General features: G+C 35.4%; 7 protein-coding genes and 1 pseudogene across 9 annotated transcripts in view; 5 read left to right on the top strand and 3 right to left on the bottom strand.

The window, feature by feature from the left end:
- Positions 1–2,246: 2,246 nt before the first annotated feature.
- LOC148196013 (uncharacterized) lies at positions 2,247–8,452 on the top strand. Of its 2 annotated transcripts, XM_088094885.1 has the most exons (18): positions 2,438–2,482; positions 2,871–2,966; positions 3,205–3,518; positions 3,744–3,821; positions 3,929–4,149; positions 4,798–4,890; positions 5,083–5,166; positions 5,503–5,613; positions 6,022–6,127; positions 6,202–6,264; positions 6,424–6,477; positions 6,658–6,715; positions 6,974–7,050; positions 7,262–7,332; positions 7,412–7,472; positions 7,553–7,612; positions 7,744–7,806; positions 7,910–8,452. In XM_088094885.1, exons 3-18 carry the CDS (start codon positions 3,234–3,236, stop codon positions 8,045–8,047), a joined length of 1,623 nt encoding a protein of 540 aa, XP_087951011.1. In that variant the 5' UTR covers positions 2,438–2,482; positions 2,871–2,966; positions 3,205–3,233; the 3' UTR covers positions 8,048–8,452. The 2 variants fall into 2 exon arrangements, with proteins under 2 accessions (XP_087951010.1, XP_087951011.1); XM_088094884.1 differs by lacking the exon at positions 2,871–2,966 and having other exon boundaries at positions 2,247–2,482.
- Positions 8,453–14,277: 5,825 nt separating this feature from the next.
- Positions 14,278–14,831, top strand: LOC148196014 (protein RADIALIS-like 3). Its single transcript, XM_088094817.1, has 2 exons — positions 14,278–14,619; positions 14,791–14,831. The coding sequence occupies exons 1-2, from the start codon at positions 14,351–14,353 to the stop codon at positions 14,813–14,815; spliced, it is 294 nt and encodes a 97-aa protein (XP_087950943.1). The 5' UTR covers positions 14,278–14,350; the 3' UTR covers positions 14,816–14,831.
- Positions 14,832–18,486: 3,655 nt separating this feature from the next.
- On the top strand, positions 18,487–22,967 carry LOC148196015 (DNA-3-methyladenine glycosylase-like; annotated as a pseudogene).
- Positions 22,968–29,589: 6,622 nt separating this feature from the next.
- LOC148196016 (uncharacterized) lies at positions 29,590–31,182 on the bottom strand. The gene is made up of 2 exons (XM_088094938.1): positions 30,441–31,182; positions 29,590–30,255 (listed from the first exon to the last, which is right to left on the bottom strand). The coding sequence occupies exons 1-2, from the start codon at positions 30,731–30,733 to the stop codon at positions 29,832–29,834; spliced, it is 717 nt and encodes a 238-aa protein (XP_087951064.1). The 5' UTR covers positions 30,734–31,182; the 3' UTR covers positions 29,590–29,831.
- Positions 31,183–42,769: 11,587 nt separating this feature from the next.
- On the bottom strand, positions 42,770–44,575 carry LOC124840855 (protein RADIALIS-like 1). Of its 2 annotated transcripts, XM_047316984.2 has the most exons (3): positions 44,449–44,575; positions 43,636–43,884; positions 42,770–43,002 (listed from the first exon to the last, which is right to left on the bottom strand). In XM_047316984.2, the coding sequence occupies exons 2-3, from the start codon at positions 43,872–43,874 to the stop codon at positions 42,975–42,977; spliced, it is 267 nt and encodes an 88-aa protein (XP_047172940.1). In that variant the 5' UTR covers positions 43,875–43,884; positions 44,449–44,575; the 3' UTR covers positions 42,770–42,974. The 2 variants fall into 2 exon arrangements, with proteins under 2 accessions (XP_047172940.1, XP_047172941.1); XM_047316985.2 differs by lacking the exon at positions 44,449–44,575 and having other exon boundaries at positions 43,636–43,962.
- Positions 44,576–52,198: 7,623 nt separating this feature from the next.
- On the bottom strand, positions 52,199–54,147 carry LOC124840854 (CBS domain-containing protein CBSX3, mitochondrial-like). Its single transcript, XM_047316983.2, has 6 exons — positions 53,940–54,147; positions 53,008–53,282; positions 52,856–52,934; positions 52,665–52,738; positions 52,516–52,576; positions 52,199–52,444 (listed from the first exon to the last, which is right to left on the bottom strand). Exons 1-6 carry the CDS (start codon positions 54,019–54,021, stop codon positions 52,302–52,304), a joined length of 714 nt encoding a protein of 237 aa, XP_047172939.1. The 5' UTR covers positions 54,022–54,147; the 3' UTR covers positions 52,199–52,301.
- Positions 54,148–55,680: 1,533 nt separating this feature from the next.
- Positions 55,681–56,617, top strand: LOC148196017 (uncharacterized). Its single transcript, XM_088095515.1, has 4 exons — positions 55,681–55,793; positions 55,921–56,018; positions 56,140–56,267; positions 56,369–56,617. The coding sequence occupies exons 1-4, from the start codon at positions 55,742–55,744 to the stop codon at positions 56,466–56,468; spliced, it is 378 nt and encodes a 125-aa protein (XP_087951641.1). The 5' UTR covers positions 55,681–55,741; the 3' UTR covers positions 56,469–56,617.
- Positions 56,618–71,190: 14,573 nt separating this feature from the next.
- LOC148196018 (uncharacterized) overlaps positions 71,191–71,365 on the top strand; it is a 1,132-nt gene continuing 957 nt past the window's right edge. Inside the window, exon 1 of the mRNA XM_088095026.1 lies at positions 71,191–71,334. Coding sequence (XP_087951152.1) covers positions 71,283–71,334 — 52 coding nt within the window. The 5' untranslated portion in view covers positions 71,191–71,282. The remainder of the gene's footprint in view (positions 71,335–71,365) is intronic.

Raw genomic sequence — 71,365 nt, forward strand, 5'->3', positions numbered from 1 at the left:
ATTCTAAAAATATCATACCATCTTTTACACTTTTAACCAATAAATGATTACATTTGGGAATAATGAGGCGAAGAAATAACAAAACAACTAAAATAAAAGAAAATTGTGTGACTTATTGATTGGGATATAATAGATTTTTTTTATTACGGTTTACATAAACTAACCCGTTCTATTATGTTAGTGACATAAATGACCCGTGAATGATGTAAGATAAACTTAAACGGATTAATAAGAGTTAAAATGAATCGAAGAAATAAAAAGACAAATAAAACAAAAGAAAATTATGTGACTCAGTGATTAAAATATAATGTATTTTTTTATTACCGGTTATATAAACTAACTAATTGTATCATGTCACGGACATGATAAAACCCTGAATAATGCATGACAAATTTAAACCGATTAAAAAGAGTTAAAATTTTCATTATTCTTTTACTTAACCGAAGGCAAATCAACCATCCATATAATTTATTATAAATATTATGTTATATAGATTTTTTAACCGAACACTTTTCAGGATGATCACCTACGCTGACCGTTCAAGTTATTTATTTAGGTTGACCACCCAAACTTTCATCCTTTACGCCTTGTTCACTTGATTGGATTTGAGGGAGAGTAATTGAGGGGATTTGAGAGGATTTGAAAATAAATTTTTTTGTTGATTATTTGAGTGAATTTGGAGGTAAATGAGATTTGATTTGGAAGTAAATTTTTTTAATCTGTCACGTCAATCAAATCCTACACTAATTCTCACAAACTTTACTTCCAAATTCATTCTCACTTACCTCCAAATTGACTCAAATAAACAACAAAAAAATTTATTTTCAAATTCTCTCAAATCCCCTCAATTACTCTCCCTCAAATCCACTCAAGTGAACAAGGCCTTAAGGATTAGTTGTTTTACGCCAAATTACTCTAGGTCGTATTCACTGTGACCTAAAAGTATAATCAAATTATCTATGATAATAATTCATTAAACTCTAATAGAAATTAAGATGTAATTGAGTTCTCATTAAAACAACAAAAGGTAAGATCATCACAATTATTATAAATAAATGTCTAAAGTATAACTTAAGAGAAATGATATACATTATATGCATCATTTGTTGTGTTAATAGTTATATCATTGACTTGAGTGTCTTTGAGAGGTAATCAGTAACACAGTTTCGTTTCGACAAGAAGAAGAAAGAGCCAGCAATATAATTTGGATCTCATTAGCGAGTCCATATGATAAAATAACTTGAAGTGCTTTGAATAATAGACTTGAACCCGTATCTAAAATAAATATTATACTTTTATAAACAAAAGTTACAATTTATTGTAATTTATTTTCATACAACATTTTTATAAGTTTAAACCGTTGAAATATAATTTATTTTTCAAACAACAGTTTCATCTTCAAAAATAAATATAAAAACCTATCAAATAAAATAATTAAAAGTAATCTAATAATCCTGGCTTAAAATATATCCAACCAATAAAGAATACTAATTAGCAGCTTTAGTTAGTTAAAGAATTAATTTTTTGATCAGTGATTACTGGAGAATACATGAAAAGCAATAAGGAATTTTGAATCACTGGTTAGCATGTAGGCAGTAATGAAATAGATAGATTCCGTGACATTCACGTGGGGATAAAGTTTGTGGTGTTAAGTTAACGGATGGAAGGTGGAAATGTGAGAAAAAGAAAGAAAGGTTGAGAAAAAAAAGGATGGCACCATCATCATCATCATCTGATTCTGATCCTTTCTGCGTATTGACTAACTATTGAGTATGGGAAATGAAAACCAACCCAAAAAAAATTGTGGCCGGGCGCTACTTATCCACGCCAGAGCCAGAAATCAGCAGAAATTTACAAAACCAAAAAACTCCCAGCACCAGCACGCTCCCTCCCTTTTCTTCCACGTGGCATGCCACCATCCATCGTCTCAATTCTCTCTCTCCCTCGTTTATTTTACTTCCACCAACGTACCATTACACATCTCGCATTTCCCCACCCAAATTTCCTTTAGTTTATGGCTTCTGTTGCTATTATTCCTCATTATTCCTCAAAGATAGATAGATAGATTGTAATAAAATAGGTGGGAATCGGTTCCTTCACCAAGGCCAATTGATTATTACTGTTTTCTAATCCAAATTTCAGGGTGGGAATAATAGGTTTCGGAGGCATGCTAATTTGGCAAAAGCGGTAAATGCTGGTGGAACTGCATTTCCATTCCAATTTCGAACTTGTTGTTGCTTCGCGTTTGCGCCTCAAACGCTAACTCTTCAGTGCCCGCGGCATCTGATTCCCTCCCATTCGCTCTCTCCACCATGTCCACGCCTATTTAATCCCTGCACGATGCGAATTCCCGAGGGGCGCCTCACCTTTTCTCTCTCCAATCTCTCTCCTCGACTCGCACCTCTTTTGTCTCCTCGCCTTCGCTTCTTTTCTGGAATCTGCGCCAAACGCCCTCACTCCGTCGCCAACGCCACGTCACCAGGTTCGTTGCTTCCTTCCTTTCTCCCTTCTCTTATCCTCTGTTTTGTTTTTCTTTCTCCTCAATAGGATTTCTTGTGCTCTAAGCTTTTTTAATCCAACTAAAACTTAGATAGAACTCGTTGCGAATTGTCCCCTGATTCATTGAAATGGACATGCAATTTGTTGACATTTATTGTAAAACTTCATTAACGACATGAAACTATGGTTTTATTCTCCTTTTCAATTCTGCTGTGCTGTTGACTTGCATACATGGTTAAGCAGATCTTTTGTTGTGAATCATAGAGGTAGTAACTACAGCATTAGGTGTGAAATATGGATTGGAGGGGAATATTCGATACTACTAGCATCTTAGAGGATTACTCTTCTTAATTCGGAAGTTAAATTTATAGGTGTTTCTCGGAGCCTAGCTTGGGGAATTCCTAGAGTTGGAACATAGCCTCGTGCATTGTACCTACGCTATAATTCTTTCAGAAATCACATTCAAGGTAAGATGTTTGAGTTATTTTTCAGGGAAGGGATTATAATTCTTTTCCACGCTTCGTTCAATTAGTTTTTAAACAAAATGTATTTAGAAAATATTGGAACTCATTCTACCGAGCTAATTCTTCTGAAAATAGGCAACGCTATAGTTTCATTATTAATTGCTTAGGATTTTAAGTTTACGAAAAGTGTTTCCTGATCATTTTCATTCTATTATTCTCTGTGCTGGCTTAAATCTATCAGGAGTTAATCCGTTGCATGCTCAATATTCAATGGACGGCAACCATGAAATTGGTGTACATGATTCAGGATTGGTGGGTTCGCCTGGCAGTGATGGCAGAAAACAGCCACGTGTATGGTCATCTCCCGAACATGGATTTAAAACTGAAATAAGCAAGCAGATATTCTGTAATCGATCACTGAATATGAAGAACATCGTTGCTGTGGGATTTGACATGGATTATACTCTGGCACAGTACAAGCCTGAAACTTTTGAATCTCTTGCTTATCAAGGCACAATTAAAAAGCTGGTTTATGATTTGGGATACCCTCGTGAGGTAATCTGTTTGTTTTTTTTCATGCACCAATCATGATGTAAGGTCTTTGCTGATAAGAAAAAAAATCATGACGTAAGGGTTGGTGTGATAGGTGTATTTTTATGTAGTTTACTAACTTCGTCCAACTTAATTTTGTTCAAGAGTTTTATTGTTTTCACAATCTTTGCTGGTATGATGACACTTACATTCTGTTATATTTGGCTAAAAATATTTTTTATTTTGCAGTTACTAAATTGGTGTTTTAACTGGAAGTACATGGTCAGAGGCTTGGTTCTTGACAAAAAAAGAGGAAACATATTGAAGGTATAGACTAGATAAATGTTTTCTCGTCACCAATTCCCCCGTTGAAATAGTATATTAACAGATTGCCTTGACTTCTTTCTTTTTGATTGATGGATGAATGTATTCAGATGGATCGCCACAAGTATGTGAAAGTAGCCTATCACGGATTTAGAGAGTTGTCAAAAGAGGATAAAGTTGGAACCTATGGAAATACTTTAATACGTGATTCCTTTGATGAACCGGATTATGCTCTAATTGATACTCTCTTTTCACTTGCGGAGGCCTACTTGTTTGCTCAATTGGTTGATTTCAAGGATTGTAATCCCGGCAAGATTCAAGAGGGTGTTGAGTGAGTCTTATCATTGCTTGCATAAAATTTTATTTTTGAGATTTTTAAATGCTTTCTTATACCAACTAAATATAGGACTTAAGGCTTTTTTTTCATTCAAACACGATGCAATTTTTTATAGTTATTTAAAAGGAGCTTTGTATTTTATCATTTATGATTGATACACTACTAGGGTTCTTTATGTGTGTGGACATACTTAGAAAACCACACCGTAACGTTTGACGTCAGTTGAGTCCCACAGAGGCGTAAAAGCTTAAAGTAGCCAACTTCCATTTGAACAATAATCTAACCTTACCATTACCTAGTAGGCAGGTGAAGTAAAAGAGTAGTGCTATAATCGGTATAAGGCCATTATCGTCTATTTTTCACTTCAAATATTGAAAATTCATATTTGACCGAGTGGTGATAGTGTCAAACTCAAAAGCAATCTCTCTATGTGTGCCAGAGTAAGTCTCTCCCATATTTTTGCAAAGTGAGGAGCTTTCTTAAATTTGAGTACTTCTTTTTGTTGGAAATATATAATTGGGTTTATTAATGGAGTAATGGATGAGCATTCTATCTATTTGTTTAGAAACCATCAACCAGCCAGTAAATAGCTACTTGTGAGTACATCATGATACATATATAATTTATTTGTTGTTCTTCCAGCTATGCTCGCATGTACAAAGATGTTCGAGCTGCAGTTGATTTGTGTCACCGTGATGGAACATTGAAGCAAATGGTTGCTAAAGAACCAAAAAGGTATGGATATAAAGTTGCTAACCTGTCAAAGTGAGAAATAGACAAACAATTATTATGCTAGCAATAACATACTACACTTTTGCTGCACTACCTGTTTCTTTCTGAAGTTGTGTTCTTAAATTCATATACTATGATTGAATTGTTAATAAATTTCTTTCCTTTTTCATTTTTCTGTTAAATTTCATCCATCAGGTATATTAATGAAGACTCCTCAATAGTGCCCATGCTTGAAATGCTCAGAGACTCTGGTCGTGCAACATTTTTAGTGACAAATAGGTAGTTACGATTTCACCTAGACATTGTTAACAGCTATGAGGAAATTCTATTCTGTGTTTATTAATGATTAATACAACAATTAATTTATGTCTGAAGACATTATAGCATTGTTTTTCTGTAAACTAATCCATGGTGCCGTGTGGGAAAGTCATGTGCAGTGATACTAATTGATATTTGTTGCAAGATTATACTATAAGGATTGAAAGTGTTCTAAAATATGGTGAAGGAATGTGATAGAAAATGCTTTAAAATGGTTTTTTGGAAAAAAACACTAGTTGGTTTCCTTCTATATGAAAATTTTAACTAAGTTTTTTCACTTTCAAATGTGATTCGCAGTTTATGGGACTATACAAACATTGTCATGAATTTCCTCTGTGGATCCAGCATGGAAGATGTCAGTAACAATTTTTTCTGGCTTCAATACTTTGATGTTGTAATCACTGGCAGGTCATGTTCTTCTCCTATCACACGTAATTTGTTATATATATGTTTGCCTTTATTATTTTGCACTGACGTGAATTTCCTCCTATATTATAGTCCTTTTATTTGCGTACTGCTGCACAAATAATGTTTGGGTGAACCAGGGACCTTGCTGATTTTACTTTTGTCCTGGTGCTGTTAATTGAATAGCATTTGGAATTTGTTTTCACCGGACTACACTACATGTCTTCCTCTCTTTTGCTGAACTATATGCATTACTCATTTTATGAACTGGCTAAATATACATTTTTAGACAGTGTTTCACTTTTACAATGTTTTCAATATGAAAAGTTAACTTTTTGCGTCTTACAGCAATCAAATATATTGAAATTTATAGATTTCCGTGCTAACCTGTTCAAGTCTATAATCCTACAGTGCAAAGCCGGGTTTTTTTCATGAGGAAAATCGTGCCAACCTATTTGAGGTTGTGCCTGAGACGGGAATGCTTCTCAATACAGATAATGGCTCTCCCATGCCCCAGGTTAGCACAATTGAATAGCATTTTATTCTTTTGTCAGATCATGTATAAACACCTTTATATCTTTTTATTCAAAGGTGGGTAATACCTCAGCAAGGTTGTTCACAGAAGCAAAGAATCATGCCTGTCCAGTTTTCCAGGTATAATCATTATCGTACCTAAAATAAAAGATCATTTGTCTATATGTTTATGTAAACAATTTATGTTAAAGTTGTTTCTAATAGTCGGGTCTTTATCTAATAAATGTTTTGGCGATCAGAATTTCAGTATCATGTACTGATTGTAAATATCTGTTGTAGGGAGGCAATGTTGCTCATCTTCATAAACTGCTTTCCATTGAATCTAGTTCTCAGGTAATATTTTTTTGGTTCTGGTTTTCCATTTTTAACACACACAAACGGTGGTAAGTTGCATCACGGTTTTCTGGTTTAAGTAGCTGTTTATTTTAAAACAGCTGCTGATTTTGATTCAGGTAATTGATGATTGTCACTAAACTGAAGCTTCCTGTAAAAAATTAAATGCTTTATATGCAGGTTCTCTACGTTGGGGATCATATTTATGGAGATATATTACGCAGCAAAAAGGTTCTTGGTATATCCATCAATCCTCTTAACTATTTTTTTTAAAAAATTTCCATTTTTAATCGATCTACCTAAAATTTTGGAGAGAAATGTGGTTATGATTGTAGGAGGGGAAATAATAATAACTGGTAATGTAATTGAGAAAGGGGACATTGATGTTTGTTTGTTTATGTGTAGATACCCAATGTTTAGTCGTCCTTATGATATTCACTTTTATTCAATTTAAGTTACTTAAATTTGATTTTGATGCGATTTGTTTAATGAGCAGGATGGAGAACAATGCTTGTAGTCCCAGAACTTGAGAAGGAAGTTAAACTTCTCTGGGAATCTAGGGATACCCGCAAGGTGCTTATTATTATTTTTGTCTATGGGATTAGTTTTACTTTTATGTCAATGCTTTACTGCATAAAAATTAAATTAGAGAAAATTATTGGTTTAAGTCATGTATACAAGAATTTGTGTGGACTTCTGGCATTTTAAACAAAGATTGCATTTGCGTACTTCTCACATGTCAATTTGCATCTAGGAAGATTTTTTCATGAGTAGTTTTTTGCAGGAACTTCAATTCTTGAGGAGTGAGCGTGACCGCATCGAGGATGAAATACATCATTTGAAGTGGTCTCTCAAGTAAGTATAACTCTAGGTATCTCATATAGGTCTCTCCTTATTGTCGGTTTATTTTCTTATGAGTGGTGCACTATTTCAGATTCAAGAATCCAGATGCTGATTCCAAACAGAAGTTATCTTCAGAACTTGATACGTTGGAGGTTTGAGCCTTACAACCATTCCCATTCCATGAATGGAACCCAATTTTACATATTTGATAAGAGGCTTTTTTCATTGGCAGCTTGAGAGAGAGAGAGTGAGATTAAGGCATCAAGAAGCTCAAAGAAAATTACATCAAAGGGTAGGAAGTTCTCCTGTAGTGTTTTTCATTATCTTTAGTCCCCTTTCTTTTTATTAGTCTGTCTGGAACAATTGCAATATATCCAATTTACGCGTTATACAATGTTGGTAATTGGCCATAAAACATTGTAGTTTCACGAGCCATGGGGTCAGCTTATGAAAACTGGTTATCAGAATTCTCGCTTTGCTCATCAGGTAAAATGTGACTTTCTTTGGTGGTTTGTTTTTTCTTCGTAAATCACGATAGTCGTATGATCTCACTGAATGAGGATTCTTCTAATGAACTTGTGTGGTGCAGGTTGAGAGATTTGCTTGCCTGTATACTAGCCAAGTATCTAACCTGGGCTTGTACTCTCCAGACAAGTATTACAGACCTAGTGAAGATTTCATGCAGCATGAATTTGGCATTGTGGCTTATGAGTCACCAGACACTTAAGTCGAGTAATTTGGGGTAGTTTGAGTTTGGAAAGCGAATTCTGCTGTGCCCCGTGTTCAATATTCCGGTTCTCATCTCCCTTCTTTTTCATTGGTCATAGCTCTGGTTAGCAATTCAAAGTGCTACATAATATTTTAAACTTCTATTACACGGGATAAAGAAAAATACCACATTTTAGCATTGTATATTTGTTTTGTCAGGCTCTCTACAAAAAGTAGTTGGTACTACTACGCAGTTGGAATTTACACATTTACACTAATTTAATTTCATCATTTTTTTGGCATATGCCAAATTTTTTATTTGGGCCTTCTTTCGGGGGCCTTGAAAAATGTTTCATCGATCTCAGTTTGTTATGAACGGAGTTTCATCCTTTAATATACATAAAAATGTTATTAAATTTTATGACTGGGCATATTTCATTTTAGTCTTTATACATAAAATCTATCTTTTCTATAAGTATAGAGATTAAGTGAGTAATTAAATGTTGACATAATAATTTATTGTTTTATTATTTAAGTTTTTTCAATTTTCCCTCACTCTTTTTAGAGGATTCAATTTGGTTCTACTTATTTTAAAATAACTCAATACACTCTCCATCCATCAAAATTGTTATGTTACCTAGTGGCTGAAAGGGAAGATGTTTATAATAAATCATATGTTTATGATCCAATTTTAGTATTGAATTTTTGGTTTTTACTCAAGTAAACTATGGAGAGTCTCTTGAGTAATTGAGAATGTGAGCTCATGCTGAGGGAGAAAAAAAGGCTATTTCTGTATACGTCGAAGATTTAAGTATAAGAAGGTTGATATCAAAACTTTGAAAGCATATTTGCATTATGTTGAACAATGGGAAAACAAAAGTGAGAATGAAGACTCTTTCGTTAATATTCTTACCATATTTTATAAAAGATTTTAAATCATAAATATATAAAGTTATTTTCTTACATTTTGTTTTCCAAACACTCATGTTCACGAAATCACATTCACTTGATTTTAAATAAATAAATTTATCAAAATCCTTTTTAATTAGAATTATTTGCCTACCAGTGCGATGCGAAGGGAAGATTAATAGCTCTATGAACATATGCTGCAGTGGATCCATTCCCATTGGCCAAAGAAAACAATATCTATGTATCGTTGCTTTAGAATATTTTAGTAAAAGAATATAAAAAAAATAATGTAAAGCTTTTTTCATCTATATCTTATCAGTTTGATTTCCTTTTATTAAATTCCTGCACACGTACTGGTGACATGTTACAATAAAGGAAGTTAATAAAAATATCATTCATGTCAAATGCAGAGGGTTGGATTACATAATCAGATGGAAGAAAAACAAAAACATTGCATGACTTGTCATTTGATGGGAATATATAAGAAAAGAGACATCCAACAATAAAATAGGTGCTGGAATAATAGAACTTATCTCATCTCTTATAACTGAATCTTTTATCAACATATCTCTGATGTCAAACTATCATCTCAGACCAGAATACAACAGGCTGGCAGAATTGGACCCATGCATGTGTCTATGCTAATACCTTATGTGATTTGGACTTACAAAAGGTGCTTAGATCCGTCTTTGCAGAAAAGGAAAAAAAAACAGAGTTAAAAAAATTATTTAAGCAACAAACCAAAGTTCACCGATAGCTCCAAGGCATATTCTATCATGAAGACATTCTATCGCAATTAACCAATAACGTTCCCACTACCATGACAATTATCTATGGGTATAAAGATATCTGAAAGCCTTGCTGCCGAACATTTATACGCTTTTCTGCTTATTTTTCTTTTGTCGGAGATTATTCAATTTGATTGTTCCTCACGTTTTCAGTTGATTTACATCTCGAATAAAACCAATTTTATCAATGATTTGATTTCTTTGCAAATGATTATTCCACAACTCACAGAATTGGAATTTCTTTTATCTGGGCCGTTTCTTATTTTAATTCTGCACGAGTAAATGATTATTCCACATAACTCCAATATAGTGTTAATAAAGATAATTTTCTAAAAATTCATAAACCTATAAATTTATTACATAAACTTCTATTATAATTAAAGAAATAAAGAATAAATCTTATATCTTTCATTTTATTTTTGATATTACACATGTTAAAGTGTGTCGTGTATGCTACATAGATCATGGGTGTAACATCTTATCCATTATCTTAGCTCTCAAGTCAACTCCGTAATATGTAACATATGCACTATTTACGTGAGTTGATCGAGTAGGGTCTCTAATGCTTATTTTAAGCAAATGAAATTAAATCGAGCTTGGTGCAAACGTTAACGTTATGAAACACAGCATATATGAGAGAGCTAATGGGTGAGTGTGGAATTTTTCTTGTGTTTTTCACTTTATGGCTTCTCTTGTCGATCGATAATTTATTCCTCCAAAAACTTGGTGACTGCGAAAGGAATTGATTGAAACTTGTTTGGAGTAGCAATAATGGTGTAACATCTACAATAAGACGACCAAGAGTATATATCAAGAATATATATAAACGTTCAACTTGTGAAGAAGGGACCTCACGAAGAAAATACAGCACTAGTTGTAAAGAAAGAACAATTGAATGCCCCCATTGATTTGCTTATAGTGGAAACAAACATGCATGTTTGATAAGGATTCCCAGTTTATTCAACCGATGTCTCTAAGGATATATCCTCTTCTTCCTCCTCTTCCTATCACTCTAATTTCAAGGGTCTGTTTCAACTAATCATCACTACTGCAAAAAGCCATATTGAAATCTGAAGCCTATGAATTCAAGATAGCAGACAACATTTCTTCCATTGCTACATTATTTTCTCAATAACTGTCTATCAAATTCGCCATAACCAATTCTAATTTAATATTTTACAATTAAAATACAATAAAAGGGTCATGTCAAAATACTTTTTTTACTAACTTTATATATGGATTCGTGCAATTGACTTTATTTCTAGTTAATACAGAGTTTTCAACATGAACAAAGACTCAATCAACTGTTATGATTAATCTATATCTCTTATGTTATATTAAACAGTAAATGAACAAAGACTCAATCAATAACTGTTAGGATTAATTTATATCTCTTATATATATTAAACAGTAAAATTAAGTTTAAGTCAATCTTATCAAATGAGTTTCACAAGATAAAGTTTGTAACAGTAAATTAACTTTATTTTTAGTCGATGCTAGTCGATGTAAAACTTTGAACTAGTACAAGGGATAGAAGGTAATATGTCACGAGGAAACTTTTAGATTCTAGTTAATAATTTTGCTGATCTTGGCGCTAACTATGTCTGGAAAATGCTTTTAGCAGCAGATGATAGGACAAAATTAAGGTAGTTTAATTAGTGTAGTTTGACAAAACAATAATATACTTGTTTTTTGCTGTCTGAGAATTAGATCCATTGTCTATGCAGAAGAACTACCCAAGCTGAGAATTCAAGGGGTGAGTCTCTTTGACCAAACCTTTCAAAGCATCTAGTTTATGGAATCTGAGCATGGATACCAATCTGTGGTTGGTTAGAAATGAATGTAGTGGAGCCCAATGGCAACTTGAATTGGTAGTGGAGTGATCATAAAGCTTCTGAAACAGAAAGGGAAGCTCTTGAGAGATAAATTCGGGTGAGGGATATGCGTGGATGATAAGGATTCTGAATGTATCAGCATCACCTCGCCCTTTGCTATGGATCAAATAAAGTATAAATGTTTCTTGGTGGAGCTCTCTTCTATTTTTCCTTCTTTTGAACAACCTATGTCAATCATCATATATACTATTTCAATAAACAACTAATCATATATCTTTACATTAATCTTCAATGACGAACATTGGGTTGAAATTCAGCCACACTATATTTTGTTCCAAGAGATCTGCAAAAAGCATATCCATCCTCCTTTTGTTTTCTGTCATGTCGCTTTCATTCAGTGTAAAACAAACCATTTATTACGGAGCAACTTTCGGTTGTTCACCTTGTAAGATTAGATTTGAGTTTACATTATATTTGTTAATGTAAAACAGATGGAAAGTGTCCTATGTCTAATCTCTGAGGTTCACTTTCCCTACCCTTCTGATTTCTAACATTTATTTACCCTTTTTCCCTGCAATAAGATTAACTTTAAGATAACGCCAACATGAACATCTTTCTTTTTTTTTTTCGCTTCTTCAATTGATAAACCACAAAATAACTGAAGAAAATCATTGACAGCATGTAAGTGATGTGTTAATACTGTAAGTGCATTATGCTGATATAGTTGGAATTGCATGAACCTAACATTTGATGAGGAGCAACAAATGTAAGTAGTGTGACATTACCTTTTATATACAGCTACACAATTTGAAGGGGAAAAGCAATTTAGCTACTTTGGTGCTTTGACCACTAGATATATTAAGAAGAGCAGAAACTTTTCACAGAAGGTGGATTTCTCTGGCAACTTGACTGTTAAGATTGTTTGTTTTATGATGTTATTGTTAGCTTGAATATACACTTAACATGAACACAATTCAGTGATGTGCAAGATGAAAATGAAGTCAATAGAGTGAGGAAACAGCTGCTGATTATGGAGTGATTCGGTGGCCCCACCTGTTCTCTTAGATCTCCAAAATCACAGATCAAATGCAGTTCGCACAGATTTTTTTCTCTTGCTTCATCTAAAGCCTCTAAAAAGTTACCAAAATCTAATATAATCCGTTACAGAAACGTACAAAGATAGAAACTCTTCTCTTTTTGAATGGTAGGAGTAAACAAAACTGATATCAGTTCTAGTTGCTGATAATGTAGAGTGATTTGTAATGCAATGCTCTATAATTTTTGTTTTGCTTATGTAATATGTTCAAGAAGCACAATTTTAATCTGAATTTACAGGAATCAATTTGATATTTGTTATGCGTTATGAGTTTTTATATAATTTTATGTATGATGCGCCATTATCCTATTTGTGCCTCTATTTAAGAATTTGATAGCCTACCAAAAATTTAAGAATTTGTGCCTCTGTTTGTTGACATTAATATATATATAACAGTGCTTAAAAATGTCATAAAAATAACTAAATACACAAATGTATACTTAACCTTGAATCAAACTTTTGTGTAAAATCTTCTAACACCATTGACATAGACACGACCCTGATGAAAACCCCATTGTATAACAAGAGTGGTAACACAGCGGATTAATCCTATGATTGGATGACCACCAACAGCATTTGATATGTTGCAGAATATCATCAGAATGCCTCCATTTTCATCTCTCCTACCCACCCTCCTTTGTTCTCCACTTATCTTGTTTTTGTTCTGAGAAAAGATACAATCTTTTGAACTCCTTTACCAAAGTTTTTTCCCAAATCACCTATCCAACCAAAATATAGTGTTTTTGAACTTTTCCTATTTCCTATCCACCTCACTGTCAAACAACTTATTAAGGTTGTCTCTTCCACGTTCCTTCCAAAGATCTTTCCACCGTATTGAAGCATTTTTAACGGCCGTCAAAATCTTGGCTGTCATGAGTTCCCGGATTTTGGGTTGAAGAAACTCGTTTAATCATCTACAGACATTTCTTTCGTGGGGTGAAGACATCAAACGTTCCACAAACAACAAATAAAAAAAAAACGTAAAAAGTTATAAAAAGTTATAAGAAGTAAGCGTTTAATTGGATGTGAAAAATCATGTTCCTGGTGACCTTATCCGTTTCCAAACGTGCTAGACATAGTTTTTCTTTGCATAATTGTTTTGCACAATGTGAGATGGTGCCAGTTTGCGTCTATCTCAACCAATAGTTTAGTTCAGTTTAGATCCGTAGTTCAAGGCGTTATATTGATGGCGGTACAGGGGTGGGGTGTGGGAACTGATAGCGTGAACAAGAAACTCCACGAGGATCATCACATCAACAGATAAAAACGTTGTTATGTGCTAAATTCTGTCCAAAACAATGGCACTAAAATTCAGTAACTGGAGGCATGCGTGTGATGTGACAAGGAATTCACAAGAATTAGTGAAATTCACCACACCTTCCTTGATTAAGGCAATATATCCGCGTTAGATTTGCTTACATATTTCATGGAGGTTGATTAAACTTTAAGTCAATTTAAAAAAAGACATGCACAATTAAAAGTTAAAGAAAACCACGTCCGTATCTAGGAATTTCAGAATGTGTCCCACTGTTTTGTCCGGAAAGCAACGGCTAGCATGAGCATCAAGTATATAACACAACACAGCCTCAACTACCCCACTAGTATATAAAGGGCACCGATGTTACTTCCCTCATCAAAGCTCTATTGTAACAACGCTTTATTCTCATAAGTGTTGCTTGGTAGGTACACTAACAATGGCCTCAAGCCAGGGTTGGACACCGAAGCAGAACAAAAGATTTGAGAATGCCCTTGCCATCTTCGACGAGGACACCCCAGATAGGTGGCACAACCTGGCCAGAGCCGTCGGAGGAAAAACTGTCGAAGACGTCAAAAGACATTATCAGAAGCTCGTCGAAGATGTCAAGCAGATCGAGGAAGGCCACGTGCCCCTTCCCAATTACCGAACTGTTTCAACCATGGCAAGCAGCATCAGAGGTTACGGTTACATCAACGAAGAAAACAGGTTATTATTATTTGCTAACTCGTTCTTCTTCTTAAATAACCTTAAAAGATAAGATTGAAAATCAAAATTGGTTTTATACAAACAGAAGAAGTAGCTATGTATATGAAGATTATTGTGGTGTTTGATTGTTGTTTTTCTTGGTTGAGTGTGATTGTGTTTATGATAATGCAGGATGAAGGGTCTGAGTCTGCAGTGAGGTTGATTTAGCAGTATATGGTGGATGCTTGGATTGGTACTATGAAATATTTTTATTTGCTTTTTATTTCTTTCCATATATATGCGAAGCTCGGTGCTTTTGTTTTCTGTTTCTGTTTCTGTTTCCATAAAGTAAAGATCAAAGTGCCAAGAGGGCCACCGCTTAATAGTAAACACTATATAAAGCCTTTCAATATCAACTTTTGTTTTCTCTCTCTACAGTTTTTTAAGCTTTAATATTCTTCAGAAGCCACAAAACAAATTTCTAATTAAATTTATATTTACTAATTTTTCTTGTCTTTTTCATTATATTTTGAATAAAAGAGAATTTTACTAACGGAAAATAAAAGGATGATTAATAAAGGTTTAATATCTCTTTTGATCCCTCGAAAGGGGGCAAATGTTCAATTGGGTCCTACTTTTTTAGAAGTTCAATGTGGTCCCAAATTTTGTAAAAAGTGTGCAATCAAGTCCTTTTTGGAAACGGCGTTTGATTTTTTAACGGCAGCAGCTGACAGGGTTGGACTGAAGGACTGAAGTTAGCTACGTGGCGGTGTGAGGGTAATACGTGGCTGTGTGAGGTACGTGGCTGTGAGAGGGAATAATTACTGATGTTAAGAAATTAGGTTTGAGTTAGAGAGAAATTGGTGTTTGAGATACGAATGACTTCTTCTGAAGGGTGTTCGTTTGTTCGAAAAGTACCGCGAGGCCAGCCCCCACCTGCAGAAAACCAAAACCAAAATAAAAACAAAACCCAGAGATCCAACGGCCAACCTCGGCGAAGTTTCGTTGATCTCCGAAACCTGTCGCTCGGAGACCCACCGCGCGAACCCCATCGAAACCCAAGGGTCCGCGCCTCTGCCGCTGTGTCGCTCACAAGCTCCGCCACCGCGACCACCCCAAAGCTGTCGCAAGTTGTCCCAACGTGAGAGAAAGGAAGCTGCCATATGGTTGCATAGCAGCGCCGAAGGAGAAGAAGAGAATGGGAAAACTATATCTTTCCCTCACATGAGCGTGACGAAGCGACATAGAAGAAGAGGGTAGAAGAAATTGGGATTTCCAATTTAGGGTTCATATCCTTTCAGATTGGGAGTTTTCCCTCTTCTCTAATTTTAATTAGGTTCCTAATTTTCAAAATTAGGACCCAATTGAACATTTGCCCCTTTCGAGGGACCAACGAGGTATTAACCATTAATAAACAAATAATGTCTTATAAAATGAAATCAACGAAAATAACATTAAGAAGAATGCTAAACTTGGAGCACAGATTTTGAATTCATAAACTTCTTACACTTGGGCTTAGTTTGATATACAATTTCTTAAATTTAAAATAATTTTAAAATGAAATAGCCCATAAATACTAAATTTTAATATAGTTATATTTCGTGTATAATATACTATAGGAAAATTTTAAGGCATACAATATGAATATTTTCTTTAAATATAACTTATTCATATTCAAAGTGACATCATCAAGATTCATTAACTAAGGTTAGTCATTTTAGTTCATATACAATTTAGGAAACTCTTATTTCATAAATGTAAATATTTTTCTTTAAATATGGCCTTAAGGTTAGTATAATATCATTTTATTTTATATGTGTTTATTCACATATATAATTTTGGCTTAAGATAAAGAGTTTGACATTATATTTTAAAAATCTATTCTGACAATTTAAAAAAATATTCCGCAAAAGCTACATCAAACACCATAATTTATTTATTTGTTATTGAATAGTTTATACATCATGTATATGTAAAAAAAAAAGTGCTGTGATTAAATGCTCTATTTATGCTTGAACATAAAACAATTTTTATGGGCTTTTGTTTTAATTTAATTTGTTAGGAAATCAACTGAGTAGAAATCATTATAGTACTGTAGCTTTTAAAGTATTATTATAAAAAGTCAACACTTATGTCAAATCCATATATACCACGTTTACTTGGATGAAAATTTAAAACTAATTTATACCAATCTTTCAATAATTAGTTAAATACAAAGAAAGAAATTAGTAAACCTTTGTGATTAAATAGAGAATTACCTAATTCAATTCATGCATAACACATACACTTGAAAACATTCAATAACGTTTTAATATGTACTAAGCCTTGAAGTAAGGATCAATCTGACATGATACAGTGTTTGGTTTCCCGTTGAAGATATTGGTCTTTTTGCGAGCAAGCAATATTTAATATGAAATACTATACGGGAAAATACAAAAGTATTTATTTGGGAAATTACTATTAGAACAAAATTATTAAGAGGGAAAATAACTAAGTAAAATTCAACAATAATGAATAAATTACAATATTATCAATAAATAATGAACTCCAAAAAAACTATACGACGGCAATTTATCAAAAAGCTGAAAAAATATAGAGTACAAAAGAAACATAATACTTATTAAGTATAATAATATAACTATATTTTGATTATAGTGATGGTTTATTTTTTTTTCTTTTTAACTTCTTTTTGAAAGACTGTAAATTAGTCGAAATAATTTTTATGCCTGGAATGAAATATTTTAATTTTTGGTTAATAGCTATGACAATTGATAATGGCCCATCATTAGAAAAATATCATTGCTCAAAGTTAATGACTGAACCCAAAAGAAAAAGTTCTCAGCTCAAAATATCTCCTAAAAGCTGCAAAACAGAACAACCTTTATAGAAAATGACTTAGCTAATTGCATTTTATAAAATTTCATTCTAAAATAAGGCCATTCATATTTTTCATTTCTAGGGAGCTGTTGTTTTGATTCTTTAAGTCGCTTTCACAACATGCTCATCCCTTATTTCTTTTTCTTTTTCTTGTATCCCATGTTTTCTTCTTGCACCCGTAGTCTTCGTGATTTAATTACTCCTTATTAGAAAATAACCTAAAATCCTAATTTAAAATTATAAAATTATAACATTTTTTTAATTATATAATTTAGAAGATGGATAAATTACATAATTCAAAACTTAAATTGAAAAATAAAAAACAAAAATTTTATTTCTTTTATTATGAATATAATTGGTATTCAGAACTACAGTGATACAGTGCAAGAAACAATTGCCCAGCTTCTTTCCATCTTTCTGAAAGCACATTGTTGGACATGTTCAAGAATTTGTTCACATCTTGTGAATGTTTTTGTAGTCTAATTTTTATATGTTTTTATTCATATCAGTAATTCTTATTATTTTTATCATATGAAGTTACGGAGAAAGATAAATAGTAGCTAATAATTAATAAAAATATTAAAGATGTTTGACTGAGTTGTTTCTGTTATCTACTACGGCAAGTAATTAATTTTTAATTATAGAAGATAATAATCTCTACTGTATATAAGATAATAACTGAGATATAAGATAGGGTAAGTATAGTAATTTTTTATAATTTGTATCATGTTAATTCAATTACTGTGGAAAGAAAACTTAATTATTAATTAATTAAATTTCAATTAATTTTTTTTTTAAAAAGAAAGTAACTTGTAGGGAATACAAGTGACGCCAAGGTTAATTTGTAAAAAGAACACTTTTCAAAATAATAGAGGCGCGTTTAGAAAAAACAGAGAGATGTTGGGCTTATCGTTTGGGCCAACAGGAATGTAAAGGTTCACGTGCAGCACGCATTGCGAGATGGCGTGTGAGAAAGAAATAAGAAACCCACACCAAAGTAGGATCCAAGACGAAGACCAACAAGAGGAAGAAGAAAAGCAGCGAAACTGAAGAGAGAATGAAGAAATAAATGATTAGAAGCAGTTGGATTAAAGGAGAGTGAGTTTCAACCATTGTCATCGTCAACATCATCACATTACATTCATTTCACTTCAACTCGTTCACTTTCCTCAATCTCCAATTCAACCTCACACTTATGGGCGAACACACGCTAGGTCAAGCACAATCCCTAATCGAACCTCAACCCCACCCAGCTCCCCTCCTCCTCGCGCTGGCCCCGACGGCGCTCAGGCGGACTCAGAACTAAACAATGTCCTTCCGCACGTAAACTCCCTGCCTCCAAAATCCCCCTCCGTCCCCGTAAGATCCGGAAGGTCTCACCGGACCCTTCCACATCCGAATCCCTAACCGAACCCTCTAAACCGGGCAAGAGCGGCGGTCGGAGCACCAAGCATGTTCCGCCTTCGCGAGCCATGGCGGTGGTGCCGGCGCTTAGTGGCGCGTTCACTCCGTGTGAAGGCGAGGTGGAGATCGCGCTCCGATTTCTCAGGAACGCGGACCCTCTTCTCTCTCCTCTTATCGACATTCACCAACCCCCAACCTTCGACAATTTCCACACTCCCTTCCTCGCCCTAACGCGTAGCATCTTGTACCAGCAACTCGCGTACAAAGCAGGCACCTCCATCTACACGCGCTTCATCGCGCTCTGCGGTGGCGAAAACGGCGTCGTTCCCGAAACCGTTCTCGCTTTGACTCCCCAACAGCTTCGCCAAATTGGGGTTTCGGGGCGGAAGGCGAGTTACCTTCACGATTTGGCGAGGAAGTACCAGAACGGGATACTGTCCGATTCGGCCATTGTGAACATGGATGATAAGTCACTCTTCACTATGCTAACCATGGTCAATGGAATTGGCTCTTGGTCTGTTCACATGTTCATGATTTTTTCCCTCCACAGACCCGATGTTCTCCCCATCAATGATTTGGGTGTGAGGAAAGGGGTTCAGCTTCTTTATAACCTCGAGGACTTGCCGCGGCCGTCGCAGATGGACCAATTGTGTGAGAAGTGGAGGCCTTATCGTTCTGTTGCGTCGTGGTATATGTGGAGATTTGTTGAAGCCAAAGGAACTCCTTCTAGTGCTGTGGCAGTAGCCACTGGTGCCGGCTTGCAGCAGCAGCAGCATCACCACCAGCACCAACAACATGAGCAACAGCAGCAACAGCAACATCCTCCACAGCCGCAGCTTCTGGACCCCATAAATAGTATGTTTAATCTCGGGTAAGACATTACTGGCTCCGAAGCTTTTCATATGCTTGATTTAATGGTTTATGTGGTGATTTGATCCCTTGTAAAGTGGTAGTATTAAATGAAATTCTTCACATTTAGAATATGTATGTGATGATTAATTTCGTCTTTTACTTTCATTGTTTTATTTAAAATTAAATGAATTTTGTATACGAAAATGTATAATCAAAGGTTTACTTTTTGAATATGGAAAATGCTGCTGATGAGCAATTGTATACCGTCGCTTGGTGATTATTCGGGGAGAGATATGCACTTTCGTCTCGTGAAGACGTGGTGCTGTATTCTTTCTTTTTCCCAGATTAGGAAAGCCTTCGTACCTCGGGGAGAGATATGCACTTTCTTTTAATCTTTGTTCAATTTCCATTAAGTTGACTGGTCGTTGAACTTATAACTCTTTGAGACATTTTTTTGCTGCTCCTTTCTCTTTTTCTGCAAGCTAATTTGAAAAAGAAAAGGAATAACGTAAGACACTTTTGGTCTTCCAATATCAGAATTGTATGATTTTACTCCCTCGAGTTCCAACTGTGGTAATTGGGTTTTCAAGCATGGTAAATGTGCGACTTTAGTCTCGTAGGCTTCATTTGTGTCAATTGAATCCTCTGGATATTGTAATTGTGTGGTTTTAATCCTCTCATTAATTGGAATTAGTTGATGAAACATTGACTTATGACAACTAAAACCACACAATATGCACAATTAGAACACAGGGAACTAAAATTAAACAATTGTAATTTCAGAAGGATCCGCTTGGCACAATTAAAACTTGAGGGGTTAAAATCACATGATTGTTATACAAAGGGGACAAAAAGGACAATTAAGTTAAAACTTTTTTGTGTCAGTGTTTTTGGCAGATGATACTTAAAATAATGCGATGTAGAATTCCTGATGGCTAAGATGTCATGTGAAACCTAGCTTTCTCTGTCTAATGAGGAAGAAAACCAGTGCCTTTTGTGTCTTGGTCATCTATGGTGACAAGATATGTTGCATGTGATTAACTGATGCACTCTTTTTGGTTCTCTTGTTATGCAGTGTATGAATTGAGGGGAAAATTTGACGTCTCTCAAATTGTATATAGTATATATAGGTTGTACGAGGGAAGAAACACTTGCTGGCATTTTCTTGCATTACTAGTACGTGGGTGTGAAAAAGGATGAAACCAATAATTATATAGAAAAGTATGGAATGATATTTAAGAATTGAACTAGTATCACCGAAACTTCAAGTGGTGATGCTATTAAGTAAAACTGATTACCTAAACATGGAATGGTCACTATATGATTTGTGCTGCTGGGATTGAAAGAATTGCTGCGTCAATTAAGCTATCTTCCCCCCAAAAGAAGTGTTGAGAGGAGATCATTGTTGCCTTGTTTATCTTGAAGGGAATAAGCCAACACTCCCCATTAAACATAATAGACAGTGGGTATGTACAGTTTAATAAGTCAATGCTTGGAAGCTTCTAGGATGAACTATATACTACCATTGCATGGTTTGCATTGGAAGAAGAGATGCGAGGATCTTGATTTATCATTGAAACTTAAATTTTTTTATGTATATTATTTTATACTTAGGCTACGAGTTCATTTGAAGGCAGGACTGGTTCCTATGTTCATTAAATTGATTTTTTCTTTTAAAATAGATAAGGTAGTGAAAATAACTTGTGGTTACAACATGTGAGGAGTTGATGCATAAGAGATGCTCAAGGTCTATTGTTGTGTTGTTTATTTATTGCGAGTTGCTAGATGGTGACTTGAATTGGAAACTATTTTTGATTTATCCAAATCCCCCCTTAAGACGCCTCGGGTGATTAGTGAGCGGCAGGAGAACTTTGCTTTGTTAGGTCAGTGTGGCCTTTTAGTCGTCGATGGGCTTGATGTAGTAGCAGTGTATGGATCTCACTTTTCATTCATTGATCTGATGTGATCATTGGACCTTCAAGGTGGTTATATTTTTGGAATTTCGTCTTTTCTCATCATATTTTGGAAAATTGCTTCTCTGCCTGTTAATAGCTAGTGTTTAGTTTGGTAGCCTGGTAATTATATTATTATTCACGTGTCTATTTAGTGGTTTCCTTATGTGATCCGTCTTCTGAAGCTCAACTTATACTTCGGTTACTAGATTTTTTTTTTTTGTAAAAGTTGACGTTGGAATCATTTCCATAACGTAATGAAGACAAAAAAATGGTGTCAAGTTATTTCTTCCGTTGGTTATTTTTGATATATCTCCTACGAAGGCGTGTATTTTATTTATAATAATTTTAGGTGTAAACTTAATAATGCTATGTTTTATCAGTTTGTTATGGTATGTTGTGATCGTGTTGTCATGTACTTGCTTGTGCTTCGGGGTGTCAACTGTCAAGTATTTCCCTAAAATCTGATTGATATAGAGTTTATAACAATATACAAAATTCAGTTACTGTGAAGGAGAGGAGTGAAAATTTCAAGGTACAGTACGCGTCTGTCATTTAGCTTCATTTGTTTCTGTTCTCTCCAACTTCAAATATGTAATTGTTTATGTTGTCTAATCTACTATTGATGTAATTTTAACACGTTTGTCATCTCTATGTTCTGTCAAATGTGCTACAGGGCCGCCTGTGCTTGGGGACAATGATCCCCAACGGAATTTGTATCAGGCTTCGTTAGCAGTCGCTCACACGGGAAGTTGCAAAGACACGACGTGAAGTGTATTTAATGATAGATCTTAGTACTGAGACTTGGACATTGGGAGCATTGAAGCATCAATGTATGATTTGCCTTGTGTTCAATAAAAGCCAGTGCAAGATTAATAAAGGCCACTCCTTACTTTTGTTTTTATTTAAGTAATTGTAGTTGTTGGAGGGCTATGTCATGTTGTTAAGGCGTCAGTTAGTAGGACTAGACTGATTAGAGGGCTGTGTTTCATTGCCTTTGCTGCATGGTAGTGTGTTTTTTTGGAGTGTCAGACCATGTGATGTAATTAATGTGTGCATGGAGTCATTATCTTGCATCCTGCTGCTACTGGATGAGCCCTATGCTTTATGTGTCGTTCTTCTAATGCAAAGAAAAGTGGGGGACTAATTATCTGGTAATAGGTTTTGAATGTAATAGATGTCAGTAGTAGTAGTGCAGTTTACATCCTATGTTTTTATTGCTAAGTCATGTGGTGATCAGTAACCCTAAGATTAATAAAAGAAACTAGCTTATTTAATTTCCTATATTTAATTTGTATTTGAAAAATATCTTTGAAACTTATTGGTTTAATCGGTTTGGTTATATTTAAAGATGGCATTTATAATTCTAGAATAAGTTTTAGTTGTATAATTCAATAAATGTTCTTACTTTCTCAGAAAATGAGTTTTACAATAAATTAAGAGTATGTAAAGAGGTTAACTTTTGATGCATTTGAATTTGATCTAATGATTTTTATAGTTAGAACACATTTTATTTTATTTACATCTTATATATAGGATAAAAGATAGTCCTGAGCATTAATTTTTTTATCACCGGATTTTTTTAAAATTTGAAAACAGAAATTTTTATTAATATACTGGTATTGGTGGTTAATGGCAGTATACTAAATCTTTTATGCACCTAAATAAAAGACGTTCTCCACGTCTCGCAGTGGGATAATAAATAATAGGTTTAATAGTCATTTTTATCCATGTTGATAAATTTCAACTTCCGATAAATATAATCAAATCAAACAGTGTTAATGGATGATGATCTGACAGCATTAATGTCGTTTGGTTATATTTAATGGAAGGGACTAATTTGATTCAAAATTTTAAAGGTTTAATAGCCAATTTAGTCCTCACTTTGGTTGAAAAATCTCAATTTAGTCTCTCGTTATAAAAGTGTTTTGAATTAGTCCTAACTTTTAAAATAGTGGGTCAGATTGGTCCTTTCTGTTAAATATAAGTTAACAAAATTAATGGATGATGATGTGACACAACTTAAAGCTAACGAGGGACCAATCTAACACATCAGCTTTAAGCTGTGTCACATCATCATCCATTAATTTCGTTAACTTATATTTAACGAAAGGGACCAATCTGACCCACTATTTTAAAAGTTAGGACTAATTTAAAACACTTTTATAACGAGGGACTAAATTGATATTTTTCAACCAAAGTGGGGACTAAATTGGCTATTAAACCAATTTTAAAAATGAGAATATATTTCAAATACTTTTAAAACGAGAGACTAAATTGAGATTTGTCAACGAAATTAGAACAAAATTGACTATTAAACCTAAATAATATTGAGTCGCTCTCGTTTATTTATTATAACATCATTTGTTAAACAGGGACTTTATTGACATTTTTTTATTATTAGTTAAAATTAATTTTAAATTATAACTTTCATTAGAGAAAAAAATATTAAATTAAAAATGAGAATTATCAAAATTGGCAATTTTTTTTTATAAATTTAAACCTACAGAAAAAAAGTTGAAACAAGCGTAAAAACAATATTGTTAAGTTTTCAAAACATCGTTTAGTTTTTTCTAGGTAGGTACTGTCAGGATAGCGTAGTCCAAATTTAAGAGTTAATCAAATTAACCTTTTCTGTATTGAAACATTGAAAAAAAGTCCGCGTTTAATAACTTTTAATTATTTACGAAGGTAAGGAGAGAACACGTAGGACAAGACATGAACATGTACTATCAGACAGCTGCAGAGACAATCGCCTACAATATATAAACGTTTTTTTTACAGGACGGCGTTGCAATTCGGAATACACATACCCAACAACTACATGGCGACGATTTTTGCTATTACAGCTGAGGGGACAGTGAGATATTCTAACCGCATATCCCCTTATTCCCTCTCGTTATCGTAATCATCCCATTGGAATATCAGAGACTGGATCATGAGCTTCAACACGTATCTAGATTAACACTATTACTATAACTATAAATATGCAAGCGATCATGCCACTAGTTTTGGCAAGCAGCACAACAGACAAACTAAAAATGTCATACGAATACGAGAATTATGACCCCTCCTTCCCCGACCAACCTGTGGTTGACTTATACCTTCCTGTTTGGGCAAGGTTACCAGCTTTCCACTCGAAACCAGCTTTCATTTGGGCTCAAGACTTTCACACCACCACTACCCTCACCTACCAACAACTCAACGACACTGTTCATCTCATCTCATCACAGCTGCAGGGTTCATTGCAAAGAGGAGACACTGTACTTCTTCTCTGCTCTCCAGGACTTGACCTAGTTGAGCTCATTTTCGGCTGCCAAAGAGCTGGTCTCTTGAGCGTACCTATAGTCCCTCCTCACCCTTCTTTCTCCAATCAAAACTACCACCACCTCGTAAGAGCCATTTCTCAGACCAAACCCAAAGCTGCCATAGCTCACTCTCACTACATTTCAAGCATTCGACGCTACCTCTCTTCTCCCCACAACAACACCAAGCTAGCTCACATGCTGCAAACCATCCACTGGATTTCCATTGACCATGTCAAACACGGCAAAGCCGTCGTTACTGTAAACAACCGTGATTCCCTAACATACAGTGGTTGTGCAGCAGATGAAGTTTATTTGGTTCAGTACACTTCTGGAGCCACTGGTGTCCCAAAACCCGTGCTTGTCACTGCTGGCTCAGCTGCTCACAACGTTAGAACTGCCAGAAAATCTTACGATCTTCATCCAAACAGCACCATCGTTTCGTGGCTGCCACAGTATCATGATTGTGGCCTCATGTTTCTGTTGCTGACCGTTGTCTCCGGTGCCACGTGTGTTCTCACGTCCCCAAACGCGTTCATCAAACGCCCCAGACTCTGGCTTGAACTCTTGTCCGAATTCAAGGCCACTTGCACTCCCGTTCCCTCGTTCACATTGCCACTAGTCATCAAGCGTGGAGGGATTGACCAAAGCGCTTTACCCATCAACCTGTCAACCTTGAAGAACCTTATAATCATCAATGAACCTATCTATAGAGACTCTGTGGAAGAATTCGTTCATACTTTTTCACCATTCGGGTTAAGCCCTTCTTCTATCTCTCCTTCCTACGGGTTAGCAGAGAACTGTACCTTTGTGTCCACTGCGTGGAGGAACTGCCACAGTGACAATATTGGTGCTTATGGTTCCAGCTTCCCAGATTTCCCAACTCACAACAAACTGTTACCGGTTGCAAGGCTCGGAAACATGGAGCAGGAAGACGTGGAGATTATGGTCGTAAACGAAGAAACCTTGGAGCCGAGTGAGGATGGTGTCGAAGGAGAAATTTGGGTTGCTTCACCAAGCAATGCTTCTGGGTACCTTGGCCACCCTAGCTTAACAAGAGAGGTGTTTCATGGAAGACTGAGAAACATGGTTAGTAAGTGCTTTCTTCGAACCGGGGACAAAGGCATCGTGAAAGGAGAAAAGAGATACCTCTTTGTTACTGGTCGCTGTCAAGATGTGATGGAACTCGAAAACGGTGAAAAGGTTCATCCACATTATATAGAGACTGCGGCGTATAATATTTGCTCCAAGTTACTCAGAGGAGGCTGCGTTGCAGCGTTTAAAGTTTCAGCAATGGTGGTGGTTGTGGCAGAGATGCAGAGGTTCGAAAAGGATGTGGATGTGGTTGTGTTGAAGTGGGTGTGTGAGAAAATTAAGGCAGGTGTCTGGAAGAAGGAGAAGGTGAGATTGGATGGGTGGTTTTGGTTAAGAGTGAGTGTGTTCCCAAAACCACTTCTGGAAAATTGCAAAGAGGGAGGTGTAAGGAGAAGCTTCTCGCAGGGGAAATGGTGATTCTGATGGAAACTCGGTTTGAAAAAGATGTTACTGGTTTTACGAGAGCACAGAACGTAAGAGAAGAAGCTTCGGAAGAGAAGGGTCACGTGAACAGATCCCTTTCATGTATGGACACTCCTGCCTCTCTAATATCTCTTCTGTGATATGAAAACTGCTGATTCTCTATCAGCATATTTTCATTTCTGTATATCGGTAAATAAATAAATATAAGAATAAAAATATTCTTCCAGACTTATACACTTATAAAAATAAATGGAAAGTTATTGTTTTCTACATTCAAATAACCGCTTAAAAACATGGTTTTAAAAACAGTACATAAGCTATCATAATTAGAAAAATTAAACTTTTTACATAAGCTATCTTATTTTTCAGGATTGTTCTATTGAATAAGAGATTTTTATGATATCACTTTCCAAATACTTATTGGAGTGTTGATAATAATGTATTTTTGTGTCTTTGTTTTTCTTAGGCTAATTCTGTTTAAATTTTATCTTTTTTTTTAAATGAAATTTATGAGTTGCAATCCATACACACAATCTTCAAATGACTCCCTTTAAAGATATTTCTAATTGAATTTTTGACGATTTTCAAATAAATAGAATTTTTGTCTATGTCGTTGGAAATTATTGATAAAATATATGTTTCTATTACTCTCTACAAAAATGCTTGTTTTAATAAAATTTCTTCTCAGTAGGCTTCAATTGATAAAGATGTACAAGGTATGTGTTCTCTTTGTAAGGATGAAAAAGAGGAATACATTTAGCAACTTTTCTGTAAGGATTAGAGCTGTGAAATGAGTTCTTTTAATAAGATTTGACCCTAACCCATGTGGATTGGGGCCAAACAAGCCCACAGGGTCAAAAAAACTCTTTATTAAAACATAGGACTAAAAACTCCTAAAGCCTTATAGGCCAGGGCCAGTCCATGGGCTTTCCTTTTTATAAAATTTAACGTCCAGAAACATAATATCATCATACAAGTAATCACAAATCATTTGTATTTTTTATCTAGCTTTCATTTTATTTTTGTTAGTAATAACTTATAACCATAATTGATTCATGCGTAATTATATTTTTTTACCAATAAAATTAATTTTCTACTTCATAGCTGTTTCTATATTAATTAGTTTAATAATAATGCTTTTATACAATTATTCCTTAATTTCCAAATTTTGTTTTGATAATTTTTTTCATCTTAATTTTGGTTTCTTAATTTTGGTTTGTAAATTTGACGATTTAGAGATATCCACATAAAATAGGTTTAAAAGTTAAAAAATTTAATTTAATTTGTAAAATTTTGATGGACTAACGAATTTATTTATAGATGGTAATCTATTTTGTCACTGGTTTAAATCAATATCATTCGATTAAGATTTGTGATCAAAATTACATTATTTTTAATTGGTGTGAACATGTTAAAATTTTGACTTTTTAACTTTTTTAATTTTCCAAATTTAATAAAATTAATATTTATTATTTATAAAGTTATATAATTCTTTTAAAAAAAATTTATCAAACTTATAATTTAGTCATTTACATCAATTTATATATTTTTATGTCTTTTTCATATATTTTATATTATATTCATTTGTCTTTTTTATTAGTTTCTTATTAAGAGACATTGATGTAATTTATTTATTATTATAATTATTATAATTTTTATTTATTTTATATGATAATAATTAAATACAATAATAATTTTAATTTTAGTATTATAAATTATAACATTATATTTATTTAAAAATATTGTATCTATTATTTAATTATTTTTTATTACAATTGGCTCATGATAAATAATTCAATAAAATCGATCTTTGTTGGATAAAGATAAGTCTGATTTTAAAATATTAATTTAATTTAAAAGGTTAGAAAAAAAAATGATTTTATAACCACTAGGACTACATCTAGATCTAACATATATGATATTTATAACAATTTTGCCTAATAAGGATTTTCACTAAAAAGTTAGTTATTTTATTACGTGAAATTAATTTTAAACTTTGTAAAGTTTGTGGTTTAATTTTTTTATGTATATATATCTATACAAAACATTCAACAAAAGAATTTTATATGACAAACTCAAACTATAAAAAATAAAAATTTTACACCGATATTAAAAATTCATCCAATCAGTAGATTTAAATTTAATATCCATAATTAATATTTCAAATATTTATATAGATATCAGAATTCGATTGAAAAATGGAATTTTCAACTGTGTTACTTTTATAATTTATTTTTTGAAATTTTTTTCATTTTCTTTTAAATAAAAATAATAATAATATTTTTCTTTTTTAACTTTCCAAAATAATAAAATTATATATTTAAAATATACTTATAATTAAAAAATTATTTTTAATAATTTTTTATAAAATCAATATTTATACATTTATATTTAATTAAAAAGATATTAAATATCATTTAAATTTTAGAAATTATTAAACTTGTAAAGTAAATAAAAGAAATAACTAAAAAAACATTAAAAATCAATTAATTTAGTTTGGGAGCTAGCCTCATCCTAACCCTACCCAACCCACTTTATGTGGGGCTTTAGGGGTTGAGACTTTTAAAAAGCCCCCTATTAAGTGGGTTAGAAAATTGCGGCTTGATTTTAGAAGGGTCAGGGTCAATCCATAGACCAGGGCTCAAATGACACCTCTAGTAAGGATGAAGAAATACAAGGTGTGTCTTCTCTTTGTAAAGTAAATGTACAAAGTATTCATTGGAATTTTTTAAAATTCGTAAATTTGTTGGTAAAATAATTAATTTTTCTACTAAATTTGACAATGATATATTATAAATTAAATGGACATATGCATGAGAAAAAAAAAATGATAACACGATAACACAATAGATCGTAATTTAGCATATGATGCATTGAAATTTCAATTTAAATTGAAGATGAGTAAGTTGAAATAATTGTATGAGATACACACAAATATTAAAAAGTAAAACAAAGGAGGTTGCTTACCGAATGAATTACTAGTGTTCTAAGGATATTAAGGAATGAATAAGAAAGTGTAATTTTTGTATGATATTATTACAGTTTAAAATAAAATAATAAAATTTATAATTTAAGAAATAGAATATAGCAAATTTATTTATTTAATAACTTTGATTCACTTCATCAGTATGTATTGTTCTCCACCTGATAGAAATTAGGTATATCTGTTCAACAAGAAAAGTCATGTTAAATGAGGATGAAGTGGGAGGTGTTACTTTACACTCCAACCCTATTTTCAACATAGATATCACCCTTACACTATACACAGTTAAGTTGGCAAGAAAATGTATGTAATTGTTAATGTCAATAAAAAAGGATCACTCGTCTAATGGTCCCCTTCAGGTGCCTGCGCGGGAGCATTGCTGGGTGAAGAAGAAGAGTGGGAATCATCAAACTCTTCATCATCATCACTGTCTGGTTCCCCGGTAGGTGCACTTGCTGGTGCCCCTTCACCTTCCTCAAAATCATCATCCGACTCTGGTGTTCTTGTTGGTGAATTTGCGGGTGCAGATTCAGGTGCTTCCACTGGCGCATTGCTTGGTGCTTCGGTAGATGTTTCGTCGTCTGAGTCTACTGGTGCCTCTGCAGGTGAGAAAGAGCCCTCTGGTGCACCTGCGGGAGAAGAATCATCGTCCTCGTCTTCATCCTCCTCCTCGTCATCATCTTCATATTCAGGTAAAGCATCTGGTGCTCCAACCGGTGAATCTGCCATTGATTCCGTGGGTGGAATTTCTGTGTCGTGGCTTGCACTACCGGTCCCCAAAACAGTAGTTAACCGCACGAAATTAGTTTCAAATTAAACCTAATTATCCACGATTTCCAAAATATATTCGCTGATTATTTTTTTTTATAATGCTAAAGAAATTAAGTAGAAATTTTGGAGAATTAAAAAAGTTGAAGTGAGAGAGAGAGGAAAAGGATTATGGTTGCTTACGCTTCAGTGTCTAAAAAGTCGGCCAAGGATGACCCTTGGCCTTCATCGGTATCTTCGTAGGAAGAAGGAGAAGAAGAGTCGTCGGAGGAGGCGCCACTTAGGGCCGAACCGAAGTAATCACTGACAGCATCTTGGGTCGCGGCCCCACCTATAGCTCTCTGGGCCTGGTCCAATGCGTCTTGGGAGAGCCCTCCCTGACCCAAGAGATCCTTCCAATCGTCCTGGCCCAAAACCGCACGGAATGGCAGAGCCAACACCACCGAAAACACCAAAAGTAATGATATCTTCGCCATTTCCCCTTATTCCTTTACCCTGGAATCAAGGATTGCAGAAACGCCTTGAAAATTAGTGAACCAAGGGTGGCAATGATATGCAACTTTGTTCATTACAATCCGTTCTTTTATATACACTGCCACAACCCATTTTAGCCACACATAACGGCTTTCTCCCGGTCTTTTTCATATGCCCGATTCTCCCGTTCTCATTTCTTATCTTTAGAAATTTTTCTTTTCCGTTTTCTTTTTAGCTTCTCTACGCTGCTGTTGCCACAACCCTTGCTGCTGCTTTTTCCTCGTTCTCCATTTTTTTTAAGAATAGCCACATCCTTAATAGTAATTTTGAATTCATAATTTGTCAAATGTGTTTACCTATCATTCTGAGTTACAAGTCTTTTCTTAGAAGCTGTTCTATTATGGAAAGACAGATTTATTTCTAGCCAAAACTATTCTCCCAATTCACTTGTGACTGCTTCAATTTGACCACATTCTTATGAATAAACTAAATTAATATTTAATTATATTGTTGCTAGCTCTTATGTACGTGGATTCTATTTAGAAAAAGAAAGTTACATTATACGTATGGCTCTCTAATCATATTTAAACAATTGTTTAATAAGATATATATTACCTATATAAATTTTAAATGTGTTGCTATGTAATGCATAATGTAAAATGGTGATATTATGACACAAATGTTTTTTTTACACTCATTTATATTATCTTTTATTATTTTTTACTTTGTTTTCTCTTACAAATACAAAATTCTTTTTTTGTGTGATTATTTTATTTTATTCAAATAAATAAAATATGTTTCAAAGTGTCATTTGTGACATCCCAAAATATATAACAAAGTATATACGTAGAATGCATCAATTATAATAATAGAAACAGTTAGGAGTACGCAATAGATGGAATTAGGAGTACAGTTATCCAAGTCTGACTGGAAAACTTTAAAATATAAGTACAAGCTCATAATTCTCCAAAATACAGATCATGCTAAAATGAAGGCTAGAAGTTTTTCAAAATAAAAAGCTATTGAACATCATAGCTAGAAGAAATCCTAAGCACTAGGAGCTGGGTCTTCCTCATTCTCCAACGCTTGCTCCAAGGGTACATCATCACCTACTGCTCACATCCAAAGGATTGGATGATCATCGCAAGAGGGAAATCAAACACATGCAACACACACAAATGCAAGGGTGAGCTAGATCTCAAACAATCATACAATTCATTTTCAACCAATCTAGCATTTACCAGAATATCCATACACATAAGTCATCATAAACATAAGCATTTATTTAATAACACTCATCAAGACGAGTATCCTATCATGTTAAGACTCTAGACACGTCCGGACATAGAATGTATGTAGAGCTGGGGCGGGTTGTGCACTTGTGATGGCCTCTACTGCTTTGCAAAGCCATTGCCGAGGGGTTCCACCCGACCATACACAAGGCTAATCCGTTACCGCGGAATAGACCTCCAGTGATAGCGTCTACCCTAGGACCTCCCACTACTCCCACCACACGCGTCGATCCTCTCTAAGTGAGAATGAAAGACCGTTGGAGTGTTAGGGATAACCCCCCATATGGAAGCCTCTTACATTCATTCAATACACTAACTGATCTCACCGAGAGATCTAAATTTCCGATTTAATCCGACCATTTTAAATCTCATAATATTCCTTTTGAATCAACAATGTACATCATAAACCACTTATAATCATACACTTTCAACCAATCTGGATCACATGAAGATGCATTCATAAATTGTAACCGAAATATTTAATTAACAAAGCTTACTGGAATGAGAGAAAGCACAAAAGAAAATATCACTGGACGAACACTGTTTGGACGAGCGTCCAAAAGCCCTTGGGCGGACACTGTTTGGACGAACGTCCTAACACCATTGGACGAACTACTTGGACGAGCGCCCAAAAGTCCTTGGACGGACCCTGTTTGGACGAACGCTGTTATAACTAGGACGAACGCTTCAATATCAAGCCTCATCATGACCGAACGCTAACTGATTACTAACACCGGCTCAAGGACGAACGCTAATCCCCCAACATTTGACCGAACGTCCCCAGACAAGGACGAACGCTAATCACACCAACCTTTGACCGAACGTCCCCAGACAAGGACGAACGCTAATCACACCAACCTTTGACCGAACGTCCCCAGACAAGGACGAACGCTAATCACTCCAACCTTTGACCGAACGTCCCCAGACAAGGACGAACGCTAATCACTAACACATTCCCATGGACGAACGCTATTACTATCATCTCCTAAGACCGAACGTTCATCCAACCAACATTTGACCGAACGTCACTCAGCACATGCATGGCCGAGCGTTCAGCTCCGCCATGGACGAACGCTCAGTTTGCGCGTTCTGCAGAATTTAATTCTGCAGAATTCTCAGAACTCTGCAGAATGGTAACAGAACCTCCCTTAACCATTTCTAACCACTTTTCCCAACTTCTTAGACTCTTAATTCTCATTTTAGACTTAATTAAACTTATCCAAATGATTCTAAACATTTCTACCACCATTTTTAAGTGATTAAAGTTCACTTTCAGCATCCAAAACACTAATTTCAACAACTTAGGGACCCAAATTCGATTCCACTACTTGGAACCTGTTTTCAACTACTGTTATGCTTCTAACAAGTCACAATGGACTTGTCTAGGCTGCCCAAACAGTCCAGGAACACTGCAGCCTTCATTTACTCAAAATCCCTACCTCACTTCCTCTAAAATGACCAAAAAGTGACCCTAAGACACTTGATTTTCCTTCCTATCAACACCATAACAAATTTTACACACCAAAACAGTTCCAACATACATAATTCATCACTCAAAATCATCCCAAACAGTTCACATCCATCAATCACCACATTCACGTAGCACTCACACTTTCATACATGCATTTCAAGTTAGCAAAATTCAAAATTATGCTTCCAACAACATACCAATTTGAAAATCATTATGTAATCACGTCATACAGTAAAATCAAAAAGAGAACTAGCTCCCCTTACCTCTAGTGTAGACAACCAAGCTCAAGTAGAAACCCTAGACCACTTGCTTGCACTTTCAAAAGGTTAGAATCACCTATAAATCATCAATTGATGATAGAAAACGAATCTTAGCACCAAATAGAAGCTAGATTATGGAAGAAAACGAAATGGGTTGCATGCACCAAGTTCAATCACATGCTTACAACCCTAGGGCACATGAGAAAGGGGGTTTTCTTACCGGTTCAGATTTGGGAAAATTGACCGACTAAGAGCAACACCCGCTACTTTGTGATCGTTGGGGCAGCACCTAATCAAGATTTTAATGGTTCAGTGTGAAGGATGGAAAGGGAGAAGATGTAGGAGGAGGAGAGAGCTTGCTGGAAGGGGAATGGTTTCTCAGACAAGAGGAATGAGTTAAAACCCACTGTTTCCAAACTAATGTAATTTTATTTTAAAGTACTCAACCTCTCATCCTTTGCCACTTGTCATCCCCTTTTTGCTGACTCAAATCCAAGTCCTTACATTCTCCCCAACAACAAGAATTTTCGTCCTCGAAAATTAGGACTTACCAGAAAACAAGTGAGGATATGACTTCTTCATCTCTTCCTCTTTCTCCCAGGTAGAATCGCCGGTTCTACTGTCCCAAATGACTTTGATCAGTCTGGTAGCTTTCCCATCTGGTCGTTTGGATAGCCTCTCATCTACTTTGACCGGTTGCATCTCTATAGAGAGATCTTCCTTGACTCGTACAGTGTCAGCTTCCAACACATGAGAAGGGTCGGGGACATACTTCCGAAGCTGAGAAACATGAAAGACTGGATGGAGATTAGCTAGCTGGGGCGGCATAGCTATCTCATATGCGACTGGTCCGATGCGTCTAGTAATCTGATATGGCCCAAGGTATCTGGGAGAAAGCTTCTTAGCACGGATAGCCCTCCCTACTCCAGTAGTAGGTGTCACACGAATAAACACATGGTCATCGGCCTCGAACTCCAAAGGCCTGCGTCTCCTGTCAGCATATGATTTCTGCCTACTCTGTGAGGCTCTCATTCTCTCTTGAATTACTCTCACTTTCTCAGTCGTTTGTTGCACTATTTCTGGCCCAGCCAACACAAACTCCCCATCCTGGAACCAGCATAAAGGTGTCCTGCAGCGCCTCCCATACAGAGCTTCGAACGGTGCCATTCCAATACTGGTTTGAAAGCTGTTATTATATGTGAACTCCACCAATGGTAGCACTTCATCCCAGACTCCCAGATGATCAAGTACACACGTCCTAAGCAAATCCTCCAATGACTGTATAGTCCGTTCTGACTGACCATCAGTCTGAGGATGGTAAGCAGAACTCATCTGGAGTTTACTGCCCATCTCATTCTGTAAAGTCTGCCAGAAACGCGAAGTGAAGCGGGGGTCTCTGTCCGATATGATGCTGGAAGGCACACCATGCAATCTAACTATTTCCTTGATGTACAACTGAGCTAACTTCTGCATAGACATCTTCAAATTAATTGCTAAGAAGTGGGCACTCTTGGTCAATCTATCAACTATTACCCAGATGGCATCATGCTTTCTGACAGTGTGTGGCAAATGGGTTACGAAATCCATGGCAATGCTGTCCCATTTCCACTCAGGAACCTCAGGTTGTTGTAACATACCACCTGGCCTCTGGTGTTCTATCTTAGCCTTCTGACAGGTAAGGCAAGAGGAAACAAATTTAGCTATATCACTTTTCATTCCTGACCACCAAAATGACTCCTTGAGGTCCTGGTACATTTTAGTCATGCCGGGATGCATGCTAAAACGACTGCGATGTCCTTCTTCTAAAATCACTCTTTTCAGCTCTCCATCATTTGGTATACATGTTCTTCCTCTGAATCGTAGAAGACCGTCTGTCCCAGTGTTAAAATCTTTTCCTTGTTCTTTACCAATTAAAGCCCTTGACTTCTGAAGCTCGGGGTCTACTAGTTGTCCCTCCTTAATTCTTTCAAAGATACTACTTGATATAACCAATTTGCAACATCTAATGCCATCAGGTTCAAATTCTACATCCAGCTTTAAATCACTGAAGCTCTCAACTAGCTCCAACTCTTTAACCATCAATGCAGAAACATGTACTGACTTTCTGCTTAAGGCATCAGCAACTACATTTGCCTTCCCGGGATGATAAAGAAGGTCAAAATCGTAATCCTTCAAGAATTCCATCCACCTTCTCTGTCTCATATTAAGCTCCTTCTGATCAAAGAGATACTTCAGGCTCTTGTGATCACTGAACACCTGAAATTGAGCTCCATACAAATAATGTCTCCATATCTTGAGAGCAAACACCACTGCAGCTAATTCCAGGTCATGTGTAGGGTAGTTTCTCTCATGAATCTTTAGTTGTCTTGAGGCATATGCAACAACTCTTCTTTCTTGCATCAAGACACATCCTAATCCCTGATAGGAAGCATCACAGAAAACCTCAAAAGGTTTACCTGTGTCAGGAATGGCCAATACTGGAGCGCTAGTCAATCTCTGCTTCAACTCCTGAAAGCTAGCCTCACAACGGTCTGTCCATGCAAATGGAGTGTCTTTCCTAGTTAGCTGTGTCAAAGGGGCTACAATCTTAGAGAAATCTTCAATGAAGCGACGGTAGTAGCCTGCTAACCCAACAAAGCTTCTGACCTCAGTGACTGACTTTGGTCTTTCCCATTGCAACACGGCTTGAACCTTGGCCGGATCTACAGAAATCCCATCAGCTGATATAATATGACCAAGGAACTGCACTTCTCTCATCCAGAACTCACATTTTGAGAGCTTGGCATACAACTTTCTTTCTCTCAATATCCTCAGCACTGTTCTAAGATGATCGGCGTGTTCTTCTTCACTCTTAGAATATATTAGAATGTCATCTATGAAGACGACAACGAATTTATCTAGGAAAGGTCGAAAAATCCTATTCATGTAATCCATGAATATGGCAGGGGCATTAGTCACACCAAAGGGCATGACCACATACTCGTAATGGCCATATCTGGATCTAAAGGCTGTCTTCTGAACATCATCAGCCTTAACTAATATTTGGTGATAGCCGGACCGTAGATCAATCTTGGAAAACACAACTGCCCCATGTAGCTGGTCCATCAGATCATCAATTCTAGGCAAAGGGTACTTATTCTTGATGGTTAATTTGTTAAGTTGCCTGTAATCCACACACAATCTCGAACTGCCATCCTTCTTCTTTACCAGTAATACCGGCGCACCCCAAGGAGAAACACTAGGCCGGATGAACTGTTTCTCCAACAACTCTTCAATCTGCTTTTTCAATTCGGCCAATTCGGCTGGCGCCATGCGATATGGGGCTATAGAGATAGGCCCTGCTCCAGATACAAGGTCTATAGAAAACTCTACCTCTCTTGGAGGAGGTAAGCCAGGAATCTCCTCAGGAAACACATCAAGAAATTCACTGACTACCGAGAGGTCTACGTCAGCATCTCCTTGCTTTACTTCCATGTGTGATAGTATCAGGAAACAACATGCACCTTCTATTAGGTCTTGCCTCAACACACCAAGAGTCAGAGGTGTGTAATCCTCCTCATTGGGAAATACTAGCTTCTTCTCTCCACAATCAATGAGAATACGATTGACAGACAGCCAATCCATCCCTAGGATGACATCCAAACCCTGCAAAGGCAAACATATCAAGTTTACCTTGTACTGACGCCCCTCAACCACTACTGAACATCTAACACAAACTGTAGATGTCTTCACTATCCCAGAAGTAGGAGTAGATACAGTCAAGTCATACTGTAGCTCTCTCACTGGTAACCCCAACTCTCTAGCACAAGTCTCAGACACAAATGAGTGTGTCGCTCCAGAGTCAAACAACACCATGCAAGATCTACCACCCAATACACATGTACCGAAAATCAAATCACCTGAGCTAGCTGCTTCTGTCCCTGTCAGTGCATAAACACGTCCAGTGGCCTGAGGTCTGATGCCACCTCTGTGCTGAGATCTCCCTGCATGCTGTGGCTGGGAAGTAGCTCTCCTTCCCATAGGGCAATCACGCTCATAGTGGCCCTCCTTGTGGCATCGGTTGCACCTCCGAAAATTAGTCCTCTGGGGACATGAAGACAAGTAGTGCGAACCGCCACATCCATAGCATCTCACGCCACTCTGAGATGAGGACTGGCTCGGCTGAACGGAAGGCTGAGAAGATCCTCCAGAACTACGAGAAGAAGAAGATCTGGAGTATGGTGTCTTCCTGGAACTGGACCCGCCTCTAGACATGGCTGGTCCCCCAACCCTCAGGGGCTGGGCCTGACGGCTCGAGTATCCCTCAGCTTCTTTCTTTGTCTTCTCCATATCCCTAGCCATCTCCACAAGAGCTGGAAACTCCCTCAGACGATGACCTCTCACCAAGAGCTTGATGTCGCCACGCAACCCGTTTTCAAACTTGCGGCATTGCCACTCTTCATCCACTGTCATGGTGTTAAATCTAAGAAGATGTTTGAAGCGGTCAGTATACTCAGATACCGACATATTCCCCTGCACTAGCTCCAAAAACTCCACTTCCTTAGCATATCTAAGAGTGTCAGGGAAGTATTCCCTATAGAACTTCCTCTTAAATAAGTCCCATGTGACAGGGGTTCTAGCTCCCTCCAAGATCAACCGTGTACTGCTCCACCAGTGGCCAGCTTCCCCGGTCAACAGATATTGAGTGTAGGCCAGCTTCCTCTCATCAGGACACCCCTTAGCCTCATAGATTCTCTCCATGTCCCTAAACCAATGGTCTGCTTCATCAGGGCTACATTTCCCAGTGAATCGGGCTGGATGATGTTGGAGAAAACTCTCCAGACTCCACTCCTGGGCAGGAGTAGCAGAGGAAGAAGCACCTGGAGTGGCCCTGCCGCTAGTCAACACTTCAATGAGCTGTCTTTGAGTGTTCTCAGATGCCACTCTAGCATTCTCAGCCGACATCCTAGCAGCTTCCAGGTTTTGTAGTGCAATGGTATTCTGTTGCACCAAATTAGCATTCTGTTGCTGTAATGCTTGCAGCACCTCATTCAGCATCTGATTAGAGTCAGACGGATCGGCCTGTGGGGGAGGAGGAGGAAGCCTAGGTGCCATATTCTGTTTAAGAGCAGAGAGTAAAACAATTAGTCTTACTCAAGAATTTAGAATGCTTCCGTACAATTAAGGCACATAAGCACAAACAAAGGATGCACACACCCTACAGGTTCTTTAAGGATAAAAACTGCTCTGATACCATAAATGTGACATCCCAAAATATATAACAAAGTATATACGTAGAATGCATCAATTATAATAATAGAAACAGTTAGGAGTACGCAATAGATGGAATTAGGAGTACAGTTATCCAAGTCTGACTGGAAAACTTTAAAATATAAGTACAAGCTCATAATTCTCCAAAATACAGATCATGCTAAAATGAAGGCTAGAAGTTTTTCAAAATAAAAAGCTATTGAACATCATAGCTAGAAGAAATCCTAAGCACTAGGAGCTGGGTCTTCCTCATTCTCCAACGCTTGCTCCAAGGGTACATCATCACCTACTGCTCACATCCAAAGGATTGGATGATCATCGCAAGAGGGAAATCAAACACATGCAACACACACAAATGCAAGGGTGAGCTAGATCTCAAACAATCATACAATTCATTTTCAACCAATCTAGCATTTACCAGAATATCCATACACATAAGTCATCATAAACATAAGCATTTATTTAATAACACTCATCAAGACGAGTATCCTATCATGTTAAGACTCTAGACACGTCCGGACATAGAATGTATGTAGAGCTGGGGCGGGTTGTGCACTTGTGATGGCCTCTACTGCTTTGCAAAGCCATTGCCGAGGGGTTCCACCCGACCATACACAAGGCTAATCCGTTACCGCGGAATAGACCTCCAGTGATAGCGTCTACCCTAGGACCTCCCACTACTCCCACCACACGCGTCGATCCTCTCTAAGTGAGAATGAAAGACCGTTGGAGTGTTAGGGATAACCCCCCATATGGAAGCCTCTTACATTCATTCAATACACTAACTGATCTCACCGAGAGATCTAAATTTCCGATTTAATCCGACCATTTTAAATCTCATAATATTCCTTTTGAATCAACAATGTACATCATAAACCACTTATAATCATACACTTTCAACCAATCTGGATCACATGAAGATGCATTCATAAATTGTAACCGAAATATTTAATTAACAAAGCTTACTGGAATGAGAGAAAGCACAAAAGAAAATATCACTGGACGAACACTGTTTGGACGAGCGTCCAAAAGCCCTTGGGCGGACACTGTTTGGACGAACGTCCTAACACCATTGGACGAACTACTTGGACGAGCGCCCAAAAGTCCTTGGACGGACCCTGTTTGGACGAACGCTGTTATAACTAGGACGAACGCTTCAATATCAAGCCTCATCATGACCGAACGCTAACTGATTACTAACACCGGCTCAAGGACGAACGCTAATCCCCCAACATTTGACCGAACGTCCCCAGACAAGGACGAACGCTAATCACACCAACCTTTGACCGAACGTCCCCAGACAAGGACGAACGCTAATCACACCAACCTTTGACCGAACGTCCCCAGACAAGGACGAACGCTAATCACTCCAACCTTTGACCGAACGTCCCCAGACAAGGACGAACGCTAATCACTAACACATTCCCATGGACGAACGCTATTACTATCATCTCCTAAGACCGAACGTTCATCCAACCAACATTTGACCGAACGTCACTCAGCACATGCATGGCCGAGCGTTCAGCTCCGCCATGGACGAACGCTCAGTTTGCGCGTTCTGCAGAATTTAATTCTGCAGAATTCTCAGAACTCTGCAGAATGGTAACAGAACCTCCCTTAACCATTTCTAACCACTTTTCCCAACTTCTTAGACTCTTAATTCTCATTTTAGACTTAATTAAACTTATCCAAATGATTCTAAACATTTCTACCACCATTTTTAAGTGATTAAAGTTCACTTTCAGCATCCAAAACACTAATTTCAACAACTTAGGGACCCAAATTCGATTCCACTACTTGGAACCTGTTTTCAACTACTGTTATGCTTCTAACAAGTCACAATGGACTTGTCTAGGCTGCCCAAACAGTCCAGGAACACTGCAGCCTTCATTTACTCAAAATCCCTACCTCACTTCCTCTAAAATGACCAAAAAGTGACCCTAAGACACTTGATTTTCCTTCCTATCAACACCATAACAAATTTTACACACCAAAACAGTTCCAACATACATAATTCATCACTCAAAATCATCCCAAACAGTTCACATCCATCAATCACCACATTCACGTAGCACTCACACTTTCATACATGCATTTCAAGTTAGCAAAATTCAAAATTATGCTTCCAACAACATACCAATTTGAAAATCATTATGTAATCACGTCATACAGTAAAATCAAAAAGAGAACTAGCTCCCCTTACCTCTAGTGTAGACAACCAAGCTCAAGTAGAAACCCTAGACCACTTGCTTGCACTTTCAAAAGGTTAGAATCACCTATAAATCATCAATTGATGATAGAAAACGAATCTTAGCACCAAATAGAAGCTAGATTATGGAAGAAAACGAAATGGGTTGCATGCACCAAGTTCAATCACATGCTTACAACCCTAGGGCACATGAGAAAGGGGGTTTTCTTACCGGTTCAGATTTGGGAAAATTGACCGACTAAGAGCAACACCCGCTACTTTGTGATCGTTGGGGCAGCACCTAATCAAGATTTTAATGGTTCAGTGTGAAGGATGGAAAGGGAGAAGATGTAGGAGGAGGAGAGAGCTTGCTGGAAGGGGAATGGTTTCTCAGACAAGAGGAATGAGTTAAAACCCACTGTTTCCAAACTAATGTAATTTTATTTTAAAGTACTCAACCTCTCATCCTTTGCCACTTGTCATCCCCTTTTTGCTGACTCAAATCCAAGTCCTTACATCATTGTTCATAAATTTTTTCTCACTTAAAATCATTGGAAGAGTTTATATATATATAAATATTAATTTATTGTTCTGTTCTGTTGATCCATTATCGCCGTTTTTTTATACGTTATTATTGCTTTTGCTATCTACGGTAACCTTATTGTTGTGGAAAAACTATGCACATTGTGTGTTTGTGTATATGATTTACTTTTCCACCTTAATTCTCAAATATTAAATTTTATTTGGGGTTTTCTTTAGCATTTATGAAAATTTTATTCTATCAAGGAATATTGTACTGAATAGTCGTGCATAGGTTGAATGAAATATAAAGGTTGGGGTTGAGAGTGGGAAATTCTTGTGAATATGTCCTTAAAAGAATAATATATAGTTAATATAAGCCTGACTGGTATAGTTAATTTCGAACACGAAATATGCTTCACGGAAGATCCGAAGGATATAACTCTTTCTGAAAATCATTTTATTGCGCATTTGACAGTGTTTTTCTTATTTTTTAAAATAATATAAAAATGCATTTTTTATAATTATTTTATTTTTGTAATATATATCAAATAAATATAAATATAAGTCACCTTATTATTATTTTGTGTTCTCATTCACCTTGATATATGACGTCTCTGCTCAACTCCCTTCTATTCAAGGTATAAAATGTTTCTTTTTACCATTAGTGTTGATGTTAAATCAAGATACATGTATGGGCAAAAGTGAAAATTAAGGCAGAAGCTAGACAGCATGTTATGCATTTCTATCAAAATCATCAAAATTTTAATGTCCCCAATCTATCTTTCTATACAATTATCATTCATCTTACCTGAAAACAATCCAACAAAATGGGGGTATATAACACCAAAATATTCTCAATATTACAGTGTCTCTGGTTTTAAATAAGATGTTGCTGTGCAATTTTGCTGTTTCTAAAACTATCTGTCTAATCAGTCTTCTTACCTTCCACCATATTAAATTCCAACCTAGATAGAAAATTAGTCATCTAGACGTATCCAGTTAGTTTTGTGTTTATGTTTGAGTTTTTGACTTGTAGCTAAAAGAATAAAATTAAATGATTAACAGGTGTTTAACCATTAAAACTTGTAACTACATACAATTTGTTAATATCCGGCAAAGTTACATATCACATGATATTTCTTACAAATTACAATTGGGTGAATATGACAGGAAAAGAAACACAAAGCAAGTGAGCACACCAACATAAATTGCACATGCCTTCGTGGAAACTTACAACTCCACAGTGCTAAAGTGGTTGCTTCATCGGAGAGTCAGATTCCTCATTCGCCTGGTGAAGAAAACAATCAGCTTATATTCAGAGTAAGAACAAATTCAGCCTTTTAAGATGTGCATAAATAAGTAGACAACTGCATGTGCCAAAAAAACTACACCCAATGATTACAGGTAGTTTAAGCAGGGGACTAATATCCCCGAGAATGAAGATAAACGTCGACGCATGAATCAATGATTATTACCCAATACCTTATCGACATGTTGATAATTATTAATATTACTAGCATCACCTAGGACATTATCCAAACCAATAGATCTCAGGTGCATGTGACATGAAACTTGATGGATCAAATTTCACGTGCTCTCTGCTTACAATAATAATATAAAAAATCACCGTTTATTGGGTTGCTGTTGCAATTTCTCAAGACATTCTGATCATTGTAATCAAAAGCTCCAAAACACGAGATGTGAGAACTATTTTGAAACAGAAAGACTAACGAAATTGGCAATGCAGATGCAAAGGGTTATCCCTGATCCAATGAAACTTCCACAAAACTCTTCACGAGTTTTGGTGTTTGCAACAATAGTGATTTCCTCCTCTAATACAAGTGGGGGAATAACAGAGAATACCACACAAAATGAAAAAGAAATAACATAACGCACATTCTAATAAGTTGATTGTTATTACCTTTGTTCATTGTCAATTTGTCTTCCATTGATGCCGGCACCTCTGTACCTGGGTAGTGGAATTTGGTCATGCTCAATTCGAATGACATCTTCCTGGAGAATCTCATAGTGCATTTTCACCTCTTCTACAGATTTTCCCCCCACGGCGTTGGCCACATGTTGCCACCGATTTGGGTCGTCAGGGCCATGAACCGCAAGAGCATCCTCAAAACGTCTATTCTCTTCTCGTGTCCACCCCATCAATGGAGTACTGTGTATGTGAATGTGTTAGGAAGAGTGAAGTAAGAAGAGAACAGGAAAAGAGTGTGTGTAGGTGAGTGTCTGGGTGGGTGGTTAAATAAGGGAGAGTGAAGTGATGTGCAAGTTGGCGAATACCTTTTAGGGATTCAACAAGATATGATTCCCTTGAGGCTGGTATGTGTAGCGGGGTCATTTGGATTTGATCCCTTGAGGGTTATAAACCTATGATAGGAGTCTATGTATGCATCTGACCTTTTCATTTGATGTTGGACTCAGTATTGTAATATCATTTGTTCAGATTTTTACAGGCTGGTGGTGGTGGCGGTGGGGATTAGATACCAATTCCCACTGCAATACAGATATATATTCGCTAACAATATGTAAGGCTAAGATATTCTGCTCCTTTCTAAGATGGTTACAGAATAATAATCCTGTCACTTATTTTGCAACTTGTGACGGGTAATATACTTTCTCCATCACCCCATTAATATATTTTCCATTTGCATTGCTTCAAACCCTCATCAACTACTTCACATAACTTGCGTTAAATAAAAGAATCGGAGTGGAAACTTACTTGTTGGTTCTGTGGGTTCAACTAGGGTTACTTTTTCTGCAATCGGTGATAACTTGTTCGATGAACTTTGCGTGCCTGAGAGGTGAAAGACTGCTCTGTTTTGGACAGTGCTTTGCATTTGGCTCTGTCAATGCCATAACTCGGATTTATTTATATTGCTCTGTTTTCAGGTTCCAGAACATGTGCTCCTTTCTGTTCTCACCCTTACTTGTTACTTGTGTTGTATGGAGTCATTCGTTCCAGAATTTCACTATGCAAATTCTAACAATGACTACAAAACAAAAAGATTCAATATAGTTTGATTATTAATGTTTTTATCTTTTACTTTTTATTTTTTATCAAATAAATAATTAGTTCAATATAAAGTATATTAATACATTTTACTTTTAAATATTAAATATATATTCATTTATTTTAACTATTAGCTGAGTTTGACTAAATTTAATTATGAGAGTTTAAGTAAAATTAACAAAATTTAACTTTTTACTAAAATTGTATTTTTTTATCGTACAAAGTCCATATTTATTATTAGTCTAAATTACTAATTGTACCTATCCAATCTAATAAATAGAGTAGAGAGATTTATTAAACGTTTTTCATCTTAAAATAAAGAATTGATTTATTGAAAAAATATTCAAATATTAACTGCAATCATAATTAATCTCTCAAATTTAATGTTATACTTGTTATTTATGATATGATTTTGTTATTATTATCTACTTAAGATAAAGATATTATTTGATACCATAATATAATTTTAGTGTCTATGTTAATTTTATAAATACCATTAATATTTCCTAGAGAATACTCCATCATTCTAATATCATATTTTGTACTCATTATTCTATTATCATAAATTCGAAAAGTCTCTTATCCACTTAAGTTACACATATATCACACTACCTGAGCATAGTTGAAAACCTTTTTATTTCTTCTATATTGTTATTTTAATTATTTATTAATATAATAAAAAAGATTGAATATTTTAAGAGATTATAATGCTAAATTTAAGATATTTATTTATTTAATAATATAATTGATTATATCACATTTTCCTTTGTAATTATGCAAATAGTATTTTTACGTAAATATGTAAGTAACGTAGGTTTTCTTTGCAAAGCGAACGAAGAAGTATACGCACAAAATATTAAGAAACTCAATCTAAAAATTAGTATTTTTTTTCAACATATACTAATCATAATCTTAACACTGTATTTGTGCAATTTAAGAGTGTTTGGGTTCGTAACCACATCATTTGGCAATTAACACTACTGATTGTAGTTTATACAAATTCTTGTAATATGTTTAAGGTTTGAACATTAGTTTTTCCCCCATCAAATTCAGTTTTTATGTGATTTTCGTTGACTTTTTTTTTTCATTTGAACTGGGTTTCACATGTTTGTATATATGTGTATTTATGGAAAAAATATAGATCTTGAATCAATAAAAAAAATAAAAATAGTATTCTAAAATAAAATAATTAGTATTTTAAAAGTTAAATACGTTTTTAATTTATATATTTTAATATAAAACTAAAATTTATTTATATTTTAGATTATCATATAACTTAATTTTCAAATTTTTAAAATAAATACATATAATTTTTTTAATCTAATGTTAAATTGTTTTGATGTGTAAATAAACGATTTGAATTAATATTGGAATTATTTATACTCTTTAACATATTATAATTCAAATATTAATTTAAAATTTCGTTTACGCATAAAAAATAACACATTGTTAGATTAAAATTCATATTAAATTATTTTAAAATTGTAAACTAAAATATATTAAAATTTTAAATATAAATAAATTTGAATTTATATTATTGTTTATAAATAAAAAACATATTTAATTTTTTTTATTTTAACATGGATTTTTTTGTTACAGTCAATATCACGTGGCTCAACCTATGTTGTTATATTATTTGTCATATATAGATGAAAAATAATTAAGAGTTTGATGAAAAAAGATGATAGATCAATTAATCGAATTAAATTTAGAAGAAAACTTTAGAAGGATTTTTGAGAAAAATATTTAAAACCTGATGAAATTGTTCTCTTACAATTTGTTGTTTTTAATAAACTATTTAAAGTTTTATTTAAAAAAAAAAACTACTGCTGTTGGAAAATGAGTGTTCGGCTGCATGTTTGTCAGATGTTGGAGCCATGAGTAATGGAAGGCCCATAAACGTCAAGTCAATGGGGCTAGTTGTAAGAAGATATTCGAATTTTAAATTTTTTAAAAAACATTTTTAGTAAAATGAGTTATTTATAATTTCACATTACTAAAATAAAAAAATATTTATTCAAACAAACATGTCCTCGCTTTAATTGAATTCAAATACAACATATTTTATTCGTCGAATAAAATTATACTTCCTACTCGATCTATTGCTAACGCAGATACTTATTTATAAAATATTTATGAGTATTTTAAAATTTATGGGTATCCGAAGATATTCACAAAAGATAAATAAAAAAATTTATACATTTTAAAATAAAATTATAAAATATATATATAATATAAATTAAAATTTAATTTTAATTAAATTTAATATAATAAAATATGATTTTATTTTATTTTTAATTAAATTTAATTAAAAAATATATAAATTAATTTTTTTATTATTTTTTCGAGTCAGGTAGTATATTACTCATACTGGACCTATTTAAAAGCGAGTATTAAAATACCCGCTACATGTTATCTGCAGGTATCCAAACTCGCAGATTTTTTTGTCATCTTAATACTAATAAACTTTACAATTTCCATATTAATTAATTAATTGATCAGATAATAATTTAAACTGTTGTCTCCCATTTAACATTGTAAAAAAACCTAGCATGAAAATTAAGTCTTTCAAAAGTAAAAGAAATAATATTACAGTTGATTTTATTGTTTCTTTTTAACTATTTTTTTTCACTCACTTATACAAAAGGAAATAGAGATAATGAATTTGTGTGAATTGTTGAGATTTGGATTACAGTCTAGAATTTTAAAAAATAAAAATATATGGAAGCCTACATAATTTAAATTATTTGATAAATAATTTATGAAAAAAAATTAAAGATGACAAAATGAGTTTAGTCAGACAAATTGATTCCCAATCTATCATAATTTGATGGGTTGGGTTAAAAATTTCAATTAATCAACTTATTTCTATCATAACAAATTAGCATGTGGAAGATAAAATAGGATTGATTAATCAACAAATTCATTTTTTAAAATAGAAATAAAAAAATATTTTTAAAAATTGATTAATATACAATGATATTATTATTTAAATTTTTAAGACTTAGAAATTAAGTTTTAATTTTAATTATAAAACAATAATTTAATAATTTATTCATTAAAAGCATTAATTAACCAATTAAAATTAAAAAAATATTTATAATGCAATTTTAATATATATTTATATATAATTAAAAAAAATTAGCAACCAATCCGTCATCCTATCAATTTACAACGGGTAAGAAATTTTAAGTCTGTTTTCTTATAACGGCACACATTTATTTAATAGTTTATTTAACAGACGAAAATGTACAAATTTATTATTCATGTAGAAAGTAATCCATGGAAGACTAAAGCTCACGAAATCAAAACTTTCTTTTTGTTTTAATTTTCTCTTCAACACAGAATATAGTTGTGACGAAAGTTAAATAATTTTATTTTTAAACAAAGTCAATTTTTATTTAAATAATTATTACAATAATAAATATAAATAATAAGAATTTTCTATTTTTTAATTAAAATAATTTTTTAATCTAACAATTTTGTCATATTATTTACTAATTTTTATAAAAAAATTTCAAATCTTCTCATTTTCATCTTTTCTTCTTAATTTAAACAGTTTCATATTTATTTATTTTCATAAATTCTTCTTCAAATCCAAACACGATCTTAGCAAATTATATTGAAAAAATATGACATTTTATTTTATTACAAAATATCTTTTTATTTTTATAATTTAACCTACATTTTTTATTTTATCAAATAAATGAAATTACTGACAACATTTTTTTAATGTCTTTATCTCTCACTTTCTTTTTCTTGATGATTCGATTTTCCATTAAGTTATTCTAATCACATTTCATACCCTCGTTATCATTCTGAAATTAAATCAAGGCATTGCTGATTTGAAAATAGTAATAATTATTTTAAAAAAAAAGTATATAAAAGAAGGTTAATTGGGTCGTAAACATGAATAGTGGGTGAGAGTATCTGTAGGATGCCTAGTGATTCCTTTTGGGAATGTGTCCTTCAGTTTGGGGTTACTGCCCCATGCCCAAAGGGAGGGATGCCATCTTTTAGATTCTTCTAGTTTTAGAATCTTTATCTATCTTTCTATTCTTTCTTCAGACCACTGTAAAATATGCTTTTTTTTAGGAGATTTTATTTCTTTCGCCTCCTGTTATTATAATTTAATTCTGAACTGTTTTGTGGTAGAACCCAGAAAGAGAAATGAAAGAACATAGAGATAAAAAAATTGTGAAATTCATTGGTAATTTCTATTCTTCTTTTTTCTCATTCATTTTCTATAATTTTCTTAAATCTAATATCTTTATTTTCATTCTATTTCTTATTTATGTATATTTTGGATAATGATAATTTAACAACATTTTTTTTAAAATATTTTAACATCATCTACGTGTCATTCTGTGATTGGTCCAAAATTATTCCACAATCAATAATAATAGATTTAATGTTTTTGTAAGTCCCTATTTTCGTCCAGAATCTCAAATTGGTCCCCTTCTTTTTCGGCGTTTCAATTTGGTCCTTATTTTATAAAAATTGCAATAATTTGACCTCTACCATTAAATTGGGCCTAACGACATTAAACAAATGTTGATGTGACATGCTGATGTTAGTGTTTTAATGACGTAGCAAATTGTTAGATATATATGTGAGTCTCAGGTGGATTTTTGTGTTTTTAAAATTAAAGAAAAGGGAAAAAGATAGTTAAACAAAAGGTTTAATGTCTCGGTAGATCCCCATTTTGGTCAGGAATTTCAAATAGGTCCCTTTTCTTTTTTTCGTTTCAATTGGGTCCTTTTTATGTAAAACTTGAGCAATTAAAGGTCTACCGTCAATTTGGGCAAACGACCGTTTAAATGTTGATTACATGGCATCACATTAATGAGACGTGACATTATAAACTAATTTTGTATTAAAAATTATGAATGCATAGTGATGTAATCAGTTTTTTGGAAGGGTAAAGTGGGAATAATAAAAAACTTTAAGTGCAGCCATCACCGCAACCTCCATGACTGCCACGCGAAGCCTCCCTCGTCCTCGACCTCCCTAATGCCGCAAGCCAAGTTTGCATCTTTGTCATCTCCACCAGAAACGTAGATCTGCAACACCTCCATGGCAGCCACCAGGGAGCGAAATCTTCTCCATCCACCATCGCCGGAGCACCGTAAGCTTTCTCCTGCGCACACCATCATAAATCTCATCAACACCGAGTCGCGAGTCCCCCATGACACCCAACAGAATTGCGAATCGCGCCACTCCTCGCGAGTTCGTCATCTACATCACTGGACCTACAAAGCAAAATCCAGAGAAGAACAGAAATGCCAGTCTCTTGCCGAACCTCCGCCGTGGCACAACCATCTCCCTCACGTCTTCATCGTCAACCTGCAAGCAGAAAACCACAAGAGGCGCACCACCAGAAACCAACCCAGAATCTTCTCCACCATCACCAAGCATTATTGTTGCCGCTATTGAAGCCTAAATCGCCTCGACCACCATCGCACTGCCACTTTCTCCTTCGTCTCAATCAACCTGTGAATAAAAAACACACAGAATCCAATTCGCGGTGCAGGCAGGAAAGCCTTCTTCCAACTTCCAAAGCTAATTTGTTCCTCACACGAACCCTACCCCCAATTTTTTCCCCAATCTCAATTACATTTGTCAATTAAAGGGGTCTGCACTTAAAGTTTTTTATTATTCCCACTTTACCCTTCCAAAAAGCTGATTACACCACTATGCATTCATAATTTTTAATACAAAATTAGTTTATAATGCCACGTCTCATTAATGTGATGCCACGTAATCAACATTTAAACGACCGTTTGCCCAAATTGACGGTAGACCTTTAATTGCTCAAATTTTACATAAAAAGGGACCCAATTGAGACGAAAAAAAGAAAAGGGACCTATTTGAAATTTCTGACCAAAATAGGGACCTACCGAGACATTAAACCTTAAACAAATTTGTATATAAGAATTAGGGATTTAGTTCCTATTTAGGGTTCATCCACAAAAAAATTAGGAATCAATCAAAAAATTGGAGATTTAATGACTATCATATTTTTGGCCATAATGTTTCTCCATTATTCTTTTCACTAGTTCAATGGCTATCAAATTTTCATGAACATTCTGCTCTTCCAAGATAATATTCTCCAGCACCAACATTCGCTCTGCCCTTCAATCATAATATTCTCCAATTTTGTGGCAATATTATGCAGTTTCATGCTAACCAAATGTTCTTGGGCATACAACACTTCTATGAGCATATTATGCACTTCCATCATAACAAAATCTTCTTGTATATTCTCCTCTTGCATGATATCATTGTGCAGCCATGGTTTCCAAATGTTCCTCAACATTCTTATGCTCCCTGGTTTCAAAATGTTTTTCAACATTTTGCAGCTACATTCTTTCCGAATCTTCTTCAGTGTTCTACTGCTCCATGATGTTTTAATAGTCATGGTTTTCACTTGTAGAATGACATCACGATTAAGACATCACGATTCAAATGCGATTTGTGGCCATGTAGAGCTCGAACATGATTTAGGATTTTTCGAATTGGGAATTTTTCTGGATTAGAGCTCCTTTGCGTTTGATTTGCAGGTGATGAAATTGATTTGGATTTTCTGTGATTAGGTCTGGTAGTGTTTCATGGATGTTGACGCATCGCGATGGTGCTCGTGATTTAGGTTGAGCTAATGGAGCCTTGTGTGGTGGTTATATGTGCGAAGAAGATGCGACCTGAGGGTTTGGAAGCGCGAGGAAGATGATGGGCGAAGATGGTGACGGTGCGAGAACAATTTATGAAATTAATTCCCAATTTGGATGAACCCTAAAATCAAACTTCCCTTTTCCCAATCCATAATCCCTAATTCGAACAAATTATATAGTTTAATGTTTAATTTTTTTTTACAAATTTTTTTATTAAAAAAAAATCAAAAGACACATCACAATCACATACATCAAATAAGCTACTCCACGTCATTTAAAATGAAAATGAGCATGCCACGTCAACCATACACTAACGCTGGGCCTAATTTAACTATGAGAGGCTACTTGTTACAATTTTCACAAAATAAGAACTCAATTGAGACGTGGAAAAAAAAGATGACTTATTTGAGATTCTGAACAAAAACAGAGACCTACAAAGACAAACACCAACATGGACCAATCACAGAATGACACAAAGATGGTGTTAAAATGTTGTAAAAAAAATGTTGTCAAAGTATCATTATCTATATATTTTTCCTCGCTCAAACATATTATCAGCGATTTCTTTTCTTTTTTCTTTTCTTTTTCTTGCTTGAAACTACTTTTTCCTTCTTTATTAGAAAAAAACAACTATTTTGTACGAGTCAAAGAGCCGGCTAATGTTCTTTTCAACGTACTAATGATGTCTTTTTTGAATTTTCTTTCTATTTCTTCAGTTCTTAAGTTTTCAAATCTGGAAACAAACAGGCGTTAATCTGGATTTGGTACAGCGATGTTCTACAAAGTGGTAAAAAAAATAAAATCCCATTTATTATGAAATATAAAGGTGTATTATAATTTGATGCATGAATTCGCTAGCACCAAATCGGTATACATGGTTGAATTCTTCTGCTAATAGTATTCTCCTCTGATGTAGTCATTGAGTCGCTTCAATTCTCCACTTTGCTGCTCCATCACTGCTCGCACCACATCTACAATGGAAATCATACCAACTATTTTCCCATCTATAACTGGAACATGCCGAATGCGATTCTCTGCAAGAAACAGTTACCTTTGAGCCTTAATCTCTGTGGCAAAATATCAGAAGAAGGAGAATTACCCTTACCTGTCATAATTTTCATTGCTTGAAGAATGTTGGTGTCAGAGGTCACCGTTATCAGGTTGTTCTGTTCACGAGTACCCTCATCATCATTCACAAGAAATATGCAAGAATAGGATATCAAATATATAGGAAATGAAAGAGCATAAAATAACCTCGTCAGTCATTATTTGACCAACTTGTGTGTATAAGGGAGATCTTCCTTGTGCAACTATTTTTTTTAAGCAGTCTTGTAGTTCATGCATGCATTCAACAAAGGGGTTCAGTTTAGCTCGTAGTTATTAGAAAGATGGTAATGAATTTTCTATCCGAACAAAAGGGTGTTATTAGAAAGAACCGCATGTACCTCTTTCTGTGACAATCCCTGCTATGTGCTGCCCTTCTGGCTTTAGTACCACCAATGATCCAATGTTATTATCAGCCATCTGAAACCTTATACAATGTTAGTTAAGAAGCATTCTTAATGATTGTTTTTTTGAGCAAATTGAACCGTCTTACGTTTTTCATTGCATTAATGACAGCATCATCAGTTCGACACCAAAGCCAGGAGCCGATGTTTTCTTCACCTTTTGTCATTAGTACCTCTGACACTGTTACATTCTCCAATCCTTTCTGCTCTTTGCGTGGAGAGGACGTGACACATCCAAAATTTGAACTTATTTTGTTGAGGTTAGATATCGCATTTCCTTGGAATTGTTGAAATATTGCGCCCCTCAGAGGGTTTTGGCGAAGTCGTAGTATCCCGCACAATCCTAGCATTTGTTGTTCTGCTTCTGTTCAATCAAAATAAAACATGATTTTTTTTCATATAACCACAACAGTAGCTTGTATCTTGCATTTTGAATTCTTTTCTTAAAGGAGAATATGAAGAAAGGAACTTTGTAGTTGCTTAAACATGGAATTGCCAACCCCATTGGATCACGTTTTTCTCATTCTTTTGTCCAACTTTACTGACTCACGGATGATTATTTTAAGCTTAGTTCTATATATTCCAGAGCAAACTCAATGAAATCAATTTATTAACACGGTGATGAACGACTAAAACCATTATTTCAGGAAGCTTGAGAGGCCAAGAATATGCTTGGCATTTCTTTCGTGAGAGGCATACGTAAAGCACAGATCAAGATAAGAATGGTTTGCATACGTTTGATTAAAACGTAAATCTCTATGTATAAGCAAAGCACAAACCAAGAAGTTTCCAAGGAAATCAGTATGAAAAAGTTTGGGAACGAAAAGTGGTTAGTCAAACCAAAATTCTAACAAAAGTCCTCCAATACATCCAAGGTATAAATTCTTTGTTCTTTGTTCAGTATATATACACAGCTAGCGCAATCTTGGGATTTTAAGATCAGCCAAAATAGAACAAGTTGTGTGTATTTCCGGTGAAAAGAAACGAAAAAACTCATTCTGTTATTCCTTCAGATACTAACCATACCAACATCCATGCCACGCAAAAACCAGCAGTGTGGTTTTAGGATCCCTTGGATCACAGGTCCTTCCACCGAATCTCATTCTCCTCCAAAACAAAAATCAAAATCTCTTTCCACTCGTCGACCACCGTTTCGTCCTCCTGGAATAGCCTCTACCCAATCACAGCCTCCCCCTCCTCAGGTAACCCCAAAAACTAAACCTCAACAAGTCTCAGATTCTCTTCCATCATCACACTCACCAGCTCCTTCGGTCACCATTGATTCGCCAGTGTCTTCTATCTCAGAATCCTCTTCAACACCATCAACTCCAACACCTTCGAAGCCAAATACGAAGGAATTGGAGTTGGATACTACTCCTACTCAGAATTTCAACGCCCCTTTGGAAATACCAATCCAACCCCACCAGCCTAAATCCAACGCCAACCCCATAGAGAGAAAGATGATGTTTTCCACATCGACTCCTAGCGCGAAAGACACAAAGGTCATGCCATCAGCTTCAACATCAGCACATCCAACGAACAGGAACGTTTCAACCATATCATTATCCGACGAGCAAAATCCCACTAAGGGTGACGACGATGACATTTCAGCTCTCAACCCAACACTGAACGTGGACGACAAAACAGTGAGTGTGGTAACTCTGGCCGGCGATAACAGAGGAGTGACAATGCACGTGGCGGGTTCTCATTCAACTAGGCCGAATTCCGAAGGGAAGAAGAGCACATCCACGGAGAAAGACGAAGCGGGTAAGACATACGTCAACAGTAACATTCAGAGCATCAACAATTCGATCATGTCCCATGGCACCATCAATGGAAGAGATCCTGGTGTTCGTGTTATTCTCCCTGATGTGAAAGAACCGTGCTTGGAGAAACCAAAGGCTGAAGTCAGCATAAACCGGGTAGAGAGGGTCCCTTACAGGCCCGTGGTTCGAAGAAGATGTCTGAGGGGACTTTTTCTTGAACCGAGCGACTCTGAACCTGATAACCCTGACAAACCTCGTCGTCATGGTTGTAAGTTTAGATGTGGGGACAATTCAAATGATAAGGACACTGCAATGGGATAAGCAAAAACATAGTCTTGTTTACATGAGACGTGGTACCATTCCAGGATTTTTGTGTTGGAATTTCGTGCTATATATAACATGCATTATCTGTGTTGTGATTTTTAATTGTATATTCCTTTATTGGGGTAACTCGCAATGACCATTTATAGAGCCGTTAACAAGCTGTTTTTGTGTTAATTGTCAAAGCAATGTTTTAGCGAAGGAATACAAATATTCAGTGGGTTGATGTGAAATGCTTTCCAATAAGAAAACACAAGGAATATGACTATTTTGACTATCTTTGACTGAAAAATCTTTCAAATTGGCAATAGATTATCCTCCCAAATGCAGAAAGTGTACTTTTAATCACTGGAAATTAAAAAGAGTAAAAATGTCCAAAGAAATTGATGATGAATCTAGGAGTGAAAAAAACACTCGCCGCCTTTCAAAAGTCTATGTGCTGCACGAAACTAAGAGCTAGTATATTCATTTTTTATTTTTTATGTCCAAACTACAAGCGGTAATGTTTGTTCTTAGTTAGTAAGATCATTCTCATCATTATTACTCTCACGCGGTCTCATTTGTAACCATTATCACTAATGAAAAACTTGACAAGAGATAACTACAAAACAGAGAAACAAGCTGGAGCTTCCTCATTATCGCACCTATATATATATATATATATATATATATATATATATATATATAGCTTACAGAGCTTCGTGTTTATTACAATAAAGAAAGAAATTGACCAACAATGGGTTCTCTTATGCCAGGATGGGACTCTCCAACCTTGGATCCTGAATCAGGTACCGATAATCAGTACTATACGAATACCAAGTTATGCACTTACGTTAGCTTTACCTTTACCTTTTTGTGTCGAAATAATAAAACCCTTGTGATTTTTAAAGAGGCTTATATTTTGTACCATTGCAGCTTCAATTGAGAGGAATCGATCACTCACAAAACAACAAATTGATGCTTACTGGAGAACAAAAGAGAAGACTGATTGTAAATTATCTGAAACTATTCAGGTTTGACTTTAAATTAACATCTCTACAAGTCTCACTAGTACAAATTATGTGTCAGAAACTTGAATATAAAAAAGCCTACCATACCAATATATTTCTTTGTCTACAAATGGATCCTGAACAGACCCGAAAATTGGAGGATTCAGAGAATTCTGGTATGTCCTGTACAGTGGTCAAGAACCGCATAGAGAAGCCCTTGGACAGGGATGTTGATGAGAAAAGTTTGAAGAAGTTTGTGAAGAAAAGTTACTGGTACATTATGTTACATGTGGTAATTGCCCGATTGGTGAATTATAAGTTAGATTAATTGTGTGGAAAGTAATATATTTTGCAAATGGCTGGTGTGCATGCAGGTGGACCATGAGCAGCTCGGCATTTCTGAATGAAAGACCACTGATTGAAGCTTCTTCCAACAACTATGCTTCACAGTTTCACGTAGCCAACATGAGATAAACAAAATTTAAAACCGGAAATGAAATTAGTGCTTGATGATCTTGCTTCAGTTGTCATGTACATGTAGTTGGTGTCTATGGCTTCTTGTCACATTTGCAATTCTCCATAAGAACTGTGTTTCGGGTTTATCTGAAAGAGAGTATTTAACTGCTTTACTCTGTGGTTAAGTGCGCGAAAGCTTATCTGTACTTTTTCATTTCCACTATTTGTTGCTTAAAATGATAAACCCCTTTTATGGTTTTTGTAAAGTTAATGTGCAAAATTGATTAAAACATTTTTCTACTTTTAAAAGGGATGTTTTTTTTATTAAAATAACACTTATAGTTATTGTTTTATTTAAATTTACATTTATATTAAAAAATGTATAAATATAACCATATCGATAAATGTATGAATATATTTCATATTTTTTTATTAAATAATATTCACACAAAACATAAATTATTTATATTTTTATATGATAACTTATAAAAGTATACTCTTTTATATTTGTTAAAATATAACAATTAATTCTTTAATGTTATTGCTTATAAAATGTGCTCAATTTTTTTTTTGTCAAACTTTAGTTTTAATCCTTGCAGATTTATTTTTATTTTGTTTGAATTTTAGTTAACATGTCAAACAAAGTAAGGGATTGAATGCCACTTTATTTAAAGTAGGGTTAAATATATTTTTAGTCCTTAAACTATCAAACGAATTTGTTTTTAGTCTCTCTTTCAAAGTAAGCTACATTTTAGTCCTTCTATTTTAAAATAACGTTAATTTTTTATTAGTTTTGGAGGACCAAAAGTTAAGGTTTTTTTGAAGGAGGAGGACTAAAATGTACCTTACTTTGAAAGAGGGACTAAAAACAAATTCGCTTGATAGTTTAGAGACCTAAAACATATTTAATCCTTTACAATATAAAGAAAATGGGACGTTAAATTGAGTTTGAAGGTCATTAAGAAAACATTAAAATAAGATAAATGTAATTTTTAAAATTGTTCTGTGTCGAATTTTTAAAACATTTTTTTAAAAATTAATAAATTTGTAATCCCTTTTGCATAAAATATTTGGGTGTATCCATATATATATATATATATATATATATATATATATATATATATATAAAGTTATATTTTTCATCTCATAGATTAATTGACATCGGTAAATAGTAATAGTAAAAGAGAAAGTGTGGAGTTTTTATTTGAAAATTTTATTTAAACAAACTTATAGTTTATATAGTTAAATCCGAATCAAACTAAATTATTATTTTTGGTAAAGTAGTTTTTAAATTTCACATATGTAAAATCTATATAATTACTATGCTATGTTACTTTGAAGGGGTTTGTTAATTTGTGTGCGCCTGTTTTTTTAGTTGGTACATTTTAGCAATGTCGGGTTTTTAGTAGACAAAAATGGTACATTTTAGCAATGTGTACCGAGTTTTAATAGACAAAAATATCCTAATATATCATGGTAAGTTATAAGTTTAAGGGTATTTTAATAATTTTCATTCTCAAAACTAAAAAAAAAAAAGAAATCCTCCAAACTCTTGTTCATCTCCCTCGTTCCTCTCAACCATTTCTCTTTCATCTTTCTCATAACATTTTCTCTATCATCTTTAGTCCCAATTAAAAAAAATTAGAAACATTCGCTTAACCCTAATCTACCTTTCTCAGTTATCCCATTTGTTTCTCTCTCATCTCCATACTTTTCCTCACTCACACGCAACAACTTGCAACACCGCAATTTGTTGCTATGCTCTATTCGTTCATTTGTTTTCCAGTTTAATAACAAAATAATTGATGATCTTGATGTTGATTTTTAATTGGAGAGTTGTGTTATATATTTTCCCTTCTGATTATTATTAAATTTGGTTTTTAAATTTTTGAATTTTGTTACATAAACAAAATTGGATAAGTAAGGAAGTTAGATTAGGGTTAGACGAATGTTTCTGATTTTTTTCAATAGGGACTAGCATAGAGATGACATAGAAATGTTGGAGTGAGAGATAAAAGAAAAAGGATTGAGAGTAATGAGGAAGGTGAACAAGACTTTAAAAGTTTCTTTTCTTTTTTTAGTTTTGAAAATGAAAATTATTAAAATACCCTTAACCTTATAACTTAGAATCTATGATATATTAGGGTATTTTTGTCTACTAAACTCCCGGTGGTACACATCGCTAAAATGTACCAACTGAAAAATCAAGTACTTACTTAGCAAACCCCTGTTTTAAAATATTGTTATTTAAAACGTTGTAGTTAAAATTATTCTGAATAATATTAACTATTTTCAGTAACATATAACATTCTTTCACCACATGATATTTAACAATATTGTTACAGTTTTTTTTTTAACATAGGAGAAGTGAAATATGCACCTTGATCTCAGAGCAAGAAAAATGTTATAAATTATTTAACATTTGTTATTAGTTATGGCAAAAAAAAAAAGTAATAATAATTTAGAATAACAAAAGTTCATTAAATAAAATTAATATAATAATATGTGTATTTTTTTTCAGTTTTAAGTTTAATTGGTAGCTTCAACTGAATAATCCTCGTATTCATACCTATTATAAATTATATATAAAGAGGATATTCTTTACATTTTTTATATCAATTTTATCCTTTAAGTAACTATTGATTTAAATTTAATAATTTTTTTAATTAAAAAATATTTTATTATTTTATTTTTTAGAGGATTTTTTTTTACTTTTTTTCAAATTTATCTTCTAAGTAACAATTAGTTTAAATTTAACTATTTTATAAATTAAAAAAAATGTATCATTTTATTTTTGAGAGGTTATTATTCACTTAAATTCAGTTTTTTAATTAAATCAATTATTTATAATAAAAAAAAGATACACTTGCACTTAATATATATGATTAACACATAATAAAGTTAAATGTAAATACATTTTATGAAAAACATTATATAATTGTTATATAACTTATTAAATGTTTTTGTATTATTTGAATTAAAAAAATTATGGTTAAATATATTATTTATGTTTATGTTTAGACATTTTGTATATGTTATAATACTAACTACAGTTATATCTTATTTTGATCATTGAGACTCAAATCTATCATTACTGTCATATTTTTCGGGTTCTCTATCTTTTTAAAGATAATTGATGTTTTTTCTTTTTTACAAAGATTATGTTGTGATAAACACTTTTGTTTTTCATTTTATATATGTATGAGAATATATTTGTTGGGTTACAAAAGATAGAGTACTCCATATTCTATTGTTTCTAGAAATACTATTTTTTTTTTGTTCTTTATGATAAAGGTGGTATATTAAGAGAAGTTTATCTACACTATAACAATAAAAATAGACTTTAATAATTTTATATAAAGATTAGATATCAAAATATATATATATATATATATATATATATATATAAACTTACGGATTTTATGAGAAGTGGGAATTTCATTTTTTCAATTTCTTTTCGTACCCTTCCATGCTAAAAATAGAAATCATTCCAATGTCTTCTATATGAATTGCTAGAATTAAATAATATGTTTTTATTTTCGGATAAAAAAGAAGTTTTTTTGATAAATAATTTTTTGTTTTTTATTTTCTTAATATTCCTTTAAGCAAGATTTCACGTGTTCGGGTAGAGAAAAAAAGGTAAACATTTTTTTAATAATTTTTTTTACAACTTTTTTATAACGTGATAGATGAATAGTGTTCTGTTTGAGATAAATAGAACAATAAACTACTGACACATATTCTATTATCAAAAACTTATTTAAAAAAAATTATTAACACTAGAAAAAGAATATGAGTAGAACTAAAACTAAAGAAATAGAAGCAACTAATATTTAAAAACAAAAAACAAAAAACTGTGTGAGAATCTGATAAAATTAATACACTTAAATCCATTCTCTGATCACTGTTTTAATACACCTGCCACGTCAAAATTCCACTAAATCCTCTCTGCATGCACTGAATGCCATATGTCAATTTGGAAGCTTCTAAAATCAGTATTTGGAAACCAGGTGGCAGTGAATAACTGCTCAACCGTTTGACGAAGGAGAGAAAGTGATTTCTCTGAAAAACACTTCTCTTTCTTGCATGCAATCACCTTCTTCCTCTAGAATTCTGATCTTCCATCTTCTCTGAAATTGTCTCTACACTCTTTCATCTCCTCTCTAAAACAACTCACTATCAATCCATCTGATCTCATTTCAGACACCACAGAATCATTCCCTGCACAGTGAGCATCATTTTGATCCGAACAGAATTGAGAACCGAACTGGTAAGTTCTCATTCTGCATAATTGTTCATTTAGTTCATGCGGACCAAAATTCTGGTTGCATGCATGATTAGAAATCTGATCTGTTATAATTTTGGTGTATTAGATTTAGTGGAAAGTGGTTGAGAGAATTTCTGGATAGAAGCCGTGAGAGAACAAGTGAAACTCTAGCATTTTGAAGTGCACTGTCATATCAGGTAAGGGAAGCTTTAGGGATTTAATTTAATACTGGTTTGATTGTATGAAAGCAATGTAATGTGCTGGAATGTCTGAACTGCATGACAGAATCTATGTTTGACTGTGCATAAATGAGTATGGTAGTACTGGATGTTTGAATTGTATGATATGTATGAAGTTTGGAGTATGCATGTACGAGTATGTTGTACTGGTGGTATATGACTGTAAATGCTTTGAACTGTATGTTTATGATGTTACTGGTTGAACTGTATGCAGAGAATGAGATGTGTGATTTTGAACAGGATTGAATTTCTGTATGGTTGGAATGAAAATGATTCGAATGTATGTTGATGATGATATCTGTGAACTGGAAAATGGAAGATTTTGTATGAGATGAGATTATAAAATGAATTCTGTAATGTCTAAGATTTATGGTGGAAATAAATTATAAGTTAGGAAAAACTGTGGAATTATCGGGTTGAAAAATCTGGAATTTTCATCTTCTCTGATTGATCAGGTGCGCTCGTTATCGAACGGTCTTATACCGTTCGGTTTCCTTGGAACATCACTTAGAATAAGGATTCTTTCATTTGGAAAGGACCCTGATCTGGAACGAGCGTTATTAGTTGTCAAGAGTTAGGCGTGAGCGTTCGGCTTAGCCTAGCGTGTCCAAAAATTTAAAATAAAGTGAAGTATAGTTAGGACGCTCGGTTTTGTTTACCAGCGTTCGTCCTAAGCAACACTTAGTATTATACTGAGCGTTCGTCCAAATGAACACTCAATCTTAGATTGAGCGTTCGTCCGGGTTAGCGTTCGGTCTGATACCGAACGTTCATTCAAATGCGCATTCGTTCCCAGGCGCGTTCGTTCTATTTGGTGCTCGGTCATTAACCTGGCGTTCGTCCTGAGCAGCGTTCGGTTTTGTAATTGAACGCTCGTCTTTTCTTGCTTCGAGAGCGAACACATATGGCGTTCGTCCAAATTGTTAATTAATGTTCGGTCTTTGACTGGCAGTACTCGTTCCGAATTTATCAAAGCTCTAATTATTTATTTGAATCCCGTTAAACTGTGATGGTCCTTTTCATTCAACCTCAAGTCTTTATACTTAGAATTTTTCATAAGTATTATTCGGATCTCTTAGACTCAAATTCAGCTAAATTATTCAATTGTCTCAATGACTGTGAATGAATACTGGTGCGTTTCTTTTGTTCAGAAACGTGATAGCAGCGTACTGTAATGCAATTATATTGGTCTAATAAATGAGAAACTTTGAGTTAAATTAAGAGAGTGGAACACAGAATGGAAATCTGAATATGATGATGGATAATAATGTGTGAATGATGGTGTGGATAGATTTTATTGGATTGTATATGAGCGTTCCAAGGAGGAACGTCTCCATGATGAAAATATGAGAAGTAGTGTAGTATGACCATGGATAAGCTACTGATGGCTGTTCATCCTGATATTCCGTGATTGCTCATCCTCAAGTAGAGGAGGGTAGTTCATGCGTGGGAATGGCAGGAGGCACTAGTCCTATATAGTACTTGGGCTGATAAGGGCTAACCTCGGGTGGCAGCTGTTGAGGGTATCCCAGTTACTACATCACCCGGGTGCAAGAACGCCTGTAGATACATGGATCATACAGTCCGGACAGTCTTTAGTTATGAGAGTTTGGATGAGCTACTGTATGCGTGAATATATATATATGTTTGATGTTGAATAAAATGTATGATTGATTGATTATGATTAAAAATGATGTTGATTGTATTGAATTAAATTACCTAAGCTTACCCTTGCAATTTCCTTGTGTTGTCTACTGTTTCTGTATGTCCGTCTTGTCAATGCAATGATCATCCGTTGTGGATGTGAGCAGATGGTGAGGCACCCCTTGAATCTATGCTGGAAGAAGAAAATTTGGAGGATGCCAACCTTGTGGAAGTTGAAGTTAAAGCTGAGCAGTAGAGGCTCGTCTCTGTAGTAGCCGTAGTCGGTTTTTCTGTGCTGTATTTTGACAGTTCTGTATATAGTTCTGCAGAATTGTAAATCTGAACTGGTTTCTGTATTTTGAGGAAGTTCCGAGTACTGTTATGTGCTGTATGTTCAGTTTTAAATTTCTGAACAGCTTCTGTAAATTACTGTGCGTGCTGTTTTATTTTTGGAGCAGCTGTTATTTATATTAAGACTGCACTGTATTTTCTATAAATGTGATTAGTTCTGATTAATGGTAATTACTATTTATTGGGATGTTACATTTATTGGTATCAGAGCAGTTTTGTTCTTTTAAGGACATATAGGGTATGAGTGCACTGTGCTTTTCGTTGTGTGCTTGATATGTGTTTGATGAGTTAGTAATTTTTAACTCTTGAACATATCTAACGTACGTTTTCTCTGATCCAGAAAACGAATGGCTCCTAGACTTCCTCCCCCACCTCAGCCGAATGAATCTGATGCACCAGTTAGTGCCCGTGTGTTGGAGGCAGTCATAGACAGGCTTCAACAACAAAACACAACTTTGGTGGAGCAGAACGCTGCCTTGATGAGGCAAAACCAGGAAGCAATACAAAGTTTGGAGGCTTCTCGTGTTCATTCAGAAGCAACGCAGAGACAACTAATGGATATTTTGGCAGCTGGCCGAGGCACACCAGGAGCCTCTTCCTCTAATGCTGTACCTCATGCAGAATGGAGTTTAGAGAGTTTCTTGCAGCACCATCCTGCCAAGTTCAATGGCAGGGGACTTCCGGATGAAGCTGATCAGTGGCTTAGAGATATGGAGCGGATCTATGATGCCAAAAGATGCCCAAATGAAAATCGGTTGGCATATACAGAGTATTTGTTGACAGGAGAAGCTAGCCATTGGTGGTCCAGTATGAAGATGTTGTTGACTGAAGCGCAGAATCCAGTTAATTGGGAGGTTTTTAGAGCAAAATTTTATGAAGAGTATTTCCCAGACAGTGTACGTTTTGCCAAAGAAGTGGAGTTCCTTCAACTGGTGCAAGGCAGTATGTCTGTTTCAGAATACACAAATAAGTTCAAGCATTTAGTGAGGTTTTATACAATGGCGACTAGTGAAGAGTGGCAGTGTAGAAAGTTTGAAAATGGATTAAGAAGTGATCTGAAGGTGTTGATATCCTGCTTATGTATTAAATCCTTCCCTGCCATGGTTGAAAGAGCAAAAGTATTGGAGAAGAACGTTGCGGAGGCAGAACAACAGAAGAAGCAGCAGTTGAATAGGGGACAGGTGGTGTCCAGAAACGCTACGAACTTAAGAAGATATCCATACGTTCGTCCAACTCAGTCATCTGGTGGATCGCAGGCCTTGGTCACTGTTGGCCAAACTGGACAGCCAAGGAGTTTGACGTGCTATCAGTGTGGAGGACCACATTTGAGGTGGGCTTGTCCTCAACTTGCTGGAGGGAAACGTTGTAATAAATGTGGGAGGAACGGACACTCAGATCAGGAGTGTAACATGGGAGGCCGTGCAGTGATGAGACCTCCAAATGCTGGAAGAGTTCAACAGGGAAGAGGTGGACGTGCACAAGCAACAGGAAGGGTGTATGCCATTACTGGTGCTGAAGCTGCTCGTTCAGGTACACTGATCACCAGCACTTGTTTACTGTTTGGGAAGCCTTGTGGTGTGTTATATGATTCGGGGGCAACTCATTCCTTCATCTCGAAGGAGTGCGTTGAGAAACTGGGATTAGTGGAGAGCGAATTACAGTTTGATCTGGTGGTGTCAACCCCAGCAGCTGGTGGGATCAAGACATCTACAGTTTGTGTGAGATGTCCTATAGAAGTTGAGGGGCGTAAATATAAAGTTAATCTCATTTGCCTACCCCTTCAAGACTTAGAAGTAATTTTGGGAATGGATTGGTTAACTACCAATCGGATCCTCATTGATTGTGGTAATAAGGAGCTAGTTTTCCCGGATGAAGAAGAAGAAGAACTGTCAATTACTCTTGGACAGTTAAAGGAAGATATCATGGAGGGAGCAAGCTGTTTCCTTATCATGACGTATGAAGGTAATGAGATAGAACGTTCGTCCAATATTGATAACAGTGGAGGGCGTACAGTGGTGGATGAATTTCCAGATGTTTTTCCTGATGAAGTACCTGGTCTACCTCCTATCCGTGAGGTAGAATTCACAATTGATTTGGTAACCACTGCTGCACCCATCTCGGTTCAGCCTTACAGAATGGCACCAGCTGAATTGGTAGAGCTTAAGAAGCAGATTGAGGAATTGATGGACAAGAGGTTCATCCGCCCAAGTGCTTCACCTTGGGGAGCACCTGTATTATTGGTAAAGAAGAAGGATGGCAGCTCACGGCTATGCATTGATTATAGGCAGCTTAATAAGCTGACCATCAAGAACAAGTATCCTCTTCCAAGGATTGATGACCTGCTGGACCAGTTGCATGGTGCGTGTGTATTTTCTAAGATTGATCTTCGTTCGGGCTATCATCAAATCAGAGTTAAAGAGGAGGACATTCAGAAGACTGCATTTCGGTCACGCTATGGCCATTATGAGTATGTGGTGATGCCCTTTGGAGTGACAAACGCACCTGCAATCTTCATGGATTACATGAACAGAATTTTTAGACCGTACCTGGATAAATTTGTTGTGGTGTTTATTGATGACATCCTCATTTATTCCAAGAGCTTTGAAGAGCATGAAGACCATTTGAGGACTATCTTGAGTGTATTGAGGGAGAAAGAGTTGTATGCCAAGCGTTCAAAGTGTGAATTCTGGATGAAGGAGATCCAATTTTTAGGTCACGTTGTGTCTGCTGGTGGTATTGCAGTGGATCCAGCCAAGGTGAAGGCAGTGCTGGATTGGGAGAGTCCTCGTTCTGTAACAGAAGTTAGGAGCTTTGTGGGGCTTGCGGGCTACTATAGGCGATTCATTGAGGGATTTTCTAAGATAGTAGCCCCTCTGACTTACCTCACCAGGAAGGACCAGCCGTTTGCTTGGACAGATAGATGTGAGGAGAGCTTCCAGGAATTAAAGAGGAAATTAACGAGTGCTCCTGTGTTGGTCATTCCAGATACGGCCAAACCTTTTGAAGTGTATTGTGATGCATCATATCAAGGTTTGGGCTGTGTGCTGATGCAGGAAAGAAGGGCCGTGGCTTATGCTTCAAGACAGCTGAAAATCCATGAGAAGAATTATCCCACACACGACTTGGAGCTAGCAGCAGTCGTGTTTGCATTAAAAATCTGGAGGCATTATCTGTATGGTGCAACATTTCAAGTGTTTAGTGATCACAAGAGTCTCAAGTACCTCTTTGATCAAAAGGAATTGAATATGAGGCAAAGGAGGTGGCTTGAGTTCTTGAAGGATTATGAATTTGAACTGTTGTATCATCCTGGAAAAGCAAATGTGGTTGCTGATGCATTAAGTAGGAAGGCAGTAAGGGTCTCGGCAATGATGGTGAAGGAGCGGAATTTGGTGGAGAGTTTTAGAGATCTAAGATTACAGTTTGATGTAGGAACGGACGTTATCAGATGTTGTAATCTTAGATTCTCCAGTAATGTGTTTGACAGGATCCGATTAAAGCAACGAGAGGATGCAGAATTGGTGAAGATTTTGGGCGTGCTTGGCACAAATCAGGCCAAGGAATTCAGTACTGGAACGGATGGTTTGCTTCGTTATATGGGCAGAACGTGCATTCCAAATGACAGTGAGCTAAAGAGGATTATAATGGAGGAGGGACATCACAGCCGTCTTAGCATGCATCCTGGCATGACTAAGATGTATCAGGACCTTCGTTTATCCTTCTGGTGGCCTGGGATGAAGAGTGATATTGCACGTTTTGTGTCTTCTTGTTTAACTTGTCAACGTGCAAAAGCTGAACACCAAAGACCTGGAGGATTGCTGCAACCATTGGAAATTCCAGAATGGAAGTGGGATAGCATCTCCATGGATTTCGTGACTCATCTGCCACGTACAGTCCGAAACCATGACTCAATTTGGGTGATTGTGGATAGATTAACTAAGAGCGCCCACTTCCTGGCTGTTAATTTGAAGATGTCTATGACAAACTTGGCCAAGCTGTACGTGAAGGAGATTGTTAGACTGCATGGAGTTCCTTCAAGCATTATATCAGATAGAGACACGAGATTCACATCTCGTTTTTGGCAGTCATTGCAAGGAGAATTGGGAAGCAAACTGCAAATGAGTTCTGCTTATCACCCTCAGACGGATGGCCAATCTGAACGAACCATCCAAACTCTTGAAGACTTGTTGAGGACCTGCGTTATAGATCATATGGGAGTATGGGATGAGGTTCTGCCGCTTGTTGAATTCACGTATAACAACAGCTTTCAAGCAAGCATAGGAATGGCACCATTTGAAGCTCTTTATGGAAGGAAGTGTAGAACTCCTTTGTGCTGGTTCCAAGAAGGCGAGATTGCATTAACCGGACCAGAATTAATCCAGCAAACAACAGAGAAAGTGAAACTGATCCAGGAGCGTTTGAAGACGTCTCAAAGCAGGCAGAAATCGTATGCTGATAGGAGAAGAAGACCCTTAGAGTTTACTGCTGGAGATCACGTGTTTCTGAGGTTAAATCCAATCACTGGTGTGGGAAGAGTTCTTCGTCCAAAGAAGCTTTCTCCTAAGTATGTTGGACCTTATCAAATTCTGAAGAAGATTGGAGCAGTGGCGTATGAATTGGCTTTACCACCTCAACTGTCCAACCTGCATCCAGTATTTCATGTTTCTCAACTCCGCAAATACATAAGCTGATCCATCACACGTACTGGAGTTAGAAGATATCCAACTTAGGCCAGATCGAACACTGGAGATGCAACCTGTTTGTGTGGAAGACAGCCGCACCAGACTCTACAAAGGAAAGGATGTTCGTCTCGTAAAAGTGGTGTGGAATGCAAAGACTGGTGACTCAACATGGGAGGTTGAAGAGGCTGTGAAGGAATTGTACCCTCACCTATTCCCTGGTAAGCTCTAGAATTTTCGAGGACGAAAATTTTTGTAGTTAGGGGGAATGTGAGAATCTGATAAAATTAATACACTTAAATCCATTCTCTGATCACTGTTTTAATACACCTGCCACGTCAAAATTCCACTAAATCCTCTCTGCATGCACTGAATGCCATATGTCAATTTGGAAGCTTCTAAAATCAGTATTTGGAAACCAGGTGGCAGTGAATAACTGCTCAACCGTTTGACGAAGGAGAGAAAGTGATTTCTCTGAAAAACACTTCTCTTTCTTGCATGCAATCACCTTCTTCCTCTAGAATTCTGATCTTCCATCTTCTCTGAAATTGTCTCTACACTCTTTCATCTCCTCTCTAAAACAACTCACTATCAATCCATCTGATCTCATTTCAGACACCACAGAATCATTCCCTGCACAGTGAGCATCATTTTGATCCGAACAGAATTGAGAACCGAACTGGTAAGTTCTCATTCTGCATAATTGTTCATTTAGTTCATGCGGACCAAAATTCTGGTTGCATGCATGATTAGAAATCTGATCTGTTATAATTTTGGTGTATTAGATTTAGTGGAAAGTGGTTGAGAGAATTTCTGGATAGAAGCCGTGAGAGAACAAGTGAAACTCTAGCATTTTGAAGTGCACTGTCATATCAGGTAAGGGAAGCTTTAGGGATTTAATTTAATACTGGTTTGATTGTATGAAAGCAATGTAATGTGCTGGAATGTCTGAACTGCATGACAGAATCTATGTTTGAGTGTGCATAAATGAGTATGGTAGTACTGGATGTTTGAATTGTATGATATGTATGAAGTTTGGAGTATGCATGTACGAGTATGTTGTACTGGTGGTATATGACTGTAAATGCTTTGAACTGTATGTTTATGATGTTACTGGTTGAACTGTATGCAGAGAATGAGATGTGTGATTTTGAACAGGATTGAATTTCTGTATGGTTGGAATGAAAATGATTCGAATGTATGTTGATGATGATATCTGTGAACTGGAAAATGGAAGATTTTGTATGAGATGAGATTATAAAATGAATTCTGTAATGTCTAAGATTTATGGTGGAAATAAATTATAAGTTAGGAAAAACTGTGGAATTATCGGGTTGAAAAATCTGGAATTTTCATCTTCTCTGATTGATCAGGTGCGCTCGTTATCGAACGGTCTTATACCGTTCGGTTTCCTTGGAACATCACTTAGAATAAGGATTCTTTCATTTGGAAAGGACCCTGATCTGGAACGAGCGTTATTAGTTGTCAAGAGTTAGGCGTGAGCGTTCGGCTTAGCCTAGCGTGTCCAAAAATTTAAAATAAAGTGAAGTATAGTTAGGACGCTCGGTTTTGTTTACCAGCGTTCGTCCTAAGCAACACTTAGTATTATACTGAGCGTTCGTCCAAATGAACACTCAATCTTAGATTGAGCGTTCGTCCGGGTTAGCGTTCGGTCTGATACCGAACGTTCATTCAAATGCGCATTCGTTCCCAGGCGCGTTCGTTCTATTTGGTGCTCGGTCATTAACCTGGCGTTCGTCCTGAGCAGCGTTCGGTTTTGTAATTGAACGCTCGTCTTTTCTTGCTTCGAGAGCGAACACATATGGCGTTCGTCCAAATTGTTAATTAATGTTCGGTCTTTGACTGGCAGTACTCGTTCCGAATTTATCAAAGCTCTAATTATTTATTTGAATCCCGTTAAACTGTGATGGTCCTTTTCATTCAACCTCAAGTCTTTATACTTAGAATTTTTCATAAGTATTATTCGGATCTCTTAGACTCAAATTCAGCTAAATTATTCAATTGTCTCAATGACTGTGAATGAATACTGGTGCGTTTCTTTTGTTCAGAAACGTGATAGCAGCGTACTGTAATGCAATTATATTGGTCTAATAAATGAGAAACTTTGAGTTAAATTAAGAGAGTGGAACACAGAATGGAAATCTGAATATGATGATGGATAATAATGTGTGAATGATGGTGTGGATAGATTTTATTGGATTGTATATGAGCGTTCCAAGGAGGAACGTCTCCATGATGAAAATATGAGAAGTAGTGTAGTATGACCATGGATAAGCTACTGATGGCTGTTCATCCTGATATTCCGTGATTGCTCATCCTCAAGTAGAGGAGGGTAGTTCATGCGTGGGAATGGCAGGAGGCACTAGTCCTATATAGTACTTGGGCTGATAAGGGCTAACCTCGGGTGGCAGCTGTTGAGGGTATCCCAGTTACTACATCACCCGGGTGCAAGAACGCCTGTAGATACATGGATCATACAGTCCGGACAGTCTTTAGTTATGAGAGTTTGGATGAGCTACTGTATGCGTGAATATATATATATGTTTGATGTTGAATAAAATGTATGATTGATTGATTATGATTAAAAATGATGTTGATTGTATTGAATTAAATTACCTAAGCTTACCCTTGCAATTTCCTTGTGTTGTCTACTGTTTCTGTATGTCCGTCTTGTCAATGCAATGATCATCCGTTGTGGATGTGAGCAGATGGTGAGGCACCCCTTGAATCTATGCTGGAAGAAGAAAATTTGGAGGATGCCAACCTTGTGGAAGTTGAAGTTAAAGCTGAGCAGTAGAGGCTCGTCTCTGTAGTAGCCGTAGTCGGTTTTTCTGTGCTGTATTTTGACAGTTCTGTATATAGTTCTGCAGAATTGTAAATCTGAACTGGTTTCTGTATTTTGGGGAAGTTCCGAGTACTGTTATGTGCTGTATGTTCAGTTTTAAATTTCTGAACAGCTTCTGTAAATTACTGTGCGTGCTGTTTTATTTTTGGAGCAGCTGTTATTTATATTAAGACTGCACTGTATTTTCTATAAATGTGATTAGTTCTGATTAATGGTAATTACTATTTATTGGGATGTTACAAACTGCGGCGATGTTCATGGCCGCTGTGTTTTCTGTAGTCTGTGTGCTGTCCGAAACCACTGTCAGTTTTTTTATTTATAAGCGTGTGTGATTTTTGTAGTTTTTTCATAATCGTTATCACTTAACCAACACTTTTGGATGACATATTGGCAATAGGGAAAATGTTATTTGGATAACAAAAGTTTGACACAATTTTGACAACGGCGACGTGGCAGCTGTGCATTGGCTCAGTGAACCGGGATGAGGGGTATTTTGGGTTTTTTCTGGTTTGTTTTCAATTCACTGAGCCAATGCACAGCTGCCACGTCGCCGTTGTCAAAATTGTGTCAAACTTTTGTTGTCCAAATAACATTTTCCATTGGCAATAGTCATCACAAATAAAAAAGCTGCCAATAGATAAGATAAACAACTAGGAGCTTTGTCACTGCACTAAACCACCACTTATATAAATAACATACCTTATACAACTTTCTTCATATAAAAAAACTAGGTTATCCATTTGGAAATACATTGGAGTTTCAAATAAAGAAAGAAATTCAGCAACAGCAATGGGTTCTCTTATGGCAGGATGGGACTCTCCAACCTTAGATCCTGAATCAGGTACCCATAATAAAAAGTACTGTCTTATGCA

Source organism: Vigna umbellata, chromosome 7 (genome assembly GCF_029865625.1).
Source record: "Vigna umbellata cultivar VRB3 chromosome 7, Vumbellata_1.0, whole genome shotgun sequence".
Taxonomy (NCBI): Eukaryota; Viridiplantae; Streptophyta; class Magnoliopsida; order Fabales; family Fabaceae; genus Vigna; species Vigna umbellata.

Bases quoted from the DNA above. Each gene is read 5' to 3' on its own strand.
- LOC124840854 (XM_047316983.2), bottom strand. From the start codon at position 54,021: ATGAGATTCGGTGGAAGGACCTGTGATCCAAGGGATCCTAAAACCACA. The intron at 52,935-53,007 runs GTAAGACGGTTC...ATAAGGTTTCAG, and splicing joins TCATTAATGCAATGAAAAAC to ATGGCTGATAATAACATTGG. The intron at 52,577-52,664 runs GTTATTTTATGC...ACTCGTGAACAG, and splicing joins GTCAAATAATGACTGACGAG to AACAACCTGATAACGGTGAC.
- LOC148196013 (XM_088094884.1), top strand. From the start codon at position 2,341: ATGCGAATTCCCGAGGGGCGCCTCACCTTTTCTCTCTCCAATCTCTCT. The intron at 3,519-3,743 runs GTAATCTGTTTG...TTTATTTTGCAG, and splicing joins ATTTGGGATACCCTCGTGAG to TTACTAAATTGGTGTTTTAA. The intron at 7,051-7,261 runs GTGCTTATTATT...AGTTTTTTGCAG, and splicing joins AATCTAGGGATACCCGCAAG to GAACTTCAATTCTTGAGGAG.
- LOC148196016 (XM_088094938.1), bottom strand. From the start codon at position 30,733: ATGGCGAAGATATCATTACTTTTGGTGTTTTCGGTGGTGTTGGCTCTG. The intron at 30,256-30,440 runs GTAAGCAACCAT...GGGGACCGGTAG, and splicing joins GACTTTTTAGACACTGAAGC to TGCAAGCCACGACACAGAAA.
- LOC124840855 (XM_047316984.2), bottom strand. From the start codon at position 43,874: ATGGGGTGGACACGAGAAGAGAATAGACGTTTTGAGGATGCTCTTGCG. The intron at 43,003-43,635 runs GTAATAACAATC...TTTCTTCACCAG, and splicing joins CAAATTGACAATGAACAAAG to GCGAATGAGGAATCTGACTC.
- LOC148196014 (XM_088094817.1), top strand. From the start codon at position 14,351: ATGGCCTCAAGCCAGGGTTGGACACCGAAGCAGAACAAAAGATTTGAG. The intron at 14,620-14,790 runs GTTATTATTATT...ATGATAATGCAG, and splicing joins TACATCAACGAAGAAAACAG to GATGAAGGGTCTGAGTCTGC.
- LOC148196017 (XM_088095515.1), top strand. From the start codon at position 55,742: ATGGGTTCTCTTATGCCAGGATGGGACTCTCCAACCTTGGATCCTGAA. The intron at 56,019-56,139 runs GTTTGACTTTAA...GATCCTGAACAG, and splicing joins AATTATCTGAAACTATTCAG to ACCCGAAAATTGGAGGATTC. The intron at 56,268-56,368 runs GTACATTATGTT...GTGTGCATGCAG, and splicing joins TTTGTGAAGAAAAGTTACTG to GTGGACCATGAGCAGCTCGG.